This window comes from Thamnophis elegans, chromosome Z, assembly GCF_009769535.1.
Source record: "Thamnophis elegans isolate rThaEle1 chromosome Z, rThaEle1.pri, whole genome shotgun sequence".
Lineage (NCBI taxonomy): Eukaryota > Metazoa > Chordata > Lepidosauria > Squamata > Colubridae > Thamnophis > Thamnophis elegans.
Genome location: NC_045558.1, coordinates 86,364,899 through 86,436,987, shown reverse-complemented (window position 1 = coordinate 86,436,987; position 72,089 = coordinate 86,364,899). Strand labels below are relative to the sequence as shown.

The 72,089-nt window shown below is 41.6% G+C and overlaps 1 protein-coding gene across 1 annotated transcript; it reads left to right on the top strand.

The window, feature by feature from the left end:
* Positions 1-35,474: 35,474 nt before the first annotated feature.
* RND2 (Rho family GTPase 2) lies at positions 35,475-68,555 on the top strand. Its single transcript, XM_032238075.1, has 5 exons — positions 35,475-35,749; positions 36,902-36,989; positions 61,125-61,234; positions 62,736-62,870; positions 66,088-68,555. Exons 1-5 carry the CDS (start codon positions 35,648-35,650, stop codon positions 66,334-66,336), a joined length of 684 nt encoding a protein of 227 aa, XP_032093966.1. The 5' UTR covers positions 35,475-35,647; the 3' UTR covers positions 66,337-68,555.
* Positions 68,556-72,089: the final 3,534 nt, after the last annotated feature.

The window sequence follows — 72,089 nt, the reverse complement described above, 5'->3', positions numbered from 1 at the left end:
TATCTTATTCCTTTGTTTTTATAGATTGCCAATACTGCAGTTTTCTTCTGTGCTCTCTATTAGTTGAAGACAATATTTTACATCCAAAATGTTAGATATTCCTCCCTGCTGACAGACTGGCAGAGGTTTCCAACAAGGTCCTCTGTTCCATTGGTTAAGAGGTCTGACAGATCCCTTTAAAAGGGGATGCTGCCCGACCATTCTCCATCCGGATGTTTACTTGACTTGCAATAAAGAGCTGTTGTTTCTGAAGCCTTTGTGTGCCTCCTTTACCCGATCTACCACTGGTGATGAAGGTGGGATTGGAAGGCAACTAGGCTAACAAAAAGAACAAATGAAGCCTTGCAAGTACATCCAGCCCGGAGCATCCTGTGCGGCATTGAGCAAGCCATCACGGAACAACCAGATAGAATCAGAATGGCTATGCACACCCCACCAACTCCGTATGATCCAGCCACTGAACACTGGGAATACGATTTGAGTGTTTCCTGGAAGCAAATGATCTCACAGGCGTTCCAGAAGCCCATAAAAAGAACATGTTCCTTGCTTACTGTGGCCGGGAAGTGTTCGAAACGGCGAAAAACTTCTCGGAACCGACCCCACTCCAAGCAGTGTCCTGGTCTGCACTACAACAAACGCTGAAGACCCACTATGCACCCAAACTGTCCAAATATGTCCGCCAGCATCAATTCAACATTCGGAACCAGATGGAGGGTGAATTGATCAATGAGTATGTGGCGGCGCTCCGAAAAGCCGCAGCTTACTATGAGTTCTGTGAGCTGGATGAGCTGATTCTGGATTGCATAATTTGCGGTGTGCAAGACATCAATCTGCAGAAGAGGCTACTCGCTAAATCCAACCTCTCTCTGCAGATCGCACTAGACGAAGCTAGAGCATCCGAATCAGCCGCCAAATTGACGGAAACACTCCAGCGCTACAGCGCACCTCCGGACGCGTGGAAAAGTACCCACGTTCATCGCAAGACTACAGAACCCGAGAGCTCTGGAACAATGTTCCCTCTTTTTTTTTTTTCATCTTGGTATCGGCTGCAAATGAAGCACAATTTTAAAATGTGTACGAACAGTTTTGGCTAGAATCAGAGACAAGGGCCTCCGCCTCAAAAAAGAAAAATGTCAAATTAATGTACCGAAAGTCGAATTCCTAGGGTACGCGATCGATGGATCTGGAATCCACCCGACCTCACAAAAAATTAAAGCTATTAAGGATGCCCCCACACCTTGCAATCAGACCGAACTGCAGGCGTTCCTCGGGCTCCTTAATTTCTACAGCGTCTTTCTCAAACAGAAAGCCACCATTGCTGAGCCACTACATCGCCTCCTAGCCAAGAACGCAAAATGGTCCTGGGGCAAAACCGAGGCTGCCGCATTCGCCACAGTAAAACAACTCTTGTCAGCAGATTCTTTCCTAGTACAATACAGCCAGACCCTGCCTTTGGTGTTGACCTGTGACGCCTACCCTTTTGGTGTCCGGGCTGTCCTCTGCCACCGCATGCCCAACGGAACCAAAGCCCCCATTGCATTTTACTCCAGGACATTATCTGCCACAGAGCGGAACTACAGCCAACTGGACCATGAGTCTTTGGCTGCAGTAGCTGGAGTAAAGAGATTCCACAAATATCTCTACGGCCAGGATTTTGAACTGATTACAGACCACAAACCATTGTTGGAGTTACTGGCTGGGAATCGCCCACCTCCGGTATCATTATCCCCCCGACTGACCAGGTGGACAATTTTTATAGCAGCCTATTCCTACTGCCTCATCCACCGACTGGGCTCCACTTTAGGGCACGTGGGTGCCTTGAGCCACTGCCCACTGCCCAAAGTCCTCGCCAACCCCACCTCCAAGATGTTGATCCTCCTCATTGAATGCCTGGAAACCAGACCCGTCTCATCTAGTGACGTTGCACACCACTCTGCAAAGGACCCCATAGTAAAGCAAATTTTGAACTGGGTGTGGAGGGGGTGGCCCAAAGGACCTGCTGGGGCCAATTTCAAAATGTATTTTTCCAAACGGGATAAACTGTTGATTATTAATGGGTGTTTGCTGTGGGGGGACCGGGTAATTATTCCCAACCAACTGCGCATTGCAGCCCTTGAAGCAATACATGTGGGGCATCCTGGGATTGTCAGAATGAAGTCTCTAGCAAGGAGTTATGTTTGGTGGCCTAACATAGACAGGGAGATCGAAGAATAGGTGGCTACATGCACACCCTGTCAGGAGTCCAGACCAGCTTCCCCAGAAGCGGCAGCCAAGGAATGGGAGTGACCACAAGGACCATGGTCCAGAGTACACATTGACTTCACTGGACCAGTTCATGGCCAAATGTTCTTCATAGTTGTGGATGCTTATTCAAAATGGTTAGAAGTAGTCCTGATGAATTCCACTACAGCAGAATCGGTCATAAGGTACTACAGAGACTCTTCTCCATGCACGGCCTGCCCGATGTCCTAGTCTCTGAAAATGGCCCCCAATTCATGCCCATGCCATTCGAGACCTTCCTAGCATCTCAGGGAATCAGGCATGCCCTGGTTGTGCCATTCCATCCGGCCTCCAATGTCAGGTGGAATGAATGGTAAGATCCGCAAAAGAGGCCCTCAATAGGATGGGCCAAGATGATTGGCAAACACGAATTGACCACTATTTACTAATTCAACACATCACATCCAGTGCTACCACAGGGAGAAGCCCCTCTGAACTCCTCATGAGCCACCGCCTAAGTCTCACTTAGACCGGCTACATCCAAATTATTCCACCTCAACACCCCCTGACTCCACAAGCAAGGTTCAAGCTTTTGCCATAGGCGATTCGGTATACGCACACAACTACACCAGGGGAACGTTGTGGATTTCTGCAACCGTAATTGGAATTACTGGTCCTCGATCATACACAGTAGAACTCGAGGACAGTAGGAATTGGAGAAGGCAAATAGATCAACTCAGTAGCCGCATGTCCAACTCGGTGCTTAGACAACCAACAGTAACTCCTGCACAAACCAGTCAAAACTGCACAAAAAAATCAAGCCCAAGAATATCGGAAGACTTATCTGACTTTGATACAGGCCCGCAGCGAACTCCGAGAGAGCTAACTCCAGAAGCTCCAGCTGCAGCCTGTGAAGAGTTCCAGGAGATTCCATTGGGCAGATCCGCAGAACCAACAGGTCCGTCCGACTTGTTCAAGGGAAACACCAACATTGAATTGCGCAGGTAAGGCAGAGCTACACAAAGGTGACTACATCACCAGTTAGATTGTTCCATCCTAGAGGGGAGGGGTGTTAGAACCCCCCCCCCCCCCCGCTGACAGACTGGCAGAAGTTTCCACTAAGGTCCTCTGTTCCAGTGGAAACAAAGGTTGAATCCCATTGGTTAAGAGGTCTGATAGATCCCTTTAAAAGGGGATGCTGCCCGACCATTCCCCAGTTGGATGTTTACTTGACTTGCAATAAAGAGCTGTTGTTACTGAAGTCTGTGTGTGCCTCCTTTACCCGATCTAAAACAAAATGTATGCAATTTGAAATTTGCTGGTCAAATGGGAAGGGACTATAATTCTTGCAGCAACAGGTTGAGGCTGTTGCTCTTCTGCAATTTACTTTAATTATTGACAAGTCCTGTTGTCTTTTTATGCCAGAGTTATAAAGGACTAGACTGCAAGAAACAAAGTTGGTGCCAAGAGCTTACTATAGATCTGGCAACAATTCACTGCATAGGAAATGTCTAGGTTAAAGTTTTTCCCTCTACAGAATGAAATTTGATCTTCAGATACAGCTTTGTTCTGATCACTTTCAACTAGATGACTAAAAATGTGCTTCACCATTCTTCTCCATTATTTAGTTTGTTATTATTTAGGAAGACAACCTGATTCATATATATGCTAAGAACACTGTTTATTTTGATACTTTTGAGCACAACTACATTGTGATTGTTAGTTAACAGTGCATGGATTAGACGATGTGTAAATCCAGTAATTTGTGGCTTATTCAACAAACCACCATTCAGCAAAGCATGACTTGGCAATCTGCATGCTGATTGTGCCTGCCTTAAAAAATTCCATCTGTGCTGCCAAATCAGCTGAATCAACCCTGGCAATTAATGATGTATCAGATGCTATATAGCCAATTGCCCTCACATCCAGCATAACCTATAGGTTCTTTTTCCCCTGCTGGAGCTGTAGGCCTTTCATGTTGGCAGTAACTCAAAAACAGAAAAATCCACCAAAATTTCTCCCCCCCCCCCCACACACAATCACTTCAATCTACTGAGGATATCATTTCAGGTATCTCATGAAATAGAGTTCAAACCATGAAAACCTCCACAATCATACTAAAATTTTCTTATTCTTACATTAGTATATAGAAAGTCTGAACAACTCAGGGTGAGATTACTTTGAAGAACAACTGCAAAACATCTTCAAGGAGGAGCTGCTGCTGATACTGTAATTTGCCAATCACTGGTCCAAAGGAGGGCCTGTCTATAATGGTGGGGGGCATCCTATGAGAATGACATCTAATAATGAGTTGCATGAGCTTTCTGTCTGGAAGATAGTTTATACTTTATGTTTTGTGTATCAAGAGCTTCCTGAGCAAAACTGGGGAAACTCACAGCACCTCAGTGACATTTAAACAGCTTCCTTCTGAGCAGAATTTTAATCAGCCTCTTTGCATCTGTCTCTGTGTGTGCATGCTGGTGGGTTTGCACACAAATGTACTTGCATGTGCACATCCCTACCCATACACTTAAACCAGACAGGGAAATATTGTTAATGCATTTGTTATGGTCGTGACCATGACAAACAGTAAAAGTAGCCTCAGCCATTTTGATATGCTGTTTCCATGGATAAAAAAGATCAGTTTCTGGATAACAGCATGCTTTTTAATTTCTCCTCTGCTGGGTAAATTCCAGCTGCAAGAAAGAGTGTCTTGCTGAATGTAAAAGATGGGCAGAACATTCCAAGATCTTTGATGTTGGAATGATGCCATAGAAGAGTTTTGGGAACTGCATCTGGGGATTGCTTGTCTGCAGCCTGTGTATCTCCTCTATTATTTGAGGGATTGGTGACCTCAAAGGTTGCGGAATAAAATACATGGCACCATGTATGGGTGACACTACTCTACAAAAGAACCGTGTGGGCCCATCCTGTTCACTGTAAAAAGAATTAGGGATCTGTAATCCCCAGCATTTTGGGCTGAGAATATGCAAATCAAGACATTTCTTTGCAATTCAGGAATATAAAAATGAGTGCAGATCGCAATCAAAAAATGCAATGTATATATGATCCAGAGGATTAAAAAATAACAAGGCCGAAGCAGGAAGTATCCTAACAATATTTCCAATTTTCCAAACCACTTAAGACGCAAGGATCAGAATCAAGTAATAATCAAGGATTATTACTTGAATCAATTTTTCATAGAGTACTTAATTTTTAAGATGTTTCATGTGTCCATCCTTTACTCCAGAACAGCCTGTGGAGGAAAGGGGGGAAAAAAACTCCCTATCACTAGCTAATGTGATGACTGTTGACTGGAAGAGCTTAGTCCCATATAAAGAAGAAAGCCAAAATTACAATCCAGAATATTGTATTATAAACTTTGTGAATTAGTGAGAGAGTGTGGGTGTGAGTGTGTCCAAAGTATATTTGATAGAGCCGGGATGGCGAACCTATGGCATTGCCTGTCAGCTGGTCCCATTTTTCGCCCTCCCCAGGTTCCAGAGGCTTTACAGGAGCCTGGGGAAGGCAAAAAGAGCCTCCTCCCCCCAGAGGCCCTCTGGAGGCTTCAGGAGCTTCCATGAGCGCAAAAAAACGGCCCTATGGGCAAACCAGAAGTTCAGGAACGGACTTCCGGTTTGTGTTTGCTTGTAGCGTCAGTTTAAGCCCTCCGGAGGCTTCAGGGAAGCCTCCTGAAGGTCCCTGAAGTCTCCGGAGGGCCTCCGGGGGGTGGGGGAGGCTGTTTTCATCTTCCCCGGCTCCTATATACCCTCTGGAGCCTGGGGAGGGCAAAAAAATGGGGGGAGTGCCTCTCATGTGTGCATGCATTATGGGTCCGGCACGCCCATGCACAACTGTGCATGGGCGTGTCGCACTCATAATGCATGCACTATGGGTGCTCCCCCACTTATGGCACACAAGCCAAAAAAGGTTCGCCATAACTGCACTAGAGCCAGTAAAGAGGAGGGAATGCATGACACCAAAGATTGAATAAATCCTTCTGGATTAAATAAACCTTCCAATCTTTTAGCCTCTCTTCTTCCAAAATCTGTATAATTTGTTATAGGAGAGTCTAGATATTTGTTTAGTGCCTGCTGCTTGTACAAATGGAGCTTCACACTCATGTGCACCTGCCCACTGTTTCTATAGTCCGGTTCTGAATGGGCTGAGCCTGGTAGTGGGCTGCGGTACAGGTGTTGGGGATCTCTATACTAGAGGACTGTATCATATCATCCCTAACCCTCGGTTAGACATACCTAATCCTCTTAACCATTCATCATATGATTTAGTCTCTAGACTTTTTAATCAGCTTTGTTGCTCTTCTCTGCACTCTTTTTGGGGACGGGTGTCCAGACAATTTTCTGTGGCCCTATTGCCATGGCCATGTCACCACAGCCAACTTGTCACAGGACAATTCATCACAGAAAACTTGTCGTTGGAAACTCACCTCAGGACAATTCCATGGGATAATTGGATAATTATCCAGTGTGATAATTCAACTCCTTGCTTTTCCTAACAAAACTTGCATGGAAAAGATGCTTGGAGCATTTGGTCCAGGGACATGCAATCAGGGGAGGCAGGGGAGGCAGAGCCTCACCACTGTCATCATGAAAAGAAAAAAAAAAGTAAAAGGAAAAAGGCAAGAGCTGAGGTCAGGCTGAGCTAGTGTCAGGCCTGCAATTATATTCCTTTTAAATTTTTTGCCTGCCACACTTTCTCTTATTTCATTTTGCTGTTTCTTTAGTATAGTTGATGGGAGGGGGGAATAGACAGGAGTGAGATTGCGGAATGTATTGTTTTCATTCTTTACTAGAAGCCAAGGTCATCCTTTGTCTCCGCACCAGTACACCTGACTGGAAGCAGCTGGGTGTGAATGCCAGTGTGGAAGAAGAAGATTGGACCATGTGATGGATTGTGGGTGTGGGGACAAGTTCCTGAACTTTTAACTGGGTGGAATTCTGATGTCATTTCCAGTATTGGGATTTTAAAAGCCAAATGGCTTCCCCTTTGAAATTTTGCAGAGAAGTTTCTTATCTCAGCTTCTTATCTCAAAAGGCTGGCTCCTAATTGTTCGCTGATATTTTATGCTGACCGGATGGCTCGCGTTGGGAAAGCAGCAACCCTCACTAGCGATAATGTCAGCGTGTGCCTAAGATGTCTGCTTTATTAAATTGGAACCAAAAGGATCATTTTGCCTTGGACTCTGATTTAATTCTACATGATACTTGCAACGCTGACATTATCCCAATACTCTCTTCAAAATAAATCACCAACACCCCTCCTTCACGGGGGGGTGGGGGGTGGGCTAGTGAGGGTTGCTGTTTTCCCAACGCGAGCCACCCGGTCAGCATAAAATATCAGCGAACAATTAGGAGCCAGCCTTTTGAGATAAGAAGCTGAGATGAGACACTTCTCTGCAAAATTTCAAAGGGGAAGACGTTTAGCTTTTAAAATGTATTGCCGCTGGCAAGAAGCCCAACCTGTGGGGGATGGAAAGAAGAGGAATGAAGGAGCTTAATCTCAACGCGCCTAGGAGATGGCCAGAAGATCTGATGAATGGAGATCCCAGACCATTTTGGACAACTAAACGTGAGTGCATGCTCCCCTCCTTCCCCCCAGCCAAGGCTTGGAAAAAACCCTGGAGTGGAGATTTTGCCTCCTTCCAAATGGGGATATTTGAAACGAGCCAATGCCCTGCAACTGAGTTGAAGACAGAATCGCTAGCAAGATGGGATTTTCAACTCAGCCAGCAAGAAGGGATTTGGCCAGCATCTTTCACTTGCCAGCCACCAGAAATTGGGCTGCAGCTAGTGGATGAAGCACCACTAAATTGAGCTTTCTTCCCAGAGTATGGATGGTATGGATGGATTCCAGTGGGCACCTCCTGGACCATCAACATGGGAAAGTCCCCCAAGCCAGCAGAGGGGCCCTTGGGCCAGAAATCCTCCAAGCCAGCAGAGGGCCCCTTGGCACATAAACCCCTCTAACCAGTCATCATTGGGTGAACTGCAACCTGTGAATCAGGCACCCTCAGGATGGGTCTTAATCCCAGGTCATGGATGGAAGGGATTCCAATTGGTATCTGCCCTCCCTCAGCAGATGGCACCATGGCAGACAACTGGGCAGTGGCCAACCAAGGGATTGACCTCCCCACCAGTTCCAGTCTCCCCTGCAATGCCTCAAAAGGTTCTTGCCCAACCTTCCTACAGAGAAAAGTTCTCAACAATGGAAGAAGGGATTACCAAGGGGCAAGCTACAGAATGGATGGTGAAAAAATGTGATGAGGCGGTTCCTAAGTTTAGAGCTGTAACTATGTCCCTTTCCTCATGGGGGCAAATAAAATGCCACCTTTGCTGTCAACTTGGCCACAAAACGTCAGAGTGCTTGGCTCCAGCCCCATTGCCACAAACATGCGCACCAACTGCCACAGCGGAAAACAGAAGGCCCCAGATGCTATCACAACCAACAACCTCTAGAAGAGGATCCCCAACCTAAGGTGATAAAGAGTCCTACTAAGAGGGAGGCTTCAGAGGAGGAAAAGGGCAACCAACCTCTGGAAGAGGATCCCCAACTTAAGTTGACGAAGAGTCCTACCAACAGGGAGGCCTCGGAGGAGGAAAAGGGTCAACAACCTCTGGAAGAGGATCCCCATCTTAAGGTGACGAAGAGTCCTACCGAGTCCTACCTATAAATAAATAAATCCAAATCCAAATCCAAGGGGGAGGCCTTGGAGGAGGAAAATGCTGAAGATGACCCAATGATGAATGCACCCATCCGCCCCTTCTCCCTCCAAGTCAACCTCCAAGTGCCTAAAATGGGGCTGGAGGGGGAAGTTGAAGCAGATGTGAGCACCAGTTGTGCTCAATGCTTAATCAGCACGTCGATTGTCAAGCAACTAGGCATAAGCACAAGACCTCTAGCCTGTTCCATTCGAGTTGAGCAGGTAGATGGAATGCTAAATGGAGGGCCCCAAACCACACTATAACTGACCTGGTGAAGTTACAAGTGGGACGCCACCGCGAGCTTCTCAGATTCATTGTGGCTCCAGAAATGCCAGAGAAAATAATCTTGGGGCTTGCATGGCTTGACAAGTGGAAGATAAAGTAGGAAGACGGTGATAAGAAATTGATGGTGGTGGTTGAGCCGCTACCACTGGTGGAGGAAAAGGGCCAGCCAGGGATGATTGAATCCAAGAGCCCAGAACCTGAAGCAGAGACAAAAACCCCAGGGGTCCAACAAGAACCTAAAAACATGTTGGGGGATGTTTTGTCCGAGAAAACCACAGCATGACAGTAATGGAAGCCAGGATAAGCTGATGACAGCTATGAAATTGGCACTCCCAACAGACCAGTCTGGATTGCTACAACGAGTGGCCAGCCCTAACAGACCATGGGAAGAGGTCGCAATGGACTTCATCGTGCAACTCCCAGACAGCAGTGGAAACAGAGTAATCTGGACAGTTATGGACTTGGTTTCCAAGTAGGCACACTTCATCGCTTGCTCAGAGTTGCCGTCCGCAAAAAAATTAGCGAAAATGTTTGTGAAACACATTTATTGCCTGCATGGATTGCCCAAAAAGATCATTTCAGACTGCGGAGTCCAGTTCACAGCCATGTTCTGGAGCCAGGTCCTGATATCCATTGGGTCCACACAAGAACTGAGCTCAGAAGTTCATCCCAGCATGAACTGCGCAGCAGAGAGAGCCAATGTGGTAGTGGAACAATACATCCGGTATTTTGAGGACTATCAGCAAGACAACTGATCAGACTTGCTACCCTTCGCCGAAGTGGCGTACAACAATGCGGTTCACAGCAGCACTGGATTTACTCCTTTCCAGATTACCAGTGGCATGGAATTTGTTCCCATGCCTGAGAGGCCTAGAGAAGCTCCCTCCTCCATGTCTCTGAATGAATGGTCGGACATGCTAAAGAAAGGATGGGAGAATGCAAAGAAGGCTTTAGCAAATGCAGCAGAAACCTACCAGAAGCAAGCTGAGAAACACCGCTTGCTCCAGACCCCTTTCCATGTGGGGGACAAAGTTTTTGTGTCTACCAAATACTTAAGATTAGGAATGCCTAGCAAAGAATTTGGTCCAAAATTTCTAGGTCCATTCCCTATAGTGAAGATATTTAACCCATTTACAGTTCAGCTCAGTCTACTCAGAAGTGTCTCATCTAGTCTGACCGATTCATACAGCGGGTCACATGCTTGACCTCGTATTTCTCTCGGAGCAGTGGAGGCGTGATCTAGGTTTGAAGGGCATTAAGACCTTGCCCTTGTCATGGTCTGATCACTTCCTACTGAGGCTTGACTTTTGGAAACCAATCCCCCACTGTAGGGAGGGGGAACTGATTAGGTGGTTCCGCCCCAGGTGCCTGATGGACCCTATGGGATTTCAGACGGCGCTTGGGGAGATACCTGACTCTCTCGTCCACAGTCTGGTGGAGTCCTTGGTCGCTGCTTGGAATTCAGCGGCGGTGGAGGCTCTAGACCGGATTGCGCCTTTACGGCCTCTCCGCAGCAGTGGATCCAGGAGGGCTCCTTGGTTCACCAAGGAACTTCGGGAGATGAAGTGCCAAAAGAGATGCCTAGAGCGATGGTGGAGGGCCAGTAACTCTGAATCCTACCGAACACAATTAGGAGCCTTTATTAGGACTTATCTAGTGGTGATACGGGTGGCAAAATGTGCGCATTTTTCCGCTCTTATTGCATCTGCAGAATCGCGCCTAACCGCCCTGTTTAGAATAGCCCGCTCCCTCTTGAAAGGGAGGGATGCGGACGACCCTTTACAGGGCAGAGCTGAGGAATTTGTCCAGTTTCTGTCGGATAAAATTGCTCGGATTCGGACGGACCTGGACTCCACTTGGACAGTACCAGCCGAGGCACCAGGGGAAGGTCTTGAGCAAATTTTATGGAGCGAGTTTCAACTTGTCACTCCTGAGGAAGTGGACAAGGCCATGGGAACGGTGAGTGCCTCCACCTGTACACTGGACCCGTGCCCCTCCTGGCTGGTCTCAACCAGCAGGGAGGTGACACATGGCTGGCTCCAGATGATTGTTAACACCTCTCTTCGGGAGGGATCCTTCCCGCACCCCCTAAAGGATGCGGTGGTGAGACCCCTCCTTAAGAAACCTTTCCTGGACCCAGCCATTTTGAACAACTATCATCCAATCTCCAACCTCCCTTTCGTAGGGAAGGTTGTTGAGAAGGTGGTGGCCTTTCAACTCCGACAGACCTTGGATGAAGCAGATTATCTGGATCCCCTTCAGTCGGGTTTCAGGCCTGGTTACAGCATGGAAACTACTTTGGTCGCGCTGATCGATGATCTCTGGCGAGCCAGGGATAGAGGATATTCCTCTATCCTAGTGTTTCTTGACCTCTCAGCATCCTTCAATACCATCGACCATGGTATCCTTCTGCGACGGTTACGGAAGGTGGGAGTGGGAGGCACTGTCCTACGGTGGTTCTCCTCCTACCTCTCGGACAGGTCGCAGTCGGTGTTGGTTGGAGGGCAGAGATCGACCCCTAGGCCCCTCAATTATGGGGTGCCGCAGGGCTCAGTCCTGTCCCCCCTCCTATTTAACATCTACATGAAGCCACTGGGTGAGATCATACGCCGGCACAGGATTAAATACCATCAATACGCGGACAATACACAATTGTATCTGTCCGCCCCGTGCCAACTCAGCAAAGCAGTTGAAATGATGTGCCAGTGCCTGGAGACTGCCAGGGTCTGGATGGGAGCGAACAGGCTTGCACTCAATCCCGACAAGACTGAGTGGCTATTGATGCTCCCTCCCAAGGATGGTCCAGACATTCCATCTCTTAGCCTGGGGGGTGAAATTATACACCCCTCAGACAGGGTTCGCAATTTGGGTGTCCTCCTGGATCCACAGCTGATGTTAGAACATCATCTGTCGGCTGTGACCAGGGGGGCCTTTGCCCAGGTTCGCCTGGTGCACCAGTTGTGACCCTATCTGGACCGGGAGGCCCTTTGGATGGTCACTCATGCCCTCGTCACCTCAAGACTGGATTACTGTAATGCACTCTACATGGGGCTGCCCTTGAAGAGTGTTCAAAGACTGCAGTTGGTCCAGAATGCAGCCATGCGAGCGATTCTGGGGGTGCCTAGGTACACTCACATTACACCTATCCTCCGCGAGCTGCACTGGCTCCCCATTGGTCTCCGGACACGCTTCAAGGTGCTAGTCGTTACTTTTAAAGTCCTACATGGTTTAGGACCTGGCTACTTGAGAGACCGCCTCCAGCCATTTACCTCCCAGAGACCAATAAGATCACACAGATTGGGCCTCCTCCGGGTACCATCGGCTGGTCAATGTCGGTTGGCAGCTCCCCGGGGGAGGGCCTTCTCTGTAGCTGCTCCGGCCCTATGCAACGATCTCCCCGTAGAGATCCGGACCCTTACTACTCTTCTGGCCTTCCGTAAATCTACTAAGACCTGGCTGTTCTGGCAGGCCTGGGGCTGTTGATTTTATCCAGCCCCACTCTAAGCTGTATGCATGTTGTGTAATTTTAATTATTGTTTTCTTTTTACTTTTTTATATATGTCCCCTGTTTTATCTGTAAGCCGCCCAGAGTCTAGGGAGTGGGCAGCATACAAATGTTAATAAACCTTGAAACCTTTATGATCACTTGAGCAGAGTTAAGCAAGAGTTAAAAGCTGAAAAATTCCTGACATAGATGAGGCACGTCGTTCTCCTGCCTCCTCCTGTAGAGGGTGCTTTTTAGAGGCTTTTTTAAACAATTAAGCAGAGTCATCCACAGTGATTCTGGCAGCAACTAACCCAGCCTGACCTCAGCTCTTGCCTTTTTCCTTTTACATTTTTTTTCTTTTCATGATGACAGGCAAGAGCAGAGTTGAAATCCTCTGTGAAACAGCTGGAAAAGGTACATGTGGGTCGGAGGGAGAGGGAGGAATTCAAACTTCATCCTCCTGGTGCAACTTTGTGTGTGTGTGTGTGTGTGTGTTTGAGAGAGGGGGGAGGGAGGGAGAGAGAGAGGAAGGAGGGGAAGGGAGAAGAAAAAGAAAAAGTAAGAAGGAAACTTATCTAGCAAAGGAGAAAAACAAATGCTGTCCCTTTAAATCGGAACTGAGCATGCCTGGCTGTGGAATTCTGAGAGTTGAAGTCCACAAGTCTAAAAATATTGCTGCCTCACCAGCCATAAACCTCACCGCACGTCACTGATTTGGTCTTCATTTCCACAGAAGCCTCCCACCTCATAGGCATTGGGTCCCGGGAGGGGGGTTGCCGAGACTCCAGGGTTATCCCTGTCTTGAAATTCCCCCCCATGCCGTACCAGATCACCCCAAGAGTCCTGGCCATGCTGAGGCAGTGGGAAAGTACTGAACCCCTGTCCTCTCCCACTGCGGTCCGAGAAGTGATACCCGAGCTGATAAGCTGCCGCTGCTGTCTATATAGGATAATTAATCAAGGATTATACCCTGCCTGAGCGATCCCAAGGGATTGTGCTTCACCAGCCTTGCTGGCTGCACTGTCCTCACTCCCCTCTGATGCTGGAGCTCCCTGCCCTGGAGTCTGCAGAAATCCCAGCTTCAAGGGAAAAGGGAGACCAGGAAGGGCTGGATTTGGACCTCTGATAAGCGGATGAAATTCATCTGGCACCATCAGGGAGTAAGGACAGTACAGTTGGGCACATGGGTGAAGCGCAATCCATGGGGAGTGCTCAGGCAGGGTACGATCCTTGATTAATTTACCCATCTAGACAGTGGTAGTGACAGTTTATCAGCAATCAGGCAAATTCCCCAAGTCTGTTTTCCATGCGAATGGAAACCCCATTGGGAACACCCAGCAAGTCTTGCCAAGTAGAAGCAAGGTGTTGAATTATCTTGCATATCTATCATTTCTATCATTTCATCCCTATTGATAAGAATTAAGTCCATTATAGCTGACTATTTCCTCTGTCTGGTTATGTGGTATATAATACACATCTATCAGAGGTGGTATTCAGCAGGTTTTGACCAGTTCTGGAGAACTGGTAGTGGAAATTTTGAGTCGTTCGGAGAACCAGTAAATATCATGTCTGACTGGCCCCGTCCCATCTATTCGCTGCCTCCTGAGTCCCTGCTGATCGGGAGGGAATGGGGATTTTGCAGTAACCTTCTCCTGCCACTCCCACCAAGCCACACCCACAGAACCGGTAGTAAAAAAATTGAACCTCACTACTGACATCTATAGCAATGCAATTTCTTTTTTCTTTAATATTCACCATAATGAATTCAAGAGGGCTTTCATCCCTGATATTGTGTATTTCAGTAGAGGTATAGTAATCCCTTACATACAATGCATTCCCCCCCCCCTCTTTTATTGGGTCTGATTTTTTTAAAAAACAGTCTATATCCTTTTAAAACAATGTTCTAGTCATGGATTCCATTCCACCAAATTTCAATAATGTCAACAATATCATATCTTCCCTCACATACTAGGACTTCAAGTTCTCCTTGTTTGTTCTTCAAAGTATATAGGCATCCTACATATGCATTTACTTCCTATATCTCCTGATTTATAGTTGAGCTTCTCTTCCTTCTTACCATTCCCTTCCTCATTGACTGATTTGTTGTTTGCTGGGGTTTTTGCTTAGGGTTTTGCCTGAAAGATTGATCACTTCCCCCCTTTTAGCTTAAAGCCCTTGGGATGAGCTGAGCCAGTTGTTTTTCAAACACATTCTTCCCAGTCCTTGTGAGGTACAGCTGATCTCTTGCCAGAAGCTCTTTCTGTAGAAATCCAAAGTTCTCTTGACAGCACCAATCCCACTCAGAGAAAGGGCTTTATGAACTGTTCTTTGTCTCCTTCATAAATCAAGCAGCACTTCTGGTCCTTGCCTATTGCCTACAACCCATGTGTCCCATTTTGTTGACCAAAAAACAAAGCATTTTAATTTTCTGCCTCATCTAGCCATTTTCCACTTCCTCCACTGTTGATAAATCATCTTTCTGCCCTAACTGAGTAACTTTCCCCCACCATACCATAGATCCTAACTGAGAGACAGGCAAATGCACCATTTATCTGGCAGCAACACACAAGAGTAACACACAAACCAGAAGCTCCAGATGTACTGAGACTGTGAGTTCCAAAACTCCCAACCAAGAGGGTTAAATGATACATTTCTGCATCTCCTAAACAACTAGGAAACCTATTTGTGAAATTAGAGGTATTATTGGTAGCAGTAGGAACTGAGAAAATTCTGAAAGGAAAAGGTCACTGCTCATCTGCCTCTGACAGTTGTCTTATGGAGAGAGCATGGAGGCAGAAGACAGGAGAGATAGATCATCCTCAGTTGCATAATAATAGAAGACATCCAAAAATGTTTTTAGTGAAATGCTGCCTTTGTTCTAAAATGGATGTAAGGGAAAAGTTGTAATTTAAAAACATCCAAAGATTAAATATTAATTAATTACATATGATACATTTTAACTAAGGGTAGTGAAAAGTAACTAGAGAAAAAAATATGAAGCTGTCCTAAAATCTGCAAAGTTCCCCCATGAGTGACATGTATATTCTTCAAACTCCAAGGCCTCTGCTAGGGGCCTAGTAGTTTGAGGGTTCTGGACAGTATCCTAGCAGTTGCTAGCACTGCACTCTTCTACATGGAGAACTCCGATATCATTCCTGAGATCTATTGGAGCTACTCTTCCATCTTAGGAGTCATGGCCCCAAATGTTCCTACAACAACTGGGACCTTTTTGGCCTTTATTTTCCTCATCCTCTCTAGTTCCTCCTTCAAGCCTTGGCACTTCTCCAGTTTTTCATACTTCTTCCTGATACTTTTGTCACTTGGCATTGCTATATCTATTACTCCTGCTTTTTTCTGCTATCACAATGTTCGATAGATTGGCCTATACTTGGTATCTGGAAGTCCCACATATCTTAGTCCTATTATACTTTACAACCTTCTGTAGAATCTCCCATCTGGACTTTGGATGATCGAGTCCATCTGCTCTGCAGATGGCCCTGTAAACATGCCAACTACTTAGAGGTGCCAGTCATTGTATGCTGTTTCTACCTCTATCTTACACACTTCCACTATGTGTTGCATTGTCTCTGAGGCCTCTTTGCATCTTGAGTCTTGTTTATTGTGGTAGACTGTTACGCCTATGGATCTGAGGCTTAATACCTATTCTTGTAAGGTGACCAGACGTCCCAATTTTGGCGGAACAGTCATGATTTATAACAATTTGTCCCGTGTCCCGTTTTAAAAAAGTCCCGGTTTTCTGGCTTCATGTTGAAAGCCCAGTGGATTTGCTTAAGAAATCCTAACTGGGGCAAGACAAAAGACACTCGGTCTAAACCCTCTCTATGTTTCAGTACTTTAATTGAAGATAAAACATTAAAGCAAGAAAACGGACCCACCCACCCATTTTACTTACTTTTATAAGAAAAGATGACCCAGTACCATAGAGCTCCAGGAAATACTTGGCTAGAGAAGTCGTGAATGTTCCTTCCTGGATTTTCCAGAGGGGAGGGGCATGGAGGTTGGAGGTCAGCTTGTGTGGAAAAAATGGTGGCAAAGTTTCTTTGAAAAATATTTCCTGACTAACTTCACCATTTTAATTTGCTCAGTTCTTTGTATTAACATCTACATCATTCTGGATCGACTTGGAGTTCCTGCCTGCTGGTTAGTGAGCTGGGTTTTGTTCTTTAATTTTTTTTAATGCATTTTAAAATAATATTTTATTTATTGTGCATAGGATTTTTTAAAATAGTTTTATTTTGTGTGGATTCTTTTTTTAAATTGTCTTAAGACTATTTAAAAAAAGATTCTATCCAAAATAAATTGAAGTGAAACCATTTTTAAAAATTCTATGCACAATACTTTGAAATATATTGTGCATAGAATTTTTTAAAAATAGTTTTACTTCAATTTATTCTGTGTGGAATAGTTTGAAATGTTTTACTTCAATTTATTCTGTGTGGATAAATTTAATTGTCTTAGACTATTTAAAAAAGATTCTATCCAAAATACAAAATACCAGCTGCAGTTATTCACTTAAGAACTGTGGCAAGAAAGGTGGTATAATGGGCTTAGTGACCAAAGTTACAATGGCATTGAAAAAAGTGACTGATGACCATTTTTCACACTTAGAGACCATTTTCACATTTAGCAACCATTGCAGCATCCTCATGGTCACGCGATCAAAATTTTTATGTTTGGCAACAGATTCATATTTATGATGGTTTCAGTGTCCTGGGGTCATTTTAATTGCCTTTTGTGACCTTTTGACAAAGTCCAATGGGGAAACCAGATTCACTTATGTTACTAACTTATCAGCTGCAATTATTCACTTAAGAACTGTGGCAAGAAAGGTGGTATAATGACCAAAGTTACAATGGCATTGAAAAAAGTGACTAATGACCATTTTTCACACTTAGCGACCATTTTCACACTTAGCAACTGTTGCAGCATCCCCATGGTCACGTGATCAAAATTTTAATGTTTGGCAACAGTTACAATTTATATTTGTAAATTGTAGTTATGTTGAAATAAAAAAATATTTGCAATACTATTTTTGTGTTGTATGAAAATTTTTGTTGCTCGGTATAAAATTTTTAATCAAGCCCCCCCCCTCCCCCGGTCAAAGGTGTCCCTCTTTACCAATCTGAAAATCTGGTCACCTTATATTCTTGTGTTGCTGTGATCAGTGCCTCAGTGCACTCTATTAGTTACCGTACTTTTGGGAGTATAAGACACACATTTCTCCCCCTAAAAGTGGGTGAAAATTGTGGTGTGTCTTACACACCAAATGTTGCTGAAGTCCCGCGCATCCACTGGCCTTCACCCTTTGGCCATTTTGGACCTCCGTGCATCACATTTTTGACCTCCACATGTCTCCTTTTAGACCCATTCCAGGCTGCAGGAATTGCCACAGCACATTGCCACCAATTACCACCTCTGCGCATCATATTTTCAGCCTCCATACGTTGTGTTTTCAGCCTCTGCACGCCCCATTTTTGGCCTGCGTGCATCACATTTTCAGCCCGTTCCAGGTGGCTGTGATCAGCGGCAGCAGTGGTGCCAATCCCTGCTGCCTGGAACTGGCTGAAAATGTGACATGCAGAGCTAAAAATGGGGTGTGCAGAGGCCAAAAATGCGACTCATGGAGGCAGCGATAAGCTATAGTAATCCCCACAGTGTGGAACAGCTGATTGGCGGTATTCTTCGAGGTTGATCCAACTGCCAATCAGTTGTTCATGCTAAATCAGGCTGTGATAATGTGCTGAAGCTGACCACGCTGTTTGCTGTTTGCTGCAAGGATGCTAGCCAGATGAATACTGATGGATGCTGGTAGGCAGAGGCAGAGGCAGATTTTTTTTTCCTCCCCAAAAACTAATGTACATCTTATACTCTGGAACATTTTAAACTCTGCAAAATATAGTAAGTCCTTTCCAGCCACTGGTAGAGTTTCCCAATGTCAGTCATCACAGCTATCTATATAATCCATACAAAAGCGTCTTGCAATAGCTTAATCTTCCTCCCATGTATACTGCTGCCTCAGGCATTCTCTCAGCAGCTTATCTTTGGATGCCATCTTACCAATGTATTCCTGTATGCTCTTTCATCCAGTGGCTTTGAAATTGAACTCATAAATCCTGCCCAACCTCTTTCTGGCTAATGTACAGTCTCTAGGTGTTGGGCGTGGGGTAGAAAACTGTAGACATTGTGATGAGCTTCCAGTCTTCATATCTGTAGCCTTCATATCTTCCTTTGACCAACTCATTACACCTGCAAGGTATCTGATGACTGCCAGGGCCTATAGAGATTCTCAATCATCCTGGTCATGGTTGTCTCAAAGATACTTTTTCCAAAAGGCAACTGGATTTTTTTTTTCCTTTGAAAACATTTTGCTTTTCAGTTCTGTCTGACTGGTGAGGAATGGAAAGATTTATAAATATAAATCCTTTCATTCCCACCAGTTAGTTAGAACTGAAGAAGCTTCTTGGATAAGAAGCAAAACATGTCCAAAGGAAAAAACCAAGAAACACCTTTTGGAAAAAGCACCTTTGGGACTGGCAAAGTACCGTATATGTATTCACGGCATACATCTTGCTCTTCCCATTGAGTTGTCTCTTCTTTGGTGGTACTTGGATGTTACTGCTTTCCTTGCTTCCTCATCCTAGTTTCCATGTGTGACTATAAGATATCAAGGTACTTGTAGCTGTTATAGATGTCTGCTACATAACTTGCTGATAGTTCCATCCCATCATTAATAGAGGTGGTGCAGTGGGTAGAGTGCAGTACTGCAGGCCACTTCAGCTGACTGCTAGCTGCAGTTCGGCGGTTCAAATCTCACCGGCTCAAGGTTGACTTAGCCTTCCATCCTTCCGAGGTGGGTAAAATGAGGACCCAGACTGTGGGGGCGATATGCTGACTCTGTAAACCACTTAGAGAGGGCTGAAAGCCCTATGAAGCGGTATATAAGTCTAACTGCTATTGCTATCAATCTTGCTTACCTGCCCCCGCTTTACAAATCCAGTCTGCAGTCTGAATAAAATCACAGTATCCTCACTGTATATCCATGTCAGCTGGATCAAGAAGCCAATGTTTTGTTCACTCTTAGTGTGATTGGTGTCATCCATGCAGAACAGGTAACTCTTGAACTTGTATCCGTATCCAATCCTTGTGATTATATTGCCAATGGAGTTCAAGCATATGCAGAGCAACAGTAGGGATAGTGCATCATCTTGTTGCATGCCACACTTGAGGGACATTTGTCTTGAGTTGACTTCCAGTGTTCTTGTCCACAGTCCTATTGAATTCTTGAGGAAAGTCCTTAGTGTCCTGTTGACTTTATATACTGCCAGGTATTCCCAGATCCATGTATGTAGCATAGAACTCTATATATCAGTGTATCAGTGCTGAGTATCATCATTCTTTATGTTAACCAGTTTGGGTGAGAGTCTGCCATTAGTAGCTGGTTTACAGTGCTGCTAGGTGGTCATGCATTGCTGCTAGTTTCTTTAGCCAATAGATGTGGAACATGTCCAGGTCAGTGGTGGGTTGCTAATATTTTTACTACTGGTTTGGACTCACTTATGTGTGCACTCACACGCACGGCGATGCTTCTGCTCATGCGCAGAAGCATCCAGGCTCATGCACAGGAGCCTCCCACCACCACTACTACCAGTTTTCCCGATCTGGGCCAAACCGGGCGCAACCCACTTCTGGTACAAGTCAACTACTAAACAGATCTTCATGTTCTTGAGCTGCTGTTGGGTGTCTGCTACAGTGATTGCGACCAGTTCCTAATCTGGAAAATTGATATGTTCTGCTCTTAAATCCTGAGCCATTTCATGCTGGTGTTATGTGCACTGCAATTGGGACTACACCTGGGATGATTCTTTAGAGAACAGGGCATTTATCTTCTTGTCCTTTTGCTTTCTAGTGTATTTCTTTAGCCTGCTAGCCAGGACCACGAGCCTTTGTTTAGCAGTCTCTGTTGGCTCTTGTATTTTTTCAGTAGTCAAATATTATCATTAATTTCCACACCCTTCAATAGTTCCTCTAGCTGGCTAACTTCTCTCTAAGTTGTCTTGATCATAACCTCCTATATCATTTTCTAGATGTGGAGAGAGTGGAGGTAAGCACAGCTGTTCTTGATTGTTTAGCCAAGCATTTCCAGGTTAGGGTTAGGGTTAGGGTTAGTATATATCACTTCATTAGTTGAGAAATAGTGATAGCAGAAATTGCTATTGGCATTTTTTAGCATACTATCTGACAGTATTTCTCCACTTATTGGTAATCAGTCTTGATGGTTGATTGCTTATGGTTATAGAGGTAGTAGAAATTCTAGTTGTTTGTCAATTACTGTGGATGTAGATTTCCTTTACATCCATAGTTCCGCATACATTTCATAAGATCTGCTGATGTGGTAGCATTTCAGGTTCTTTTGTTACATCCATTCATGGTTTGTTCCAGTTGCCATCAGATTTTCCTGATTCCTCAACATCTAGCATGAATCTCTAGCTAGATGGACATAGGTCTTCCTTCAGTCTGACTTGAGTGCAGTACACAAAATTATCTGCTACAATGTCCTACCCGTCAATGACAACTTCAGCTTCAACCACAACAATACACGCGCACACAACAGATACCAACTTAAGGTAAACTGCTCCAAACTCGATTGCAGAAAATGCAACTTCATCAACAGAGTGGTCAATGCCGGAAATGAACTACCTGACTCTGTGGTTTCATCCCCAAACCCCCATAACTTTAACCTTACACTGTCTACTGTTAACCTCACCCCATTCCTAAGAGGTCTGTGTAAGAGGCATGTATAAGCACAACAACATGCCTACAGTCCCTGCCCTACTGTCCCCACTTTTCGTATCCATTTCCCATATTCATAGTCATGTTTATACTTAAGTCTGTTATCTTATACATGCTTGACTTATTTGTAAAATTAAATAAATAAATAATAAATAAATAAATAAATAAATAAATCTGGACAATGTACAAGCTGCCATGATTCTTTTAGCTTATTTATTTGTCATATCTGAGATAGGTAAGTGAAGCATTAAAGAGTCTTTGCCCAAGAGATAGTTATCAGCCACAATTCAAACCTCAGTTTCTCATGACAAAAGGCACCTCTCTAACCATTATGTTTTCAACCACTATAGGTTATTTACATATTGTTTTTAAAATGCACAAGTTTTTTTTTAAAAAAACCTTACAATGTCTTTTTATGAAAGAATCTTGACTGAAGTTTTGTTCTAGCCCTCTTGTGGCTGTGGCTGGTGTTAGTTTTCTCAAAGTCTTTGGAATTGCCTGTGTTTTTTAGGGTTCACAAAAAAACAGTGAGGGAGTCTTTTCAAAGTGCTATTAATGATGATTCAACTTATTAATAAGAATACAAAAACTACATATCCAAAATTAATTATTAATACATAAAGGCCAGCTGTGGATGAGGCAGAATGAAATTCCTTCTTCCTGAAGCTACTGATTTTTGAATATATATATATTTATGAGATTTACTGGTATATCCCACTTTTAATTCTGGACTTCTAGGCAGCATGCAAAGAATTCACTCTTCCTATTTTTAACCACAACATCTCTGAGGATAGATGAAGCTTATGTCACAAAAGGGCAACAAAATACTTGAATAGGAGGCCATTAAAAAAAAAATCCCAGTCAGTCAGAAAAGGGTACTTCTGATTTTAACTTTTGTTACCAAAGCAATCTTGCTGAGTCTCATAAACAGGGCATAAGGAAAAAGAGGGATTATTAATTAAAACATTATAAATAAATAAACATGGTCAGATCAAAAATGAATACCATGGTGGGAGTCTCAGGCTGAGGTCTACATGGAACTAATGGAAGTAATAATCCAGTAGTTTTGCTATTGTTGCTGCTACTGAAGTGTTAGAAATATGCTGATGTTGTAACTCCATGAAGTCCATGGAAGCCTCCAATAAGCATCTGGAGGCAGTTCTGGGATGGATGAAATCAACTGAAGCTTAATCTAGATAAGATGGAAGTTCTGTAATTAAAGAGATCAGTTGAGCTGGATGGAAGGGTGTGACCGAAGTTAAATGATGTTGCATTTTCCCTGTGCAGCAGTGAAAATTATAATGTGCGCAGTCAGGAGAGGACAGAATACAGAGTGGCATTGGCTTTCCAATTTGAACTTGACCTAATCTATTTATAGTATTCAGAGTTCTGTCCAATAAAAAGAAATGGAATCCAACATTAATGCAACATTATCCTTGCTATAATTGTTTGCCTTTTGTTTAGTATCAGTTCCTCCTCAGTGCACATTTTTCCAGACAAAACAAGCATAATTATGTATACTGTATACTCCACATTGGCGACAGGAAGGGCATCTGGCCAGTAAACAGCTCCATTCAGTTGCCCAGACTCCATCCCACAAGGGGTTATGGGGTCATTAAATGAGGATAATGTAAAATTCTCATGACTGTTTGATTGTTTGGATTACACAGTGCATCATAGGGTAACAATTTTTGAATCAATGTACATCTAAAGAGCTAACCTATAGAGTGTGTCCAAAATCTGGGACCCATGGTTTCCATGGGATTTAAATTAGGCAAAATTGTGGCCATTTTAGTGCTGCAATGCCACTGCATTGTCACAGTTAGCTGTAATCATGTGATTGTCATTTCCAGTGCTCCCTGCCAGATTCTTACAAGGAAGGTCAAGGGGGGAAGTTAACAGGAAGTAGAAAGCTGTTCCTGCTCCCACTGCTTTGACTGTGATCATCCTGTTTCTCTGATTAGATAAGGGAATGTCTCTGAAATGATGACCCAACGAGTCATGAATTTCCTAAGCCTGCTTTGACAAGTAAAGAACTGGAACCGTCAGTTCAACTATTAATAAATGTCCCAGTGCTTCCCCAAACATTATATTCTCTGTTTTGTCACCAGTGGGATTTCATGCTGTCACTCACTTTATATATTGCAGTCTTGGCAAATTAATATTTTCCATTAGGATAAAACCCCAGAGTCCTCTGCTTTTTCCTGTATGAGTCATTCTGTCATATTTTAGCTCAGACTGATCCTCCCATTTTTTTCAATAAATAAATAACAATATCAATTAACACAGTAACATGCCATTTTCAAGCATTTGAGCCAGAGACCGAGCATTATGCTGGAGCATTTCTCTTTAAAGAGCACACATTCCAAACAGGTTGCTTCAATGTTTAAGAGGATTTGAGGAAGAATCCAGCAGATTTTGTTATATTCTAAATTTGGAATATTTCTGGGACTCATAATACTTCTGGCCGTGGATGTTACTTGGGAATGCAGGGTAGTCTTGAATGTATGTTTGTGACTTTCACTTGAACCATCAGCACCCCTAGGGTTATAAACAGCATTCAGAGTAGATGATTTCCCTCCCTAATCCCAGTTTGGATAGACTATATTTATTTGTTTGTTTGTTTGCTTGCTTGCTTCCTTAATTTATATTACTGCCTATTCACACATGGCAATTTAAGGTGGCTTACAGATTATATAAAACCCCATATAAAAATAATAAAATTAATAGAAGAAGTCATATAATAAATTAATATACTAAAATCATCCTCCACCCTCCACCCCGGCAACAGCACCTCACACGAGCCATTTAATGGACTCCATCCTGCTCTGGGTTCCCCAGGCCCGCTGGCAAAACCACGTCTTCAGCCCCTTCCAGAAGAGTATTAGAGTGGGGGCTGTTCTAATCTTCAGGGGAATGATGTTCCAGAGAGAGGGAGCCACCACGGAGAAGGCCCTTCTTCTGGGACCCACCAGGCATATCTCCCTCGGGGATGGGACCTCAACATTCCCTGCTTCCCTGATGGGCTGAGTAGATGTAACCGGCAAGAGACAGTTCCTCAGATAACTTGGTCCCAAGCCATGAAGGGCTTTAAAGGTGATAACCAGCACCTTGAATTGCACCGGAAGCAAATCAGCAGCCAATGCAGCTCCCACAGGAGAAGTGGCACATGTGCACACCACGATCTGCACAAAATCATGTGGGCCGCTGCATTTTGCACCAACTGGAGCTTCCGAATGCTCTTCACAGGCAGCTCCATGTAGAGCGTGTTGGAATAGTGAAACCAGAAAGTGACTAGGGCATAAATGACTGTGAGTGATTTAATGATTTAATGTAGAGTGGATAGGAATTTATATAGTTACTTACAGAATCATTAGTTTACATATTCCAATGGATTAGTTGAAATTTTGGACCAATTCAACAAGGTGCTTATTTTTCCCTCCTATACGAAGAATTCCACCCTATTTATCCTTATGCCTGCTGCTGGAAATGAAGAAAAGCTTCTATTTTTGCCAAAGAAATCTTTTATTCCCAATGCAAATTGTAGGTGTGGCTATATATCAAGGCTCGACAAGGAGCAGAATGATGAATTCCCATCATATTTGCTAGGATCCCTGAAACCCAACTGAGAATTATAGTCTTTCTGTCTTTGTCTACCTTGATTCTAGTATGAATTCCTGCGAAAAATGCTTTCTCTTTTGAGAGCCAGTTTCTCAATTGGGGTTGCAAGTTTCAGTTATAGCAATCTTCCGGAATATGGTTCCCTCTAGTTTATTGGCATTATAGATTAAAAATATACATGGTAAAGGTAAAGATAAAGGTTCATCTCGCACGTATGTGCTAGTCATTACCAACTCTAGAGGGCGGTGCTTATCTCAGTTTCAAAGCTGAAGAGCCTACACTGTCTAAAGACGTTTCTGTGGTCATGTGGCCAGCATGACTAAATGCGGAAGGCGCACAGAACGCTGTTACCTTTCCACCCAAGGTGGTTCCTATTTTGCTACTTGCATTTTTACGTGCTTTTGAACTGCTAGGTTGGCAGAACTGGGACAAGTAACGGGAGCGCACTCCATTACATGGTGCTAGGGATTCAAACTGCCAACTTTTCTGATCAACAAGCTCACCGTCTTAGCCACTGAGCTGCCGCATCCCAGAAAAATATACATAGGTCTTGATTTAAAATGATTGCATTATTCAAATTTGTCCTATTCAAAGTATATTCTTATGGGAAATATTGGTTCCACTTAATAGAAATATAATTTTTAAACCTATATGTTTATTAATGAAACACAGGTAGTCCTCAATTATTAATAACAGGAATAAATAAATGGCATAATATCAGCCTCCTGCTGAATGGCTATTATAGGAGCAGAAATTACAAGGAACATGAAGAATAATGAAAATTTAAAATCTAGGCTAAATTAAAATTCTAATAATTAAGAAAAACACTTTTTTGCTTTTCCTCCACATACTGAATTCCATAGGGAGATGTTATTTGCAGCAGATAAAAAGTCAATTCTTAGGATTCATAAAGCATCCAGTTTGCACTCAAAATGCTTTAAGGCACGTGAGTAGCAATACAGATTGCATTCCCCTAATAAACATTGACACAGAATACTAATAAAGAACTAATCCTAGGAGATACTCAGGCTTAATACCACTCTTTGTTTCCACAGAAAAGCAAAATCAAGATGAATGGTTTTGACTAAATAAATTCAGAAGCTATAAAAATGATTGCAATTTCCTACACAGACCTACACAGGCTGGCTAGATAGATAGGTAGGTAGGTAGGTAGGTAGGTAGGTAGGTAGGTAGGTAGGTAGGTAGGATAGGATAGGATAGGATAGGATAGGATAGGATAGGATAGGATAGGATAGGATAGGATAGGATAGGATAGGATAGGATAGATTTTAGAGCCTACAACCTATGTTAGACATGCCCATTGTTCCTGGGTGAAAATGGCTGCTACAGTGGATTGCTAATTTTAAAAGGCAGATATGCAGAAGAGTTCAAAATGTGGAAATGGCATTTGTCTTGGCTTTTTTTTACATGCAGAGGTGGTATTCAGCCATTTCTGACCAGTTCTGGAGAACCAGTAGCAGGAATTTTGAGTAGTTCAGAGAACCTGCAAATAGGGTGGCCCCGCCCCTGCTGCCTCCCAGCTGATCTTCTTTTATTGCCCTGAACAGGAGAACGGAGCTGGAAAGCAGGTTAGTGGGGTGGGGAGGGAATGGGGATTTTGCAGTATCCTTCCCCTGCCACGCCCACAAAGCCACATCCACAGAATGGGTAGTAAAATTTTTTGAATCCCACCGCTGATCACTTGTATGAAACCCATACAAGGGGCAGGGCTTTAATCATGCATTCTGAGCTCACTAACCCTTCCCACCACCTTGGATGTCCTTAGAGAAAAAAAATCAGTGATGAGGCTATTCCCCACTTATCTTTCGATCCATCCCAGACTACTTTGTTTTAATGGTCTGCTTCACTGGTAAATAAATTCCTGATAAATACATAAATAAATTCCATTCACATTTTTTTTTGTTTTGTTTATTTATTTTGTATTTTATTCCATTATGTAGTCACCCATCTTCCAATAAACTCTACAGGGCTCCCAAGCAAAAATTAAAAGATATATAAAATTGTTAGATATCCCCCCCACACAAACACACTAACAGAGGTTTCCACCAAGATCCTCTTCCGGCAGGAACACAGGTTTGATCCCATTGGTCAAAAGGTCTGACAGATCCCTTTAAAAGGGGATGCTGCCAGACCCTTCTTCAGCCGGATGTTTACCTGACTTGCAATAAAGAGCTGTTGTTACTGGAGCCTTTGTGTGCCTTCCTTTACCCGATCTAACACTGGCAACAAAGGTGGGATTGGAAGGCAACTAGGCGAACAAAAAGAGCAAATGTGATCCTGCAAGTACATCCAGCCCAGAGTATCCTGTGCAGCATCGAGCAAGCCATCGCTGAACAACGAAAGTGAATCAGGATGGTTATGCACACCCCACCATCTCCATATGATCCAGCCACCGAGCACTGGGAATTGTACATGCTATGATTCGAGTGTACATGCTATGATTCAAACATGTTCTTCAGTTACTGTGGCCGGGAAGTGTTCGAAACAGTGAAAAATCTCTCAGAACCAACCCCACTCCAAGCAGTGTCCTGGTCTGCACTATAATAAAGTCTGAAGACCCACTACAAGCCCAAACCATCCGGCACAAATTTAATATCTGAAACCAGATGGTGGGCGAATCTATCAATGAGTATGTGGCGGCACTCCGGAAAGCCACAGCCTACTGTGAGTTCCGAGACATGGACAAGCTGATTCTGGATTGCATAATTTGCAGTGTGCGAGACATTACTCTGCAGAGGAGGCTACTCACTAAATCCAACCTCTCTCTGCAGATTGCACTAGATGAAGCTAGGGCATCCAAATCAGCCACCAAATCGACAGAAACCCTACAACTCCGGAATGCACCTCAAGACACGAGGAAAAGTACCCGCGTACAATGTGAGACTACCACGCCCGAGAGCTCTGAAATTGAAGCGGACAACAGCTACCGCATGTGCAGTAGCCGCACCAAGGCAGCAAGAAAATTCAACTCGCAAGTTCCGCCCCGCGCCAGCTGTGGAGGAGACCATGCCCGAGCATCCTGCTGTTTTCGTGAAGCAACTTGCCAGCGATGGGAGCGGAAGGGGCACATGCTCGCCAAGGTATGCCACAGCGACTTCCCTACCGCCACCAGACAGCCCAAAAGTTCATAAAGCTGACAACAGAGGCCCAAACCATGGGCTTGGCAAAAGCACCCACGGCAGTCTGATCGCCAACCATACGTCTGTTACTCAAATCCACTCCGGGAACCCAAGAAAGCTGAATGTCACTGTTCCAGTTAGACAAATCCGCTCCAGGCACCCCAAAAAGCTGAAAGTCACTGTTCTCATCGAGGACTCTCCATGCAAGATGGAGATCAACACCGGGTCATCACTGACCATAATTCCATGGTCAGTCCTCAAGCAAGCAATCCCAAAGCTACAGAAGCGACACCTCCGAAACCCCAACTTCCACCTGTGCAATTACCAGGGGAACCAAGTCCCCATTGTGGGCCAAAGCACCTTCCGGGTGAACTACAAACAATTCTGTGAAAACCTCCCCGTGATGGTGGTCAGCAGAAACCTTCAGAGCTTCCCGCGGCTTGATTGGTTCCAAGCATTGGGAATGGAAGTGACTGGAATCAACTCCATGAAGGACGACGGCGCTGAAGCCATCTTTAAGGAGTTTGAGGACGTTTTCGGCACCGGTCTTTAGGTTAGACCCCACAATAGCCCCAATTAGGCTAAAACCTAGGAGAGTACTTTTCACTCCCCGTCCTAAAATTGACAAAGAAATTGATAAGCTTGTGAGCCAGGGCATCTTAGAGTCAATCGATCACACATGTTGGGAGATGCCAATTGTGACACCTGTCAGGCCTGATGGGTCTGTCCGCATCTGCGTGGACTATAAGTGCACAATTAATAAAGTGCTACAATAAAGCACCTACCCTGTACCCATTGTATAGCACCTACTACATTCGCTCAGCCCAGGAAAAATCTTTGCAAAATTAGATATGGCGCAGACATACCAACAATTGCCAGTAAATGGCGCTACAGTGGAGGCCCAAACCATTGTGATGCACAGGGGTGCATTCAAATGCAACTGGCTGCAATGTGGCGTTATTATCGCCCCTGGACTGTTCCAAAGCATTATGGAATGACTTTTGCAGGGGATTCCAGGAGTCATCCCCTATTTCGACGACATCTTGATATTGGCTGCAAATGAAGCACAACTTTTAAAATTCGTACGAACAGTTTTGGACAGAATTAGAGACAAGGGTCTCCGCCTCAAAAAAGAAAAATGTCAGATTAATGTACCAAAGATCGAATTCCTAGGGTATCTGATCGATGGGTCTGGAATACACCCAACCTCACAAAAAATTAAAGCTATTAAGGATGCCCCCACACCTCACAATCAGACCGAACTGCAGGCATTCCTTGGGCTCCTTAATTTCTACAGTGTCTTTCTCAAACACAAAACCACTGTTGCTGAACCATTACATCGCCTCCTAGCCAAGAACGTGAAAAGGTCCTGGGGCAAAGCCAAGGCTGCCACATTTGCTGCAGTAAAATGACTGTTATCAGCGGATTCTTTCCTAGTACAATACAGCCAGACCCTGCCATTAGTGTTGACCTGTGACACCTTCCCTTTTGGTGTTGGTGCTGTCCTCAGCCACCGCATGCCCAACGGAACTGAAGCCCCCATTGCATTTTACTCCAGGACATTGTCTGCCGCAGAGTGGAACTACAGCCAATTGGACCGCGAGGCTTTGGCTGCAGTGGCCGGAGTAAAGAGATTTCATGAATATCTCTATGGCCAGGACTTTGAACTGGTTACGGACCACATGCCATTGTTGGGATTACTGCCTGGGGAAGGCCCCACCCCAGTATCATTATCCCCCCACATGACCAGGTGGACTATTTTCCTGGCTGCCTACTCCTACCGCCTCATTCACTGACCTGGCTCCACTTTAGGGCACGCAGATGCCTTGAGCCACTGCCCATTGCCCGAAGTCCTTGCCGACCCCACCCCTGAGTTGTAGGTCCTCCTCATTGAATGCCTGGAAACTGGACCCATCTCATCTAGTGACGTTGCATGCCACTCTGCAAAGGACCCCAAAATAAAGCAAATTTTGAACTGGGTGTGGAGGGATGACCCAAGGCGCCTGTTGGGGTTGATTTCAAAATGTATTTTGCCAAATGTGATGAACTGTCGGTCATTAACAGGTGTTTGCTGTGGGGGGACCGGGTAATTATTCCCAACCAACTGCACATTGCAGTACTAGAAGCATTACATGTAGGGCATCCTGGCATCATCAGGATGAAGTCACTGGCAAGGAGTTACATTTGATGGCCTAACATGGACAGGAACATAGAAGAATGGGTGGCCACATGCACACTCTATCAGGAGTCCAGACCGGCTCCCCCAGAAGCACCCACTAAGGAGTGGAAGCGACCATAAGTACCATGGTCCAGGATGCACATTGACTTTGCTGGACCAGTTCATGGCCAAACATTCTTCATAGTTGTGGATGCTTACTCAAAATGGTTAGAAGTAGTCCTGATGACTTCCACTACAGCGGACTCAGTCATGAAGGTACTACGGAGACTGTTCTCCATGCACGGCCTGCCCGATGTCTTAGTCTCTGATAACGGGCCCCAATTTACTGCCATGCCATTTGAGACTTTCCTAGAATCTCAGGGAATCAGGCATGCCCTGGTCGCGCCATTCCATCCGGCCTCCAATGGTCAGGAGGAGAGAATGGTAAGATTAGCAAAAGAGACCCTCACTAGGATGGGCCCAGGTGATTTGCAAACACGAATCAACCACTATTTACTGATTCAACACATCACACCCAGTGCTACCACTGGGAGAAGCCCCTCTGAGCTTCTCATGGGCCGCCATCTAAGGTCTCTCTTAGACCGGCTACATCCAAATTATTCCACCTCAACACCCCCTGACTCCACAAGCAAGGTTCAACTTTTGCCATAGGAGATTTGGTATACACCCACAACTACACCAGGGGAACACTGTGGATTCCTGCCACAGTAATTGGAATTACTGGTCCTCGATCATATACAATAGAGCTCGAGGACGATAGAAATTGGAGAAGGCATATTGACCAACTCTGCTGCCGCATGTCCAACTCCACCCTTAGGCAACCAACAGTAACTCCTGCACAAATTAGTCAAACCTGTGCAGAACAAAATAGCAGTCCTTCCAGGTCCAACTCAAACCCGAGAATATCAGAAGATTTATCTGACTTTGATGCAGGCCCACAGCAAGTTCCAAGTGAGTTAACTCCAGAAGCTCCAGCTGCGGCCTGTGAAAAGTTCCAGGAGTTTCTATCAGGCAGAGCTGCAGAGCAAACAAGTCCGTTCGACTTGTCTGAAGGAACCACCAACACTGAACTGCGCAGGTCAGGCAGAGCCACGTAAAAGCCCACCTACCTGCATGACTACGTCACCAGTTGGATTGCTGTATCCCGCAGGGGAGGGGTGTTAGATATTCCTCCCCCTGAAAGAGGTTTCCACCAAGGTCCTCTGTTCTGGCAGAGGTTTAATCCCATTGGTCAAAAGGTCTGACAGATCCCTTTAAAGGGGGATGCTGCCAGACCCTTCTTCAGCCAGATGTTTACCTGACTTGCAATAAAAAGCTGTTGTTACTGGAGCCTTTGTGTGCCTTCCTTTACCCGATCTAACAAAAATCATTTTAAAACTGTAAAGTTCAACTGATTAAAGCAACAAAAACCTGATGCTAGTCAGCTCTAATGTGTGGTCATTTAATCTTCTCTCAACACTTAGGGGGAAAGCCAAGTATTTCAAGCCTTACAGAAGGCTAAAGGGTGGAGACCTGTTGAACTTCAGGAAGGGCAGAGTGTTCCATAGGATAGGGACTGCTACAGAAAAACTGCTACACACTTACTAGCTCCCATTAGATAACAACGTTTAGAGGACTAGGAAAATGCCCACCCTATCTGACCTGGACAAGAACTCAGAGTCTTTTGCTTTCTGGCATAGACCTTTAATCACCAAGATGGTTCTTGCCATCTTGTATACTGTACTTTATTCCACCAAAAGTTACATCTGCAAAGGTTCCTAAACAGGGCAGTGTTAAAGATTTTATAAACATTCTGAGACTAGTAAACTACTTTCCACATGGAGCATGAAAAAAATAATACAATTCAGCATTCTCCAACTAGAATTACATATTCAGCATTCAAGGCATTAAGCTTGTTTAACAAGAATGTTCTGGCAGATAACAATGTCCTATATTTCAGGATATGGCCATTCTTGATGTCCACTGGTCCTTTTGTGTATGGATCAATTCAGGAGAGAATTACATATTTTGTCTTGTAACAAATGCCCAAACAAAATCTGGAATTATAAAGGCCCTGGAAGAAAGTCTGGGAAGTAAAACTTTGGTGTGACCAACAGTATTGGATCACTTGTTGTCAGAGCTGATGTAGAGAGAGTCTCAGGCTATGAGCCTTTTGCCTGATTCTTGTTCTGTATTCTATGGTTTGTAGTTACAGACCAATAATCATTTTAATCAGAGAATGTCAGAAACAAAACAATTATATATAAATAATATAAATAAATAAATAATGAGATGGATCTGCGGACCTGTGCTATGAAAGGCACAATGAATAAGAATGACATGGATGCATTTATATGTCATACATATATGTATGGCTATACCATCCATGGATGCTGAGTGTTGCAGTCCACTGCAAGAGGAAGGAAATCAAGACGGAAAAGCTGCTCTGTGCTTGTACCTACATCTATGGGGCCATTGAATGAAACGATGATTGAATGAAACCATGCCACAAGGCATCCATGCAGTCACCAAGAAGTCAACCCTGCAACTCAAGGATGCCTTCAGCTGAGAGATTCGTTACATTCACTGCAGCATCTTCTACTTTCTTCCCCCATGTGGCTAAAGAAGGAAATAGTCTCTATTTGCACAAAAGAAAAAAAGACACAAAATGGCCTTTCTGTTTTGAGTACAATACTGTATCATCTTTGGAGAATCACATGAAGAGGGTAACATCTGTTATCTTCTAACAAATGTCCACACCAAATCTGAAGCTCTAAAAGAGGAATGGAAGACAGAGTAAAAAAAAAACCAAATGTTGAATCTCATTTCTCATTGATGAAAGTTTCTGCCACAGTAATTTGTGAGCCTTTAAGGAGGATTCTGCCACAACAATTTAACGGGTAGCTATCTCTTTGGGGAAAAAATAAGAACAAATATTTTAAATCTTGCTAATGTTTAAGAGTGAGATTGCTTGACTAAAGACATCTCTAAGAAAACAGAGCTTACAACCATGGCAAAGAATGAGGAGCTGTGGTTGTTTGAAAACTTTCCAGATAAGGAGAGAAGAGGGGATCATCTACCTGTGCTCCAAGCAACTGATCTCTGCCAGGGCACTGCAGGAGATCATGCTACCATGGATGTAAGTGCTGGGAGATAAGATAAATAGCCATCTTGCTCAGAACTGCAGTTGTTCCTATGAAAGAACACTAAGTTTATTAACTTCTCATTTTCAGAAATTGCTTATTAACTACTATTAGAGACCTTGGGATGCAATGTTTGAAAACAACAGATAATTTGATTTAAATCCTGAATGAAAGAAAAATGTAATTATAAGTTTAATAAAAAAATTTAAATGAAATGAACAGCAAAAATAAAGTGGTGATCTTAGAATGTTATAAATGGACTGGGAATCAAAATAATTTGAAATCTAGAAACCATTACAATAAAATTTTGGAATTAATTAGAAACAACTTCTCTTGGGAAATACTGTAGATCTCTTGGTTTTTGCAAGACCAATGATTTTAAAAAATTCAATTCTAGGGGGACTAATTCAAGGCAGGCGGGGGGGGGAGGACACACATAAACCTATCTTTTGTGTTAATTAATTGGGATTTGTAACATATTATAAAATGTTACAATACTGAAAATATTAAAGACTTTGGAAAAATGAGACCAAAATTACTAGTCACAATTACTGACAGACTCATTGTATCAACCATGATGTCTTCCTCTATGGGTAGATTATGTCCAAATACCATATTTTAATGAAGAAATGACAGATGTGGAACAAATTTTATCTGACAAAATAGAGATGGTAATGAAAGTGGATATGCAAATGATGGCCAAAATAACAATTTGGTGAAGGGTGTACCAGCGGATATACAAAAGAAACTGGTATTTTAAAAAAATCAAAAGGGAAATACAAATTGTAAACTATAATTATAAATTATAAACCAAGAAAGTGACCTGGATATTTTTTTATTATTGGATTTAGAAAAGAGGCTTGTTAAAGACCTGACGAATTCAGTGCTATGAAATAAATGAAATCAAATTAACAAAAATTTGAGCTGAAGATTAAAACTGTTAAACATAAAAGAAATATAAAGACAGTTTATTTGATTGAGAAATGTTGTTACTTTTGGTAATCCTTTATGGATTTTCTGCTGATACCAGAACTGAAAAGATGATGTTTATGGATTTGTTTATAGATAAGAGATGGAATATGGGATAAATATTTGAATTCTAGAGGGGCAAGACGAGTCACTAAATTTGTTTATATTTGTAATGAAGATTGTAAATCACTTCTTTAGATATTTTGTTCTCTTCATTATAATCGTTCTTTTCCCTTTCTTCTGTTTTCCTTTTTCTCTTGTACTTTTTTTATCCTACGTTTGAATTAGATTTTAACATTAGAATAAAATTTTAACACTATCCTGTATCCAACATTTTAGCAGGAAATTATTTCGAATGTCCAATTCATTCCTGTAATATTTGCCTCTATGTTTAGATCTTTTTTTAAGTAGGGTTTTTTTTTTGTTTTGTTTTTTTGTTTTGTTTTTTTAGCGAGAAACAGTTTGCAGGAATAAAATCGGGGCTGCAAAAGTACCGAACAGGTGAAACATGAAGAAAATAGTTATTTTTTCCTGCCCCGTCAAAAAAGTAAAAGTCCTGCAGTCCGTTCAAATAAGACCAAATTATGAAGGCATTTAAATTTGTTACGCCTTTGTTTACCCCATTCAGCACGGTTAATAAACCGAAAAAAGCCCTCCTTCCAAATTATAAAATAATGTAAGTGTAGTTTAGAACAGCATGCAAAATCATCATAAATTTTTCCGAACTGAAAGTTAGTCCTGAACTTTGTGAGCGACGCTTTCAATCTGCCAGAAGTCTTGATGAGTCTGCAGGTCGGAGTCTTCTTCTCCCCGCAAGTGACACAAGCAAGGAGCGCCCCCTGGCGGCAGAGCCGATGGTTGAACTTCTAGCTGCACCAGGACCGCGAGCACTGGGGGCCGGGAGGGCGGAGCCGGGGGTGCGGCATCAGGAGCCGGAAAGCGGAGTCGTTAGCCGATCGTTGGGATTGAGGAGGCAGGGGAGCGACCCATCGACAAGCTGCGATGTTTTGGGGCCGGGCGGGCTAGCAGGCAGCGCATAGTGTGCGGGTCGGTGGTCGGTCATTCACTCAACAGCGGGGACGCCGCCCGTCATGGAGAATCAGCTAGCGCGTTGCAAAATTGTGGTGGTTGGCGACAGCCAGTGCGGCAAGACGGCATTGCTGCATGTTTTCGCCAAGGACGCCTATCCCGAGGTAGGAGAACCGGGGCAAGGGCGGAGGACTGCAGGCGGCCCTGGATGGAGGAACACAGGGGAGCTTGAAGGGAAGCGAGGGGCCCGGACGGAGGGCCGGTCGAAAGGATGGGGCGGGAGGGCTGCGTCCAAAGGGACCGCGCTGCGGAGGTCACATTGTGGACCGAGGAAGTGAATTCATCGGGAAGCAATGGAAGTGAATGAGGGCGACTGGCTGGATGTGCAGGTGCGCTTGGAGGGTGCTGTTGGCTCGGGGCTGAGGTGGGCACGGACCCTGATCCCACCTTGGGAGGTCCAGCGGTGAGGTGAGCATAGGCTAGCCCAGTGACCACGGACTACTTTATGAAGGACTCCGCAAACTGCTGGGTTACAGCTGAGGCGGGGGCAGAGATTGAAAACCCGGTTGCAAGGTAGACTGTGAGATTGGGGAGACAAGACGAAACAGGGAAGGTAATGGGTAAAGTGTGTGGATCCTCACGCAGGAGGAAAAGTGGAGCCCAGGATTCTTGGTGAAGGAAGGAGGCTCAAGGGCAGGGTGATGTGAAGGACAGGAATCAGATCTGCTCAAGGAAAATAAGGGAATTATTATTATTATTATTATTATTATTTGAAAATTAGGAAACTAACCAGGGATGGAAAGGGGTGGTTGGATAATATAGTAAAGGTATAATATGGAATATTATGGGATAATATACCACTGCTATACCATCCATTCTGTGGATAATGCTAAGGACTGAAAAATGAGCCTTGGTCTCTTCAGGGAGCTATAAAAATCTAGTATCAGTTCCAAGCCCTTCTAGAGCCCTGTAAGCAGTTGCTTTCATCCTGGGGTAACTCATGAGTAAGCAAACTGCCGCCTCAGGTAGTTTGGATTACTGCTTCCATCAGCTTCATGTCGCAAAAGAGCCTTGGCAATATTAGTCCAGCACATCTGGAAGGCACAGTGTGTGTTGCTTACACTTACATTTTGCCGTCCCAACTAAGGCCTATGTATCATATCAAGAATAGAGTGAAGGCACCAGAATGGCTGCTTTTGAGAGTAGTCTGAAGAAGAGTGTGGACAATCTGATGGAAGTAAACTCTCATTTCTACAAGTCCTGTATCTGATTCTTGATATGCATTCTGATCCCTCTTTTCTGTCCATTCCCTGCAGAATTATGTCCCTACTGTGTTTGAGAACTACACAGCCAGTTTTGAGATTGAAAAGCAGCGCATTGAGCTGAACATGTGGGATACTTCAGGTAAGTGAGGAGTTATCTTTGGAAAGGCTGGAGTTTAAACTCCAGTTGTGATAGCCATTAGAAGTTGAGGTCTTGGAAAATATACCCAAGGGAATTCTACATGCTTGTATTCCCCCCCCCCCTTTCTCTTTCCTCCACACCCTCTCTCAAAATAGCTCCTGCATATCTTTTTTTCCCACCACAACAATGCTAAGAAGTAAACTTGCTAGAGAGAAGATGACTGGATATAGTTAAACTTGAATCTGGGTCTCCCAGTGCCAGTCTCTATATTATACTTTTGTTGTTGTTATTATTTCTTTGTGATTATTTAAATATATACATCCTTAATTATAGTACAGGAAGTGGGAGTGAGGAATGATTCTGATTCATACATAACCCTTATTTACACAACCCTTATTTAATCATAGCTTGTTAAATAAATTGGCCAAACCAACAGAACCAGATTATGGCTTGGTGTGAATCTGGGTAAAAAATCTTAATGTTCCCTGCAGCAATAAAATTGTTAGATAATGACTATACTTGGAAAGTATAAATAAAACTCTTACTCCCTAGTTAAGATTATTTGGTGAGTAAGGCAGGTGTTTTGCATGTGTTGCTCTCTTCCCTTATAGTTATAAACAAATTATCAGTTCTACTTTGCCAGAGTTCTGACAAAGTTCTGTTTGTATAAAAGGGTATCTGCATTGTCAAAAAAGTCAATGTGGCACCCACCATCTTGAATTTTATCCTTCCCACAAAATCAGGATTTGAAATACATAAACACACATTTTCTTCCAATGTTTGCTAATTCTCCTGATTTTCAGTTTCACAAAGCTATTAGAACCAGATTTGGTAGTGTGTGTGGGAGGGGGCAGATTTGCCCATGTGATTGTATTCCCCCTCCCCCCACAAAGAGTAAAAGCTGCCATAGTAGCCCCAGTCCCTACGTCTTTCTATTTCTGCCACTTTCTGCCAGCATCTGATGATCAAGGTGATTGGAGAGAGGTTCAAAGTGAGGCCACACAAGAAGAAAAGGAAAAAACTGCTTTGGATCCAAGAGCAGTCCTCACTCCTGGGAGAAAGGCCCAGTGCCGTCTTCTCTTGTCTGCAGAAAGGAAAGGCTTTCTTTTACTACTGTTTCAGGAGCTGCTCTCCTAAGGCTTTTCTTGGGCTCATTCTGGCTGCTTTTCAATGTTGCCTTTTGTTTTGAACACTCCTCCCTGCCAGCTTTCTGCACAATTCCTCAGACATCAGGAAAATCTCTTCTGCTTTGGCTCAGGTTGCAAACAGCAGGTATGGTGCTGTGATCATGATGAGGTGTGGGATAAACATTGCTGAGGCTGGTTGGGGAGAGGGTGGGAAGAAGGGTAATCTGACTATTTGGGGCTCCCTTATTCTGTCTTGGCTCTGCTTTGCATTGATTAACTTTACAGCCTCATGATTGGCACTGCCAGACTCTTCTCTTGGCAAAGGTCTCTCATTAGCTTTGTTGGCTTGTGTGAAGGGATCTGTTGTATGAGGTGCAGCTGTGGCAAAATTGCTGGTGGCTTCTTAGGAAGCTGTAGAAAACCTCTTCTGTCTAAGGAGTGAAAAGGACATCTCTTCCTTTAGCTGTGGACAGAGGAAGCAAGCAAACAATTCTTTTGCTGTGAGAGGCCAGAGTAGTACACAAAATGATAACAATGCTTCAGCATCTCCTAATGAACAGAAATGCCAGCATTCTGCAAGGCTGAGAAACATTCAAGGCTAACAACGGAGCTCTGCTACTGAACTACAGCTTCAGTTTTGGCAGCGTGAGTAAAAACAGCCATCAGACTGCTTAGTAATGATAGTAGATCCAGCTAGACGCGCCAGAGATTTGTGGAGGATGGATCTAATGCATTTATTATCCAGAAAAGCTGACCATAGAAAGCTATGCCTAGTAATAAGAACTGGTTACCAGACATTATAGACAAGTAAAAAGTAGGATTGAATCTGGCTAGAATAAAAAACTGCTTGATCTCCTGCAAGTGGCATATGCCGGTCCTATGGGTGTTGCCAGTTGAAAACTGAGGTTCACATATGCAAATATCTAGTCCTGTCACCAAGTGATTTTGAATTGAGCCTTGATTTCAGAGACAGTTTATCATTAGCCAGGAGGATGTGCTGAAAACAAAAGTAATGTGAAAGTACCACAGTCCTGCCTTGAGTTTTAAGTTGAATGGGTGTTCAGTTTTCGTCAAGAAAGGCATCCTTAAATTTGTTGGGAAAAATGGAAAAATGGAAAGGCTCTTTATTATTCCTCCTTCCCTTTTGAAAACCCTGTAATATTTGACCAGATACACTTCTGAGTTCATAAACTACCAAGAATATCCTGTAGAGGATTCTTCTGCTAACTCAGCCTTTCCAAACTTGGTGTGCTCCAGATACATTGAACACAATTTCCAGGATGAAAATGATTATCCAGTACTTCAGCATTATTAAAAAAATCCAAGTTGGGATTTGTATTAGTTATTCCAATTCTTTACTGTTTTAAAAGGACCTGGAATACACAATTCTCGTCAAGATGGGGGAAAAAAACAATAAATCCAGTATAATTTAGAGCCAGTTTTAAAGTTCTCTATAAAAGTGACATTTTCCACAAATGTTCTACATTTTCATTTCTAAATAAAATGTGCTGGATCTAATGTCTATCTTAAACTATATATTTTTTAATCTGTTGCTCCAATTAATGAGGGAACTGGCTTCTCTTAGTTGCCAAAGGAAAAATCAAAAGAAATCTAGTAGCACGCATTCCAGCTAACATATTTATTAAGAACAATTCACTTTCATGAGCCACTCACTTCAGCATGGAGTGACTTGACTGATGTCTGATTTAATTTAGGGAGAGGTCATAAAATGATATTTATAAGGTATCTGTAATCTGTCTCACAGGTAACATATATCTGCATCACCATGTTCCCCCTCCCCCACACCATCCCAATTTAAATCCTACATGAGTCTAGCCAGTTCATGTATCTGATCAAATGAGCTGCAACTCTTGAAAGTTTATGCTTCTTAATAAAATGTGCTAGCAGGAAAAAGTGCTAGCAGACTTCTGATTTTGGCTGCCATTGATTAACATGGGTCTCCTCCAGTGGTGGGATTCAGCCAGTTTGCACCACTTTGGGAGGACTGGTTGTTAACTTTCTGAGCAGTTTGGTGAACTGGCTGTTGGAAGAAATCACTAGGGCAGAGAACCAGTTGTTAAATTATTTGAATCCCAATACTGGTCTACTCCTATAGTAGTAAGAGAATGGCTTTCTGTCCATATTCAATTATTCACATAGTATTTCATATCATCCTGATAATTGCAGTCAGTTATCCCTTCACATATTTGAGATGATAGCATGAAGAACAAAGCTTTATATCACAGTTGGAACTCTTCTTCTATAAAAACGATGCATGTTACGGTGAAGAAGTCTGAATGACTCTGAGCTTCACTGACAACATATGGCCCTGGCCTGTGGCTTTTGTGTGACTATATTATAGTCCAAAGCTGAACTGGGAAGTAATGTCACTTATTTATTTCCTCCAGCTTCTTGTAGCTTTTAACTTCTAGACTGGCCCTTTTAGTGAAACATGTACTTGTTTTTCTTCCCTCACATGTCCAAGTTCTATTAGATGAATTTCCCCCAACTTAATGTTTTTTCAGAAGTGTTAGCTGCTCCTAACCCCCAGTCTGTGGAGCATGTTCTTTTCCCTTCAGCCTCTTCTCCATGAGGAATAGCAAGGTGCATTGCTATTGGTTTTCTGGCAGTAACTTCATAGCCATGGTTAGCTTAAATTGTGGGGCAACAAGGCATTTCATAATGGCTGTTGACATTTGCAAAGATTTGTCACTGCCAAATACCCTTCTTACACCACTTTTGCACTTCTTCCAGCCTCTCTGTCTCCAGCTATGTTTTTCTGAGTCTGGAGGCTGGTCAGCTTATATGTTATCTGCTGCACATGTGATGGTCAAGTTGGTTCTCTATTTCTTGTTTATGTTCATGACCATCCCAGGGCCATTTAATGTCTAATAGCTTTTAGGTTCTTATAAAGCTCTATGATTGAGAGCCTGTCTTGTTGCCAAAGTGTTGAGCAACATCCATGGTTTACCTTTAACAAATTAGTATTGGTTCACCTTGCCTCTTATTATGCTTTCTCATATTTGCTCTATGCATTAAAATCGGAGTTTGGAAGTCACAATAATTATTTTATATCCCAGATCATGTCTTTTAAATTCTGCTGAAAGGCTATAGAGTGTAATACATTTTTTGTCTTGAGCTAAGATTATAGTGCCATTCATCTCATTTCATGAAATATTCTCTCAAATTGAGCCTGACTTAGAAAACATTCACAACAGCCTTAGAAAATGGAAATAGTTTTTGCTAAGCTTAGAGCATGTTTCAATTTCTAATCTGTTTTTAAAACAGAAAAGAAAGTATGGTACGGTACGGTACGGTAAGTCTCGGATCTTTTTGGGTGTGGAACCCATTGAAATTTTGAGAATATATTGTAAATTCTCAGGCAAAAAGCTAATGGGTGAATTTGACTCTTCACGAAATGATAGCTATCTGGGACACTACTGATTGCAATCTACCAATTTAACCAGTTCTCTTTGCTATTCCCTCTCCAGCTCCTGAATCTGCTGCTCCCTATTAATCCTGCTTTATTTTGCCATTTTCTGGATAGGGGAAATATATCTGCAAAATATATTACTGTTCTATAGCACTCATTGTTTTGCTTTCCTCAGAATTTTGGCACTCAAGAGTTATCCTTGAAAATAAAGATAATGTTGTTAGCTGGTACTCTGCTTTGCAGAATGCCAGCTTCCCATTTCTAAAAAATTAGGGATTTTTTTTTTTGTTTTCAAAAAGTATGCTTTCAAAAGAAAGGTGGTCAGCACAGGAGGCCTTCAAACAGAGTAAGCCACCTCCCAGTGCCATGTTGGGGACCCCAGTACTACAGGTAATACCATTTGACAATCTCCCCCAGAGGTTATTATTTATGTTAATTTCCATGTTTTCTTCAGAATCCAAAACTGTTGGTTCCATATCACTTATTGTTATGAGGAGAATTAAGAGTGTAGATGTATTGCATGAAATATGTCCTTTATCCAAGATCAGTGCTGGTGAATCTCAGAAAACTGTCTTCTGATCACGGGGTAATGTAATAATCTTTGCTCTACATGGGGCTGCCCTTGAAGCGTGTTCGAAGACTTCAGTTAGTCCAGAATGCAGCCGCGCGAGCAATTGTGGGTGCACCTAGGTACACCCATGTTACACCTATCCTCCACGAGCTGCACTGGCTTCCCATTGGGCTCCGAACACGCTTCAAAGTGCTAGTCATTACTTTTAAAGCCCTACATGGCATCGGACCTAGTTACCTGAGAGACCGCCTCCTGCCAATTACCTCCCAAAGACCGATTAGATCGCACAGATTAGGCCTTCTCCGGATTCCCTTTGCCAGCCAATGTCGGCTGGCGACACCCCGGGGGAGGTCCTTCTCTGTTGCAGCTCCGACCCTCTGGAACGAGCTCCCCATTGAGATCCGGACCCTCACTACCCTTCCGGCCTTCTGCAAAGCGACTAAGACCTGGCTGTTCCAGCAGGCCTTGGGCTGTTGAGTTGTCCAGCCCCACTTCAGGTTTGTGACTGTTGTGTAATTTTAAACTGTTGTTTATTTTTTTTATCTATCCCCCCTCCCTTTTATTGTAAGCCGCCCTGAGTCTCTTTTGAGAGCTGGTGGCATACAAAATTTAATAAATAAATAAATAAATAAATAAACAAACAAACAAACAAACAAACAAATAAATAAAAAGCCAACATTTATTTAGGGTTCAGTTCATAGTAGAGAGTCACTATGTGAAATAAGAGCAAACATCAAGTTTGGGAGCCACAAACACAATAGTGCTGACAGAAACTGAGAGATGATTTGGATGGAAGTCAAAAATAAATTGATTCTTACCTCTACATCTTGACCACAGAGGGAAGATTTATCTTGCACTTTTGCCTACATTGTACAAACTATGAGCCTTGATGCCTCACAATCAGACTCACATATAGTGCTAAGGCAGTGTTTTTCAACCTTAGCAATGTTACAAGTGTCTGGACTTCACTCTCAGGATTCCTCAGCCATCATGCTAAATTATAAAGTAGTTTATTATGTTGGTCTAAATGTAATATATACACAAAGCTGATGAATAATTTATGTTAGAGCACTAAACTATTGGTTGAAGATGGGTTTTTTGTTGTTACTTGAAAGTAATGAACAAACAAGGAAGCATGGGGTTTCATTGTTTATTCCTATCTTGTTTAAGAAAGGAATCTAACAAGGAATTTTCTATTAAGGAGTGATTTGGGGCATACACAAGATTCTCTGACTCATTTAGTAAACCCTGATTAAAACAAATTATGGTTTAGAACATAAAAAGCCAGCTTCTTCAGTCTGGGATCACAACCAAGGAAAAGAATGGGAAGGGCAATGATATGACATGGTCAAGATGTATCTGTGAAGAGGAAGGTTGGGATTTTTCAGAATTTTTGGATTCCTTGAGGGAAGGGGAGAAAAGGGTCAGTGTTAAGTTTCAAAACAAGTTTACAAAATTAATACATGTTTCCTAGCTAAACACAATGGAGAATTGTGCCAGCATATTTTGTTTGGGTACATATGCATGCATGCATGCATGTAGGCATGTACTATTACCCTCATTTCTGTAATTTTTAATTGGACAAAACAGTGCATCCTAGGTCAACAGTTTTTGAACCAAAGTACCTTAAATGAGTACCTTAAATAGAATACATTCAAAATCTGGGATCCATGACTTCAGTGGAGTTGAAATTTGGCAAATTTTATAAAATGGTTTATAATACAAAATGTCATGAAGCATTTCCTGTGCAGATGTTTGATTAGGTTAAACAGTTCCACGTGGGCTATTTTCAAGGCAAATAGATCTCTGAATACTTCCCAACTTTTCTAATGAAGAGTACTGCACATTGGAAGTTCTGTCATTGATGAAGGCATTGAGGAACCTGGTAAGAAAATATCTCTGAAACAATAAGTAGGTCATGATGTGTGTGTGTTTGTGTGCCTGAGTAAAAAATCAGCTGATATATGTAGAACATGTGTGTGTTCTGATGTACCATGATGTATATAACCAATATAAAACAAACTAAAACATAGCTCCTGCCTGAAGCAATGTGCACAAATCTGACAGTCAGATAAATTGGGAATAGGAAAGGCAGAGATTTAGCAGGGAGAAAATGCAGTGGGACTTTGTTTCCAGTAAGGTTAGGTTGGGAACAAACAGTTTAAGTTAAAGATATAACAGAAATGAATTTTCAACGTTTTGCACGCTGGGAGTTATAGGGACGAACTAGATACAAGTTAAATAGATAGTTTCTATCAATAAAGGAGAATATTTGCAACTCGGGGTTGACATGAGGGGTCCTTGGTGCTCTCTGAGCTTGCTTGTTTTCTTGTAGATGATTACTCTAACTTGATAACATCATCAATACTAGTAAAGAGTGCTATTTGCTATCAGTTTATCTTTAGTTTCTATCTTTCTGTATCTTTTTAAACTAGATACATTATCTTTCATCCATATGCTTTGGTGTGGGTGAGTGTTTCTATCAGCTCCTAGGTATTCAGAGAATTGGTATACTGGAAATGTTTTTTTTAATCTTTCTCTCGTGAAAATTATTTCACTATTTTTTATTAGCCCAGAAAGATGTTAAGGGTGATGAAGTTGGGAGCAGAGAATAACTTTTCCTGTGCAGTGGAGAAGTGATCTTGATTCTCCCTCCCTGTTCTGTACCTCTTTTTAGAAAGGGGAAAAAACAGACATGTTAAATGTTAAATCAGGCCTTGTAAGCCTCAGTTTAACCTACAGAGGCCTGAACTGCTGGAGGTGGTGGTTGTCTTTGACTCAGAGGATAAAGAAAAAAGGTAAATGCTGTATTTTATTTCAAGCATTTGGTATATGATTATGCAAACTTTCAAACATTGTGGAATGTTTCCTCTGGCATGAATTGGTAATGCTATTTCCTCTCAGGGTGTTTTTTTTAAAATAAAACCACTTTAGGAAAGCACAGCAGAAAAATGAGATGATATTTGCATCTTTTCTCAGGCTAATAGTTTGCATTCTATTTGCAAAAAGAGTTGGGATGGTTACAGTTGCCATATTTCAGTATCAAATCACTGTGCCTGACTGATCTATCTTCAGTTGTCTTTTAAAGCACACAGCAAGCTGCTGGCTGGATAGGAGATTTTTTTTAAATGCTAGACTTTGTTGTTCTTTGTGCCCTTCAGAGATTAGTGAAAAATTCTAGGCAGAGAGGAAAAAATATTGATGTCTGTCCTTCCTCAATTTTTTTGTTTCTAGGGAATGTATGTGGCTGTTAAAGTTGTTTGGATAAGTTCCTTATTGAAAGATACTAAACCAAGAAGATGTGAAAGCAGCGGGGAATAATGCTGCTTTTCTCAAAAGGAGCAGTGATTCTGAAAAACATTTTATTGGGATCTAGCCAAGAAAGGGGATATCTTAAAAACGAAGTATATGTTCCAATGTTATTTTTCAGCCAGAAACCCAAATACAGCACTTAGTTTGAGAGAAGGAATAAGTGAAGTATGGCTAGAGGTGTAGATTATTATTTATTTATTTATTGTAATGATATATAGCCCATTTTTAGGATATCAATCCTCCCATCAGCTTACTGACAATACAGACTGTAAATAAAATGACAATGCATGTATTTCTCTCTCATTTCTCAAGATCAAAACTATGTTTTAGAGATATTTGGTTATGTAGCCTGTCAGATTGGAAAACTTTATTTTCAATTGTACAGTTTTAATTTTTCATGTTTTAGAAACTAAGAAATAGTCAATAGGAAAACTAAAAGAAGTACAGATTTTAAGTGGTGGAATAAAATTGTCAGCAAACATTACAACTATCTAATCTATTTTGGGGGTGTGTGCTTCTGAGCAACATGTAAGTGTAAAGGAGCCTACTGGTGCATGCTGGTTTGTTTGACAGGATTTAGCCACCCTCCCCCACTTGATTTCCAGCTGGCTCTGGCTGTTTATATTTTAAAAGTAAGAAACAATATTGTAAAGTGAAGGAAAATATGTACAATCAAAGAAAGCAAGTCTAATACATCAAAACAAACATCGAACACTAATAAAGGCTCAACCTCTACCTTAGCTCCAGGCCTGGAAGTAAAGCCATATTTTCAAAGATCTTTTGAACAACTGCAAAGTGGAAATAGGAACTGTACTGATCTATTGGGAGAAATGCTATTCCAGAATGTAAGCACCATAACAGTGAAGGTGTGCTTTGTATGTCTCAAAGATGACATTATTTGATTGAATGGACCCACAAATGCCCATTCTGCCTGATCTTATTGAGTGAGCTGACACCATGGGAAATAGGTAGTCTCTCAAATTATGAAGCCTATTGGTAACTTTATAGATGAATTGCAACTAGAGTCTAATTGGGAACACAGCCATCACTGTCATGGTCCAATCATCATGCTACATTCTAGGAAAGCTCCATGTTCAGCACAATGCAGTAATCCATTTTAAATTGACTAGAACAGAGTGATTGTCTGAAGAGCCTGGGCACAGCTGGGTCTCTTGATAGACCTTTGCAAAGGCCCTTCTGGCCTTAGCCTCCATCTGTTCTTTGAGCAGAAGCTGAGAGTTCTCAATGATTCCCATATTGCATACCAGCTCAAATGGGGAAGTGCATTCCCATTTAAGACCAAACACATTCCTTCCTATTCAGACTCGAACAGCCTCCAGACATCGGCATTGACAAGATGGTGACAGGATCACTGATGGTTGGTTGAGATAGATAATTTATTATCACCTGCATACTGATGATTCTGGATGCCAGACCAATTGATAGCCTCACCCAGCAGTTTCATATAGATATTAAATGGGAAGGGGTGGAGCATCAAGACTTGAGGCATCCCACAAATGAGGGGTACATCTCCCCATCAACATTGAATGGAATAGTCCCAGAGGAAAGAGATGAATCAACACAAGATAGTTTCCCCCATCTTCACAGCTGCTGCAGAAGGATACAATGAGATATGTTAGTAAAAGTCATTGAGAGTTCAAGAAGAATAAGAATGGATGCATAATATCCCGTCTTGGCTCCACCAAAGATTATCAACAAATGCAAGCAGTACTGTTTCTGTGCTGCAATCCATCCTGAAACCTCCTGAAACAAGTCTAGATAATTTAATTCCTTTGCAACTAATATCTAACTATTTTAACAACCTTACCTTAAAGAATTGCCAAGTATTAATTTCCCCCTAGCTAAGTAGTAATAATACAGGTAGTCCTTGACCTACAACAGTTCATTTAGTGACTGTTCAAAGTTACAGTGGCATTGGATAATGGGACTTAACAGTTGCAACCTTGGCAACATCCCCATGGTCATGTGATCATTCAGCCGTTTGGCACCTGGTTCACATTTATGATAATCACAGGGTCATGTGATCACCTTTTGCAATCTTCTGACAAGCAAAGTCAATGAGGAAGCCAGATTCATTTAACAACGGGGTTACTAACTTATCAACTTCAGTGATTCACTTAACAACTGGTAAGAAATGTAATGGAGCAAAATTCACTTAGCGTCTCACCTAACAACAAAATGTTGGGCTTAATTGCAGTCATAAGTCGAGGACTACCTGTAATTTGGGCAGCCTAATCTTGCCTTAAAACATGGATTTTAATTGATGCTGAGTTTTCATCCATGTTTTATATTTTACAGTTCTAATTTGACTCCATATTTGGATTTGGATTTCTACTGCTTTAGTATTTCAGTGCTTCCATTCTAATCATGTCCCTTCCCCCCTTCTTTTTTTTTCTTTCCCTTTCCCTTTCCCCTTCTCTATCTTGAAGGCCTTTTTAAACCATTTTAACAACCTTACCTTAAAGGAAAGATTGGAGATTGGATGATAGATGTCTAGAATTGTTGAGCCTATTGATGGTGTTTGGGAGAAAGGATATGTTGTGCAGTCTCCTTCAAAGTGGGAGGAACTATCTACTTTCCTCAACATCATTCTATGGATGCAACTATAGGTTACCTTCTGGGCAAAAAGGATCTGAATTCAAGAGACAAATGGCTGGAGCACCTGATCCATTTCATTGGGAATCACAGATTCTAATTCATTACAGATAATCTCATAAATCCATGCCCTAGGCATTTCAAATGGGCCTGTACAGTCATTGAATAGAACTTATCAATCATATCTACCAGATAGTATGAATGTTCTCCATATTTCACACAATGATTCTGAAAATATTCCTGAGATCATCCCTGTCCAGCAAAGAAGAAATAGTCTTCAAAAAGACAACTGTGCATGAATGTGATAAAGGTGGAGAAAATAGTGTTTTGCTGCTCTTATTATTACAAGGCAATCCTGAATGCAATATCTTACTTGTGTTGGGTTGGATCTATTCTGGCTATTCTTACTTATTTTAAGTCTTCATAGCATCTTTTCTGCAGTGACTTTGGAATACATGCACAGCATAGGCTGAGAAAGAGCTTCGGTGGTCAGGATGACACTAATTTGTTTTCCCACTGCACAATGCAACTTCCTGTCATTAAGGCATTGAAAACTGGCTCGAGTTGAGCTCTTAATTTAACTGAAGAAGTTGAAATGCTGCTTTTTCTGGAGAATTAGTAAAATAAAGAAGCACAAAGAAGCAAGGAGACCTTCCCTGGTCATAGATCAATAGCTGTCTTTCCATTTGAAAAACTATTGGGCAGATGGTTGAATCGAGGTCTGTCTGCTTTAGATCCTGTTTGTGAGGTGGAGGTTAATGTAATACGTCAAACTCAGACTATGTGAAATTGTTATAGAAGACCTCTGTAGAGAAGATTTTTTTCCCCTTGCCATCAAATAATCACTGTCAACTATTATAATGGCTCGTGTGATCTGCTGTTGCTGGGGTGGGGGGTTATTTTACTATATTATACTATATTAATTTATTTGATTCTTTTTATTAGTTTTATTGTTTTAAATGTGGTTTTTATACTCTGTAAGCCGCCTTGAGTCACCACAAGCTAATAGGCGGCAATCTAAATTCAACAAATAAATAAATAAATATGTGAAAGTGGAATCTTAGAAACATAGTTCTCAGGCAAGTTCTGTCTCAGAAGAAATTAAGCAGCAGCTAAAACATCTTTATTTAGAAAAGCATTTTGGATTCTTTAAAAAACCCTCCAAACATGGAGAAAAAATTTGTTACTGGAATTCTTTCTCATTGGACTGCCCATTTCTGGGCCATAAACATCTAGCTTAGAGCGTGGGAATTTGCAGTGGTTAATAAAAGATCCACTGGATTTAGGATGGGGCAGGCATCAAGGTCATTGAAGAATACTGTGCAGATTAAAGAGCCATATATGCATTTCTAGGGGCAAAAGAACTGTAGTCTTGCTTATTCTTTAGTCTTCAGAGTGATGACTTAGAGGCTGATATTCCGAGAATGAAAAAAAGGGAAAAGCTATAATATAAACTGAAAATAAAGTGTAGAGTGCGTGCTATTTGCTGAAATTAAAAAAAAATATGAAAGAAAAGAGTTGGATACCAGGCATGCATGTCCCATTTATTTCTTGATCCCTTTCCTATCTTTGACTTCATCTTCTGGAGCTAAAAGTTTATGTGACAAACCAACTCTCACTTTTGTTGAGTTCACTTTTGCTAGTGACAACCCTGCATTGTGATGGGCTATAAAAACAAAATGTAAGTGAACAGGGACAATATTTTTTTTTTTTTATAGATTTTATTGGTAAAAAGAAAATACAACATCCATAACTTGTAACAAAACAATACAACTACATTTCGAGATATTCCCATACTATCAAATCATTATAAACATCAAAGGTTAGGTATCTTTCCCTCCCTCTTTTCTTCCCTCCCCCCTTACTTCCTTCTCCCCTGCCTTCCCTCCTTTCTTTTCTCCTTTTCTCCTTTCCTTCCCCCTCCTTTCCCTCCCTCGCTCCCCCCCTCCTTCACACATACCTTCCCTCCTTCCCTGCCTCTTTCCCTCCTCCTTCCTTTTCTCTTAATCTCCCTCCTTTCCTCCCTCCTTCCCTCCTTCCTTTCAACTCTCCTTCTCTCTTTCTTTCCCTCCCTCTTTCCCTCTTTACTACCCTCTCTTCTTCCCTCCCTCCTTCCTCCCCCAGTTTCTTCTCTTTCTTCTCTCCTTCTTTCTTCCCACCTTCTTTCCCTTCTCTTCTTTCTCTTCCTCCTCTTTCTTCCCCCCTTCTTCTGCCTTTCCTATTCCTCTCCTTTCTCCTCTCCATCCAGACTTCCCTACTATCCTCCTTCCCTCCCTTCTAACCTTTGTTACATTTGCGTATTTTCCTCTGCTGAGGACAATCTGGTTCTCTTTCCCTTTCCTTGCTTGAAGAGGCAAGGATTATACGTCTTCTCGCCTCATCTAAAATGAAGTTTGATCACTAATTTCATGCAGGTAATTATAGCGAATTTCCTATCAGCTTTTTAAAGTTTTCCCAGCATTGTAGCGTGACAAAATTGCTCGACGGTGGGTTCTCGCCCCTGATACATTTCTCCTTTCGTTTATCTCTCAGTTGTTGTATATTGTTCATTTGAGTTATTGGTTTAATCGTGATAGGTTAGTTAGCTATCTCTTTTTATGTCTAGGTCTTCACTGACTCATCAAGCCATTTGTATAGCTTCTCCCAGACTGTATAAAAGTCTGTGTCTTCTTTGTCATTAATTCGCATCGTCAGTCTGTTCATTTCTGCTAGTTCTAAAATTTTATTCATCACCATAGTGTTGGTAGGGGCATTTTCACTCTTCCAGCACTGTGCGTAAACAATCCTTGACGCTGTCAGAATATGGACTAGGAGGTATTGGTCAGATTTGCAAATTTTTTGATCTATTATTCCTAATAAGAAAGTTTCCGGCTTAAAGCATAGTTTAATTGACAGGATTCCATTCAGCCATCCTAGTATTTGCTTCCAATATGCTTTGGCTACCGGACACGTCCACCACATATGGTAGTACGTGCCCAGCACCGTTTTACATTTCCAGCATATGGCTGAAACTTTTGAAGACATTTTCGCCAGTCTTGTCGGTGGAAGATGCCAGCGGTAGAACATTTTATATATATTTTCTTTATAGGCCGTCGACTTTGTCAATTTTAGATTCCATTCCCAGACTCTTTCCCAGTCGTCTAGATCTATTGAGTGGCCGATGTTTTGGGCCCAGGTTACCATGACTTCTTTTACTCTTTCTGCTTCCGTTTTTCGAATCAGTAAGCAGTTGTATATTTTTGAAATTAATTTCTCATCTGGTCCAATTAAAATTTTATCTAATTCCTGGTTCTTGTTCTGGAAGCCAGGTTGTGCTAGATCGAATTTATGTTTGTTTTGAATTTGAAGATATGGCCACCAATCGATGTTTATTCCCTTATCAGCCAAATTTTCCCTGGGGTTTAGTTTGTTTTGGTCGTCTAGCAACTGTTGGTAGGTAACAATTTTATCCAAGTTTATCAAATTCGGGTATATCAGGGCTTCCGTCGGAGATATCCATTTAGGTAGTTGCGTATAGTATCTCCTTCTAATTTCGAGCCAGTCCTTAATCAATACCCCCCTTAAATGGTGACTACTAAAATAATTGTGGATTTTATTTCCCTCGCACCATAAGTAGTTTGCCACCCGTATTGCAGGTCGTGGCCCTCTATTGTTAAGATTCTTTTATTAGCTAACATTACCCATTCTTTTATCCACATAGTTGTTGCTGCTTGATGATATGTTTTCCATTCCGGTAATCCCATTCCCCCTTGAGTTCTTTTATCCTGCAGGTGCATATATTTTATTCTGGGCTTTTTACCATTCCATATAAAGTTACGAATCATTTTGTCCAAATCATTATAAAATTTTTCCCCTAGCTTAACCGGTGCCGTTTGAAATAGGTAGAGGATTTTTGGGAGAACATTCATTTTAATTACTGCGACTCTTCCCATCAGTGATAGTTGTAGTTTTGACCAGGTTTTTAAGTCCTTTTGGGTATTCTGTAACAACTTATCATAGTTGTCTTCTTTTATGGAAGAGCACTTCGCAGACAGCCAGATCCCTAAATACTTAATTTTTTTAGTTACCTTTAATTCCATTGTTTCCTCTAGTTCTCCAATCTGGTTTTTGGGGAAATTTTTATAATCATTTTTGTTTTTTCCTTGTTTATTTTTAAACCGGCCACACACCCAAAGTTCTCAATGTCCTTCATCAAATTCGGTCCTGAAAGTAAGGGGTCTTCCACGATAAAGACCATGTCATCCGCGAAGGCCTGTACTTTATATTGTTCTTTTTTTATGGTCAGGCCCCTAATTTCCTGATTTGATCTTATCCGATTTAAAAGGACCTCTAGAGACGTAATAAATAGTAGTGGGGAGAGCGGGCACCCTTGTCTAACACCCTTTCCAATTTGTATCCTCTCCGTTAGTTCCCCATTGACTATAATATTTGCAGATTGCCGTGAATATATAGATTCTATAATCTTAATAAATTTATCGCCAAATTTCATCATTTTTAGTTGAGTGATTAGAAAGTTCCAATCTAGGTTATCAAAGGCTTTCTGAGCGTCGACAAAGATTAATGCGAGTTGTTTCTCGGATCTTGTTTGATAGAATTCCAGGGTGTCCATTATTATTCTTGTATTGTTTCTAATATGTCTTTTTGGGAGAAAGCCGTTTTGATCCGAATGGATACTTTGATTTAATATTATTTTTAGTCTTTCCGCCAATATTGATACAAAGATTTTGTAATCTGCATTTAACAGGGATATGGGTCTATAATTTTGGACCTTGCTACTGTCCGCCTCTTCCTTTGGTATTAGGGTAATGTAGGCTTCCCCCCATGATTTTGGGACCCTACCATTTTGCAATGTATCATTACATAGTTCTAATAATTTGTCTTCTATGGTATTTTGAAGTTTTTTATATATTTCCGACGGGAGCCCATCCGGCCCAGGTGTTTTATTGTTTTTTTGTTTTTGAATGGCCTTTTTCAGTTCTTCTTGTGTAATTTCTTTATCGAGCATCTCTCTCATCTCCTCCGACAAGACTGGAAGCTTCTGCTTTATAAGGTATTTTCTAATGTCCTGTTCATTAATTTCGTCTTGTTTATATAGTTTCCTATAATAGTTCTGTACTATCTTTTTCTTTTCTCCTATTTCTTGTTTCAGATTCCCCTCCTCGTCATACAGTTGTTTAATAATTCTTTTGACCTTCTCCTTTCTTATTTTGTGGGCCAACCATCTCCCAGTTTTATTTGCATGTTCAAAATAATTCTGCTTCATTTTCTTAATGTTTTGTGCTATTTCCTCTTGGGAGATCAAATTTATTTGGTGTTTAATTAACTCTCCTTTTTCCCTGTGTCTACTATTTTCTGGCTCTTTCTGGGTCAGCAGTTCCGTCTCTCTTAGTTCTTTGTTCAGTGTATTAAGTTTTTCCCTGTGCATTTTGTTTCTTCTTATTATATAGGCTATGGAAATTCCCCTCACAACTGCCTTCATCGTGTCCCAAACATTTTGTATTGAGGTCTGCTCTTTACCGTTTTCTTTAAAGAAGTAGCCCAGTTCCTTTTCTATTTGTTGTACAAATTGTTTCTCTTGTAGTATGTTCTGGTTTAATGTCCACCTAGCTTTTATCCTTGCCTTCCCTTTCCATTGCCATAAGACTGGGTGATGATCGGCCCACTTGTTGGTTATTATTTCAATATTTACAGTATCCATGAGTAGCTCCGAGTTTGACCAAACCATGTCGATACGGGACCATGAATTATGTGGATGGGAGTAAAACGTGTACTGTTGCATCTTGTCATTCATTGCTCGCCAGACATCATAAAGATCTAAATCCTTCACCATATTTACATAGGCAGACGGTAGTTTCCTTCTTGTGCTTTTCTTGTGGGTACCCTTATAGTCCATCTTACCATCTGCTATAGCGTTGAAATCCCCTAGAATACATATATTTTGCCACTCTATTTCATTTATCCTCTTATATAGATTAATATAAAATCTCTCTTGTTTTTGATTTGGGGCATAGATTCCAACTAGTAAAATTTTTTTCCCACCATTAATTATCTCCACCATTAATACCCTACCATCTTTGTCTGCATATATTAATTTGGGGTTCAACCATTCTTTTATATACATCACAATTCCTCTTTTTCTGGTTTGTGCTGACGAGCAGAATGTTTTACCTAGTTTTGGACAGACCAACAGGTTATTGTATTTTTCTTTAATGTGGGTTTCCTGAAGACAGATTACATCTAACTTTTGTTTCACTAGATCCAACAGTACTCGTTTTCTTTTGGAAGTTATGTTAAGACCATTTACATTAGCTGATAGTACATTCGTTTCCCATTCTTCAATTCCCTTACACGTTATTCGCTTTGAGGGCACCTTTGGATCGAGTCTCGATGGGTGACCTTGCTCTCGAATCTTCTCTGCCATATCTCTCTCGTTCTCTGGCCTCTCCTGGCCCCCGCCCCTCTGGTTGAGTTTCAATTATAGTGTCCCCCTGTCTTAAAAGTCCTTCTTTATTAAATCTCTCATCATCTGCTAGTAAAAGTTCCTGGAATTCTTGAGCTTTCGCCAAGGTATCTATTCGGTATTTCTTTTCCCTCCATGTTATCAACATTCCTTCTGGAAGGAGCCATCTGAACTGAATTCTGTCTCTGTTTAAACGTGTGGAGAGGAAGTTGTATTTCCTTCTCTTCTCTCTGACTCTCCGTGGAGTCTGTTTTAAGATGAGAATTTCTTTACCTTTGTATGTTAGAGAGTCCCCTCTTATTGTACTTAGAATGTCCTCTCTCAGCTGTCTTCTCAACACCCTCACATGGATCTCCCTCGGAAGCCGGTGGCGTCTCGCGAAGCCTGTATTGACTCTATAGGCTTCGTCCAGATCATTAATAACCTCTTTTTTCGGCCTGCCGAGGACTAATCCCAGGATTTCTCCAATCAGCTCCCGGAGGTTTTCATCTTTTGCTTCCTCCACGTTTTGTAGTCTTAAATAATATGCTGATCGCTCTAATTCTAGCTGGAGGATGGCCTCCTCCAGGCTTGAGTTTATAGATTCCAGATTGTCCTCCACTTTGTCTATCCTTTTTTCCACTATTTCCGTTCTCCCCTTAACATTTTGAATTTCCTGCTCATTTTTCAGCAGCGCTGTTTGTATTACTCCTATACGTTCCTCAATTTTTCCCATATTGTTTCTTACTTCACGCATTTCATTCTTTACTCCCTCCAGGCCTTTGGCGACACTTTCCCCCATCTTCAATATTGTCTCTTGTAGGGAGTCCATTGTTACTTCCTGGTCTTGCAGGGTTGGGGCTGCCTTATCTCCCGTTTGCCTGCCCTCAGGGGACTTTTCCCTCACCGGGGTAGATAGGGGAGTTTGCTTTTTACTCCCTTTAATTAAGGTTACTGTTTTCGTTGCCATTTGCTTTAATTCAGCTCTTCCCCTATAAGGTGTAAGTCTAGTACCTTCTGAGTGCTGCTTAAGTAGTTATACAGAGCCCGGGGTACATACAGGGTAATTAAGCTGGAGCAGGGCTGTGAAATATAGGCTCAGTTAATTCTATAGTATCTGGGAGAGTCAGGAAGAGAAACGTTTCAGCGTGATACGACAGGGTGCAGGAGAGGCCAGAAAGTATTTAGAACTCACCCATCAATCTCTTCCTGTTGTCAGTGTAGTGTTTTCCTTCTGCTGTCTCTGGCTGTAATATGACACCGGGTACTTCAAACCCTTGTGATTAAACTTCTTTCCTTTTTCCCAGGCAGGCAAATCCAGCTTCTCTTCTTCGTCTCGTCCTCTGTTAATCCTCAAATTTAACTAGTCCAAAGCCTGTCTTCTTCTATTCACAACGTCAATCAGCTTTCACAAAAGTTCACTGTTTGTATTTAATAGCCGCTGCAGATAAATGCGCCCACACACGTATCTGTATTTATTGCAGTAAAGTTGTTTATCTTTTAGGTTTAGGCTTTTAAGTCAGATCTTGTGATTACCGTCATTTGGTCCGCTATATATTCCCTGCAGCTGTCTCTCCCTTCCTTATTAGTGGCTGGCAGTCACGCCTTCTGGTCGGCCATTAATCAGCCGACCTCTTTTGCACGAACTCTGAGGGAGCCTCTTGCTTCGTGGGAGGAGATCGCCTTTCACCCTCCACTGCACAGAGGTTTCCCCTCTCCAAAGGTCCTCGCACCTCGAAGGGACCTTGCCTATTACGGCCACGCTCGTGGAAAGACCGGGCGAACCGAACAGAGAGTCTGTCAGCAGCCCGTTCCAGCGTGACGCCAGACCGGACGAACAGGGACAATATTATTTAGCCAAACATATATTAACAAGGCCTCTCCCTGGTTGTTTTTCTCTGGGTATAAATGGAAGTCTTCTTGCATGAAAGGTTGCCATGACATTACTAGGGGAATCTCAGAATGAGTTTTGAAATCCAACGAACTGGCTGTGATGGATTGTGCTACAATGCATATTCTATGAGGTCTGAGGCATAGCTGGCTGGAGAATTCTGGGAGTTGAAGTCCACAAGTCTTAACGTCTGACGACCTCTGGCCTAAGTGATTCCTCTATTGCTTTTGTTCATGGGGAGGGAGGAAGTCTACTAAAGTTGTCTACACAGCTGCCTTACTAATAGAAACTGACAAGTGAATTTTTCTATAATGACATACAGCTGTATAGGGAAAAACCTTCTTGTAGATTCCTGTCAATTGAGCGTCCTGGGAAGTCTTAAATTTGGCTATCACAGGCCAAAAAATTGCCTGGATCCCACCTTGACTTGGAGACTTCACTTTTTTAAGGTAGAGATTTTGGAGTGTTAATACCCTTTAAAAAGAGCTGGATGGGAGGGAGACAGGGAAGGAAGGTAGGTAGGAAGACTTTTAAACATGGCGTTTACCTCTCTCTCTCACCTGCCTGCCAAAATACCTAGTGATAAAATACTAGTTGAATATAGGAAGAGAAGTAAACTTTTCTCCTCCTTTGCCTTTGCCTCCTCTTAGATGTTTCTTTGCTAGTTGAAAGTTCCTTTATGTAGTTGTTCAGTCACTGCCTTGCAAATTTCTCTCTTTTTAACCATCAAGCTAACAGTTCCCAGAACTGCCTATTAACACTATGTTAATCCTTTGGTTCTAAAACTAGACTTAGTGAAATAGCTAATTTAGCATCCTGGAAATGCGCTGCATGAGAAATTAAATTTCTGTCCTTTAGGCTATAAAGAAGATTATGGATAGTGGTGAAAAGAAGGACAGGAAAGCTAAGTGGTCCTGGAGAATGATAGCATTCATTTAAATTAACAGATTAAATTGGTACCAAATACGTGCTTAATTCAAACATTGTACTAATACTGGTTCTGAGCTTTCATGTATCAAAACTTACTTACCAGTTTTATTTAACATTATATAGCATTCCCTATTTGGGAAACTAGAGAGCCTTTTTTTTTTAGTAAGTGCAATTTTTGTAAGATATTGAAATGAGATTCTTCTGAACTTGACATCTTAAAAGGATAAGCTATACCCTGTAAGAGTACATCTATATTTAGTGTGTATGTAAGGACAATTGCAGGGAGCATAAAAGAAGTCAAGATGGCAGCCGTGCCCACATCAGAGGTTCTGCCTTTTTTATGTGGTTGCTTTTTACATTCCTATAAAAAGGGAGGGGGTAAATAAGAGTGTGGCAAGTACAAGTGGTTATGTTGAAAGATACATTACTGTCTTCTATAGCCACCCTGAATACCCAACATACATGATTTAATCTGTCTAAAATGTAATGGGAAATGCACAATTCTTTTGCTTTTTTAATTATAATACATGTGAAAGAGGAACATACCTGGCTCCTTTGCTTTAAAAGGCCAAGCATTGGTCTTTTTTTTCTTTTCTTTTTTTTCTTTTAGATGAAAAATTCTGTTTCTTATTTGCAGTTGTCGCTTAGCCAAAGAAATGTTTGTTTCACTTGAGGGGAACAATGTTCTGTTGATGAAGGGGTGTTATGCAGCCTTGATCAAAACATTCATGTTGGAGAGCAACATTTATAAATACCTGATGTTTTTATTTTCAGGAAAGATCATGCAGATTTATGAGAGTTTAATATTGAAGTAATTGGGAATTAATAATTCAGATTTGAAGACTATTATCAATTTATTTTTAGAGGACATACTGACTAGTTCATTCTTGATATCATTTTATTAAAAACATAAGATTTTGGCTGGCAATTTGATAAAAACAAAATGCATAAGTGCCTTAATGCAGAAAGGCTGAATAGAAATTATGGAGATATTCAGAATTCTTGGGTTCTGTAGAAGCATTGCAATTCATTCTCAGAAAATCTTAAGAATCCATTTCAAGGCAGAATAACTTCTAAACTTTCTTTCCGTGGGTGTTGTGATGGCTTATATAGCTTTTCTGTTTCACAGTTGATAAAAATTATATCCGGTAGGAGGGAGGACCAATACTGGTGTTATTTTTGATAAGATGAAGGAGGCTGTGTGGAGCAAAAAACAATATTAAACAATTCTATCTAATTCTAACTCTCCACTCCTGCCAAATTTATATTTTGTATGAAATTCCATTTTAACACCCTTGTCTTCAAGAGCCTTGCTATGGACTATTTGATATAAGTTGTGTGTTCTCATTTCTTGTAGACAGTAATCTATTTTATCCAGCAGCATCCTTTATCTTATAGATATTATGTAGCAAAAACAGTTGTTTGAGAAAGGTACAAATTTTAAGAAATCCACTGTAACTATGGAAGAATAAAATATAGCAAAAGATTATACAAAAATATCATCTTTACATAGGATCAGGCCAAATAGGAAGTCTTAGCATGAAAAACATTATAATCTTAACAACATCTACTATTAAAATTATTTAATTTTAAGATGTTTATGGAGATTCTCCATCATCCAGATTATGGTTATCCAAAAGTGCTTCCCCACCCACCCACCCACCCACCCCAAAGGCAACTAGGCTTTTTTCCCCCTTGAGGACATTTCATTTCTCATCCAAGAAGCTTCTTCAGCTTTAATTTTAAAATATCATCTTTAACTGAACAATTCTGACTTGGGATGAGCTCAATCCTTGTCTTATCCCATATTATTATTATTTTTAAGTATAATTCTTGTGGGGGGGGGATCAATAGTTTCAGTTTGCTTTTTGGTGCAGTTGCTATTGGAGAAAGTACAAGTAGAGTGAAAATATTGCTTTTATCTTTAGCTTGGTCACTTTCATGATCTCTGTACAATGGGGATTGCAATTCAGCCACAAAACAAATGCATCTGGGCTGCATAGGTCAAGATATCATCCCAACTCTCATTTGCATTCCAAGTTTTGAAGCTGTCCCATCTGTCATGATTCCCGCTTTTGCCAAATATTTGGCTCCATCTGTTAATGACATCTGGTTCCACCTGCCATTAGCTGCCATGTTAATGCTGTTAGACATCTGTCATCACTGACTGCCATCACATCTGCCATTAGTGACTGACCTCATCTGCGACAAGTAGAGACCCATTTGAGTAAAGCGTAATGGCTCCCTCTAAATACTGATCTTGGTGTGGGGCAGTGATTACATCTGAGTTGAATACATAGGGCCTGCCAACATTTGTGATTCCCTCTCTTTTTTTCCTCTGAAGTCATCCACATGGTGAATGTACTAGATCTTTTAATTAGATTGGGGAGGGTCATTTTTTTTGCTCCCACTTCCCCTGATTGCTTCAGGAAAATTCAGCTGGCTGCATTTCTTTAGGTAGTGTGGAGGCTCTTTGTCAGGTTTCCACTTAATGTTCTAGGCTGCATCTGAGAAGAGTGTGCAGTTTGTATTGTTGATAGGTTGCATCTCGGTGGATTACGTAATTGCAATCAGTTAATTTATGACCCCTGCTGCATGTGTTAGTATTTCTTCTGTACAGTATGCTGAAGGGAAAGTGATGAATCCATTTTGAGCTCTTTGCCCTTTTATAAACAGACAGGCTGCTTTTTCACTGTCATCCAGTCTATGAACACTATAAATTATTTAAATGACACTTGGAATTTGCAGAGCATTTAATAATGTTTTATCAATACTCCCACAACCCCATCAAACTGACTGTTCTCATTTTACAGAAACAAAAATGCTCTTATCTAAGCCCCTAGCATGTTGATTGTAGAAAGGGAAATGAGAAACTAGGAAGAAGTACAAAATAATCCAACAAACGTAAGAATTTAAGAAGCTTCCCAGCTTCATTCCTGTCATAAGCCTGGAGTTTTCAAGACCTTTTCTACCTTTTCTTCCTTCATAACCTTTTAAAGGACCTAGGCAGGAAGTGAAAAGGGCCATCTTTCATTCAGGAGGATATGTAAAAATCTGGATTTTGTTGCCTTTTTCTTGAGTGCTTTGGCATTTCTACTATCAACTAGACTGCTAATATTTTAGCTAATGATGTTAAATCATGCTGGAGTTTGGTACGATGAAGACACCAGACCAGAAACTGAGAAACACTGAATTTTAGTCCTGCAAAGGCAGCTGCACGACTCAGCCCTAAGAAGGAGACAGTGGCAAACCACATCTGAAATCTTGCCAATAAAACTTCTGGAACTACTCTAGACAGTCCTCAAGACTCAAAAACTGACTTGAAGGCATGCGCACGCACACACAAGCATGAGCACATACTCACACACACTCACACTGATGCTAAGGTTGCCAAACATTCATATTCCTGAATATAATACTCTCAACTTCAAATCCATATTTTGATACCTAAGATTATGTAATGGCCACAATGGCGTTTTGTATGTGTTTATTTCAAATTTTGATTGAGGGAGCAACCTGGAAGGAGAGAGAAACAGCTGGAGCTGAAGATAGAATAAAATGAAATGTAGAGAAAATGGATAACAAAGGAAGAGATGGGGAAGAAGGCAGGCAAAGGAGATCAGAATATGAATGACTATGAACAGGGATGGTGAGAGAGAAGGTGTGATATTTCTGACCCTGCATTTCTGGCATGTGATTCATGGAACTTTTAAGAAAATGGGATGCTCAGGCTGAAAGAAACCTCCACCCTATCTGCTGTAGAATATATTAATATGAGCCGTATAATTAAGTTAAAATTGTGTCTTTCTCATGCAGGCTCAACATACTATGACAATGTCCGCCCCCTTGCCTATCCAGATTCAGATGCTGTTCTTATCTGTTTTGACATTAGCCGTCCTGAAACTCTGGACAGTATCCTTAAAAAGGTGAGATTGCTGAAAGTGCTATTAAAGGGGAATATAAAGATATGATGGTAAAGCTAAGAAGAGCTTCTTTATTTTTGGAAAATAGGTTTGTATATTGCCTAGAGACAAAGAGGAGCTTTCCTTCAAAATCACAATTGTATGACTATAGTTTAAAAATAGTCTATTGCTAGAAATGCTAAACATCTGATTAATTATGAAAAATTGAAATATTGCAAAATTACCAACATGTGTCTATAGAAATATGAATAGAAAAAAATGCTGTTAGAAAAATAGCACTGATAAATTCACTTAATGAGGATTGCCATAAACTCTTTATTTGAGATAGATAGATAGATAGATAGATAGATAGATAAATAGATAAATAGATAAATAGATAAATAGATGATAGATAGATAGATAGATAGATAGATAGATAGATGATAGATAAGATAGATGATAGATGATAGATAAATAGCTAGATAGCTAGATGATAGATAGCTAGATAGCTAGAGAGAGAGAGAGAGAGAGAGAGAGAGAGAGAGAGAGAGAGAGAGAGATGATAGATAAGATAGATGATAGATGATAGATAAATAGCTAGATAGCTAGATGATAGATAGAGAGAGATGATAGATAGATGATAGATAGATGATAGATAGATGATAGATAGATAGATAGATAGATAGATAGATAGATAGATAGATAGATAGATGATATAGACTCGAATCTCAATAAAGCAAAGCACAATAAAATGAGTTATGTCAGTATATTTAAAGAAAAAACTGAGGGAAACAGCATGTCTCTACCTCAAACCTTGTATGCTAATTTAGAAAAGCATCCTCAGTTTTTGCACATGTTGACAACTTTTATGTTTCTCGTGACCAGAATGATGATTCTCTACATCAGATACAGGTAAGTCCTTATAGCCACTCATTTAGTGACCCTTACCAAAGTTAAAACAACACTGAAAAAAGTGACTTACAACTGGTCCTGACACAAGTGACACAGCATCCCCTTGGTCATGGGATCAGAATTCTGGCATTTGGCATCGACATGTATTCACAATGGTTGCAGTGTCCCAGGGCCATGTCATTGCCATTTGTGAACATCCCAACCACTTTGTGACAAGCCAAGCCAATGGGGAAGCCAGATCTTCTTGACTGCACCCTTCACTTAATGGCAATGATTTGCTTAAGAACAATGGCAAAAAAAGATCATAACATTAGACGTGACTCATTTAACAATAGCCTTGTTCAGCAATGGAAATTCTGGTCTCTGTTATTGTCATATGTTGAGGACTGTGTTTGTACAGAATCTTGGATCACATAAATTGTTATTAGTTGCATTCTGCTGCTGCTTGTACAAAGGTCTAACCATTAGTGTCTCCATTTTTGTGTTGGAAACATGGGTATGGGATTAAGAAAAGGTGTGATATGGGCATGAGGTGGGATAATTGAGTCAATGGCCTTGCCTAATTATATTAAATCATTTTTAATTTAATTCTTTATATTTTTCTCTCTTATAGTGGCAGGGAGAGACACAAGAATTCTGCCCTGGTGCCAAAATAGTTTTGGTGGGCTGCAAACTGGACATGCGCACAGACTTGAACACTTTACGGGAACTCTCCAAACAGCGCCTTATCCCTGTTACGCATGAGCAGGTGTTTATTTTGTCTATAATTAAAGTATGTGTTAGCCTTGGTTAAGCCTCGGTTTGTTGCCATGGGGGGGAAGGGAGTGAAGCTGTAGAGAACTGACACACATATCCCCGTCCACATATATGACAGGAAGTTTTGGACTTAACCTGGGCCAATTCTGATAGTAGCCATGTAAGTTTGCTAATAAGATTAATTAGTGATCAGATCATTTTTGTAGTGTCCCTACGGAACAACTTTTTATGAAAGAATTGCCAAATATTAATTTTCCCCCTAGCTAAGTAGTAATAATACAGGTAGTCCTTGACCTACAACAGTTCATTTAATGACTGTTCAAAGTTACAGTGGCACTGAATAATGTGACTTAACAGTTGCAACCTTGGCAGCATCCCCATGGTCATGTGATCAAAATTCAGACGTTTGGCACCTGGTTCACATTTATGATAGTCACAGAGTCCCTGGGGTCATGTGATCATCTTTTGCGACCTTCTGACAAGCAAAGTCAATGAGGAAGCCAGATTCATTTAACAATGGGGTTACTTACTTATCAACTTCAGTGATTCATTTAACAACTGGTAAGAAATGTAATGGAGAAAAATTCACTTAACAAATGTCTCACTTAACAACAAAATGTTGGTCTTAATTGCAGTCTTAAGTCAAGGACTACCTGTAATTTGGGCAGCCTAATCTTGCCTTAAAGCATGGATTTTAATTGATGCTGAGTTTTCATCCATGTTTTATATTTTACAGTTCTAATTTGACTCCATATTTGGATTTGGATTTCTACTGCTTTAGTGTTTCAGTGCTTCCATTCTAATTGTGTCCCTTTCCCCCATTTTTTATTTCCCTTTCCCTTCTCTATCTTGAGGGCCTTTTTAAACTTCTAAATATATAATTAAATATATTGAGCTATAGTAAAGCTCAGAATGAGGCAAAATCCCTCAGTGTGGGAGCATGCAGGGTTGAGCCCCAGTTGCATCTTTTAAAGAGACGCTAGGAGCTGCATTGGATCCCATCTCATGCTTATTTTGCTAAAGTAAGCATGAGGCCAAGGTGCATCAGCTATAGGTACCGTATTTTTTTGAATTAAAGATGCACCTTTCACCCCCCAAAAGAGTGTGGAAATTTTGGTGCGTCTTCCGAAGCCCTGCCCTCGCATCCCATTTTTGCGAAAAACGGGCTGGGGGGAAAGCAAAAACAGAAGCGTTTTTGCCTTCCCCCAGCCCCCAGCAGCATTCTGCTGGGAGTTGGGGGCTTCAGTGGGGCTCTGGGGGAAGGCAAAAATGCCCCCATTTCTCCAAAAAATAGGTGAAAAATGGGCCATTTTCCACAAAAACAGAGGGTTTTTTTTGCCTTCCCCCAGCCCCCAGCAGCATTCTGCTGGGAGTTGGGGGCTTCAGTGGGGCTCTGGGGGAAGGCAAAAATGCCCCCATTTCTCCAAAAAATAGGTGAAAAATGGGCCATTTTCCACAAAAACAGAGGGTTTTTTTTGCCTTTCCCCAGCCCCCGGCAGTAATCTGCAGGCTTCAGCAGGGCTGGGGAAAGGCAAAAACACCTCTATTTTTGTGAAAAATGGCCCATTTTCTGCCCGTATTTGCAACAACGGGCATTTTTGCCTTTCCTACTGAAGCCTGCAGAATGCTCCTGGGGGCCGGGGAGGGCAAAAACTTTTTTTCTTACTTACCTCTTCAAAATCTTGGTATGTCTTATACACTGGTGCGTCTTATAGTTCAAAAAATACGGTATATGTAGAGGAAAAAAACAAGCCCTTTTCTGTCTTAATGATTTACAAATCTGTGTGCACTTTAACAGCATTTTGACAAACCATGCTAATGCCAAAATGATATTTGTATGTTTATATAATTGTGCAAATGCCATAATTATGTACAGGTAGTCCTTGACTTATGACCAAAACGGAGTCTCGAATAGCATTTATATTTATAAGTTGTGCCAGTGTTAAGTAGGTATCATATGACTATGCCCAATTTTACTACCTTTTTTTGCAGTGGTTCTTAAGGGAATGCAGTAGTCATAAGGGAATGCTATGGTCATTAGACAAAGCCATTGTCCTCAATGGGTGTTTCTTACCGGAAACCAGAAATAAAAACAAGTTTCTGGAAAATAACATTGTAAATCATGATCACATGATTGCAAGATGTAGCAAACAGCCATAAATGTGGGCCAGTTGCTAAGCACCTAAAATGATCACATGACTGCAAGGGGGTGGGGGGGCAGCTGTAACCAGGTTGCAAGTATCTTTTTGGGGTCTGTGGACCAGGTGTCACTTGAGGCCTGTATTTGCATATGACATCTAACAATCTACCGGACCCGACCGTAGCTGACACTAGCTGTGATGCTTGCATGAAATCATGCTCTCCTTGGACCTCCCGACAGATAACCATGTGCATGTATGTTCTTATTGTTTTTTCCCCTTTCCTTTTATGCACATATACAAAATTGCTTTTCAGAAGTAAATAACTAGCCTAAAATAGCCTAAAGAAGTGATCCACGCTGATGCAAGCAGATGCACAGGCCAAAAACTATTAATAAGAAAAAGTACCCTTCCCAGCTGAGGTAGCTTTAATTTTAGATGAATTTTGTATTTGCCTGAGCTGGTTTGTTCCCTGAGTTTGTCTTGATGCTTTTTAAAGGCATACTACAATCTGCCTTGTCCTGTCTATGCGGATGAGCAAAGCCCAGTGTGCATTCAAAAGCTCCCTGAAATAATTGATGCAAAAAGGAAAGAGGAGAAACAATAACCACACCCTGATATGAGCCCCAGCTGGGGCTAGAAGCTCCTTCACTGCTAATTCCACCAGCAGAATCTTCTGCTCCTTATCCCAATTGCAACCTTCCAAAAGGGGAAGCTGGGCTAACTTGTTTTTAACCTTTTTTTCCCACCTGGCGTCCATAGATCCGTGCATATTTCTCACCCTCCCTCTTTTAGACACAGTCCCTCTCGCTCCATTTTTAAAAGACACTCCTGTATCCTTTCCTTCCAGGAAAAGTACTAAAATTAATTAAAAGCTGTGATTTAAAAGAAACATGTGGAGTAGCGTGTCTGGGGAAGTGATAGGTACTTGCCAAAATGTGGAGGAGGAAAAGGGAGGTGGTTGCAATGTAATAAGCAATTACCAAACTAAGTTGGGGGGTGGGGGTGGAAGAAAACAAAAGGCTGTGGGTGAATTATGGCATAATGCAACAATGTGTTTTCCCCTTACAGGGCAGCATGCTGGCCCGGCAATTGGGTGCTGTGGCGTATGTAGAATGCTCTTCCAAGGTGTCAGAGAATAGTGTGCGGGATGTTTTCCATGTGACCACACTGGCCTCAATCAATCGGATGCATAAGCACCTCAAACGCAGCAACTCAAAGCGAGGACTGAAGCGGATTACGCAGATGCCTGGACGGACAGATTTATTGACTGATTCTGAGATCCGCAAAGACCGGGCCAAGAGCTGCTTGGTGATGTGAGGGTGGGCACAACTGCAGAGGGGCTGAAATATAGCACTGCCTGTCCATATCACTTTGTGTAGTAACTGGGAATGGAAGGTCTTTGCATTGAGGGCCACATTGACCAGGATGTAGGTCAGAACAAACTAAGGCCTGTCTGGAAGCTGAGTTGGGAGGGATCTGCCTGAAACTGCAAATGCTCAGCATAGTGCAAAAGCATCTAGATGACCCACAGTTGCACAAAACAAGAAAAAAATACTCAGGTAGTAGACATCAACACTTCCCTGTAAGAAGCACTGGGGGCGATAAATACTTCAAATCTTCTTAAGGAGTTATTATTTCACAATTAGTTTCAAATGTGTAGATGTCCAGGCACCCCAAGTGTCTGGCACTTTGGTTGCTGTGGGGTGTGTCAGTCAGTCCATGCCCACAGCATGTGTGCACATGTATACATGTGCTCGTGCTTGAGGGCAGTCATGGAATACAAGAATTACAGAAGAGTCAGAGGAAATGGTGGTCATTTTAGATGAAAAATTGGATCAATTAGGATGGGAGGAGGGGGAAAGGGCTGAAGGTTTTCAGCAACTAAATAGCTCTCAGGGTACTTGACACTCGAGTAACTGGCAAGTCATTTTGTCCCAAAAGTGCTCTTTCAAAAGGCAGATGGATTTTCTTGTTTTTCCTTGAAGATGTTTCACTTCTGATCCAAGAAGCAGCTTCAGTTCTGACTGAATGGTGGAGAATGGAAGGATTTATAGTCATATTCCTGGCAGTCATCATGGCACAAGAATGTTGTGCCATGAGGACTGCAGTCATTCTCCACCATTCAGTCAGAACTGAAGAAGCTGCTTGGATGAGATTTGAAACATCTTCAAAGAAAAAACAAAGAAAGTCCAGTTGCCTTTTCAAAAAGCATCTTCGAGACCACCATGACTTGGAGGACTCCATAAACATTTGATAGGTCACCTCACTACTTGGCAAATTTCTGAAAGAGATCACCAGAGATAATTGGCAAGAAAATAGCTCTTTTGGAAGAGATGGTTTTCCTTATTTCTACCAAGGGTAGAAGCTCAAAAATTGTCTCCACTGGAGCCTTTGTTTTCAATAATAGCTGCTGTGGTCTTGTCCTGAATGCACCTATAAGTCCTTTTTACCTAGTTCGGGAGACTAGGGACTCTGCCATGACCATGGCTGCATCATAGAAAAGAACCAGTTTTTCTTGGTCCCCATTCCTGTTTCATGATCTCCTTTCATGTGGTGGTGATGCAGAGGGATAGGATTGAAGGAATGCTTTTTATTCCTGGAAAGAGGAAAAAAAGGATAGCCGACAGGTAGTAAAATGTCTCCAACATTGTAAATCAAATCTTTTGATTTGGGTTGCATTTCTTTGAGGTTGGTGTTGTAACTATAGTGGAATAACTTACCTCAAATTGTTGGCAACTGAAGTCTCTTTATCTTGCTTTGGGACATTAAAAAGCAAAATACATGTTTTAAAAGGTTTGGAACTAGACCCATATGAATTCCTTGGGCAAACAGGATTGAATGTGGCAGAGCATGTGCCTATGTGAGAGAACAACACAAGACTTCATTAAAGAAGTCTTGTGTTGGACCAATCAGTTGGGCCAAATCAATGGAGCAAAATAAGTGCTGCTGACTGTCAGCTCAGAAAAAAAGAAGTAGAGTAAGCTCAACCCACCCCATAGGGTTGTATGCTACCTTGAGTTTCTTAACTAAAAGTCAGGATAGAAATTAATACACATTGCATGAAATATTTTTTTTGTGCAGTTAGAAAGATTGCTTACAGAGAGTTTGACCCTCTTCTAATGTATCGACAAAGGCAGAGCAGGAAAGGAAGATGACCATTCTGTAGACTAGAGGTAGCCTTGCTCAGTCAGAAACCGATAGCTTTCTGTATCACACCTACTGCAGCAATTATTCAGCTGGTCCTAAGGACTCTGGTGAAGACCTGGTGTATCCAGAGCAGAAATTTGTAAACTGTTTTTGATTACATAAGAGTGGGGAAAATTTAAGCTGCAGGCTTTCACAATTATTTCAACATTTAATGGCTCCTTGGGTTCCAGTGCGATACTAATGTGGCTGCAGATATCTTTCTTGGTGCTCTGTGAACTATTGGCTCCTAGAATCTAATTTTTAAAAGATTCTTTAATTAAAAATAAATGGCATGGAGCAGAACAATAGCAACTAGCTTCATCTTTATTCCCAATAATATCTTTGGGTATTAATGACTTTTTAAAAAGACAAAATAACGATCGTGCATTATTGATATAAAGGTAAAGGTTCCCCTCACACATATGTACCAGTCATTCTCAACTCTAGGGGCGGTGCTCATCTCCGCTTCAAAACCGAAAAGCCAGTGCTGTCCGAAGACGTCTCCATGGTCATGTGGCCGGCATGACAAAACGCCGAAGGCACACAGAACATTAACCTTCCCACCAAAGTGGTCCTTATTTTCTACTTGCATTTTTACATGCTTTCGAACTGATAGGTTGGCAGAAGCTGGTACGAGTAATGGGAGCTCACTCCATTATGCGGCGCTAGGAATTCAAATCACCAAATTGCCAACTTTTCTGATGTACAAGCTCAGCATCTTAGCCACTGTGTCACTGCATTCCTCTTTACTTTATTATCGATATAGATGCCACCAAATTATTCTAACTCATGGCATCGTATAATAAAATGAAATACAATTAAAACATCACAAAGGAAAAAACCCAGATATAATAACCATTAACATTTAATTTTTAAATATTTGGCACTAAAATTATATAGTACCAGGATCCTATATAACTGAGTAAATACTACTACTAACAATAATATAAAATAAATAAATAAAACAAAATGAATGAAATGGATTCATGAGGGTCTGAAGGAATTTGCTACTTTCATTAGGATGATGAAATCAGACACATGGTAGCATACCAGTAGCTTCAATCTTTTTGTATATGTGTGCAACCACAATACATACACACAAAGACTAGAATTTGTGTTACAACATCATAATAATACTGTTCTAGATGTTCTGCCTCATCTGCAGAGTTTACTGGTTCTATGGTTGCAGCTTGGGACTGGGAGTGATGGTGTAAATTGGAGTAGTAGCCAATACAATAAATAAGAGGTGGCAGCAAGCCAGTTTATCTTCTAATCAGTATTTTGCAAGAAATCACCCTAACCATGGGAGCCATTTTGTAAAAGCGCACAATATACTCTCAAAATTCTAATAGTACAAAAAAAGTCAGGGCCTTCCCCTCAAATACTGTATAAAAAAGGACTTCCTTTGAACAAGTGAAGAACCCTAAAGCTTTAATGATGCAAGTTCTTGAGATGGACAAATGGGACACTCATTTTGTATTAGTGCTGCTGCAAACAAACTGCCTATGAACTAGTCTCAAGATAGGTTGGGACTATGGCTCCCAGAATTTCCCTGAACGGAATAGAATAGTGGCTGAAAATTCTGAGAGTGATATAATCCTAACACAACAGGAGAGTTGGTTCCTGTAGGTCAGTGTTTTTCAAACATGAAAAAATTGACATTAAAATATGTGTACTTCAACTCCCAGAATTTCCTAGCCATCATTGACAGGTGTTGGCAATGGGGAACCCACAAAATTTCCCATGCTAGAACGGGATTCTGGAAGTGAAGTCCGTACATCTTAAAGTTGACAACTTTGAAAAATTCTGCTATAGATCATCAGTTGCTTCTGATCTCTTGTATTGGTCATCGACCTTTTGGACCACTAAATTCATAATTTTAAATTCCATGGACCACAAATACAGATTTTTAAAAAAAGACAAATAGTATTTAAAGGTAAAAGTTCCCCTTGCACATATGTGCTAGTTGTTCCCAATTCTAGTGGGCAATGTTCATCACCATTTCAAAGCCGAAGAGCCAGCGCTGTCTGAAGAGGTCTCTGCGGTCATATTGCCAGCCTGACTAAACACTGAAGGTGCACGGAATGCTGTTACCTTCCCACCAAAGGTGCTTCCTATTTTTCTACTTGCATTTTTAGGTGATTTTGAACTGCTAGATTGGCAGAAGCTGATACAAGTAATAGGCTCTCACTCCGTTATGCGGCACTAGGGATTTGAACCGCTGAACTGACCTTTCTGATCAACAAGCCCAGCATCTTAACCACCGAGCTGGCACATCTCTCCAAAATAGTATTTAGTGCAATATAAAAAATGCAAATGATTTTTCTGCGGACCACCAGTTGGTGAATGCTGGCCTAGAACATGATTTTAAAAAGATGGTCCATTGAATTTTTTTCCTGATCTCCCACAAAATGAAAAACTAACCCAGACCACTGGAGTGAAAGTTCACAAAATCAGAAATTTTGCAACCTCCTCGTGCCATGAACTACTATGGATGACTTTCTTCATCAGAAATGGCAGGCTTGCTGCCACTGTTTCTCTAGTCTACGGGAATCATTCGCATGCAGGATTAACAGAAGCTGCCTGTGTTCTTTTCTGCCCCCCCCCCCATCCTGCAAAAGGCCCAGTTGTTTCTATGGGAATTTGAATACAGCAACTCCATTGTCTTAGCGGTATATGCCAAAGCTGCGCAGCAGCTGGTGTTCTGGCTTTCCTCTTTTTAAAGGCTTGGTATGGTTTGGGATTTTGACGTAGGTTATCTTAGGTCACACTAAACCACAGTGCAATTGTGCAAAAAGTGGCCCCTCGGCAAGGTCTTTATTTGCCACGATGAGTAGAATCTGGGAGTGATATTCTGAGACATGGAACTGTTTCTTACTCACTTAAAAAAAAAGAGGTTTAGAGAAGAAACTTCAACGCTTATGTAGAGGTCCTGACTATTCTAATGGCAGGGAAGAAAGAATGATATTTCCCCTCATGTAGCAACAGTATGGAGGAAGGAACAGGTCAAATAATATTGAATTTACATATCCAGTTATTAACATTTAGCCAAAGACTAAAATTTTAATATACAGTTATTTTCTGCCTCTTTATTTCCTAAGAAAAGTAAGATTCCCACAATTCTGGGACAGCAGATTTTCAACAGTATCAATTAAAATTAGGATTTAGGAATTTTTGCCCCATTTACTGGCGAAGATTTCAATTTCCAAAAAGAGCAATGATGGATAGCATAAAACCGAATGCAAAGATCGACAGCCGCCTCCTTGAAAAAGAAATTCTGAATTTAATGGAAGTTTCAACTAGTTGCTTACAAAACACTAAAGAAAGGGACATGTTTCACAGATTGTTCATGCTAGTCCTAAATACTAACAGGTGTCTCTGAGTATGAATAAGTATTTGCACAATTGAATGATGGATTGGTGGTGTCTGTGTGTGCGTGTGTATGTGCATGTGCATGGTAGTAACCTGTGTTCCCTTCACCTGCCAAATCTTGAGCTGCACTTGGACAACACTGTGTTGATGACAGTTGCCTAAACTGTGTGACTGGCAAGCTGTGATAAGAACAAGCTGCCACGTTTTCCCCCCCCCCTCTGTGGTGATGAGAGCCATCATTATTTATTAACCTTCTTCTTAACATAATAGCGCAGATGTCACACTAGTCTTCATTACTAATTAATGGTATCCTCCCAATGCAATACTGTTATACAACTTCATAAATTCCAATATTAACTACCGATCGAGCCCTGATAATGCATTGGAGATTTTTTAAATCGCCTATATATCAAGGATAGGTACCTTGAACTCTTAGAAAAAAATGCAATATAAATCTAATACAATAAAAGTCACCAGGATAGAAACCAGGATTCTGTGAGTTCTAGTCCAGC

Excerpts from the sequence above, each read along its gene's own strand:
- RND2 (XM_032238075.1), top strand. The coding sequence starts at position 35,648 with ATGGAGAATCAGCTAGCGCGTTGCAAAATTGTGGTGGTTGGCGACAGC. Across the intron at positions 35,750-36,901 it reads CCAAGGACGCCTATCCCGAG|AATTATGTCCCTACTGTGTT; the intron begins GTAGGAGAACCG and ends CATTCCCTGCAG. Across the intron at positions 36,990-61,124 it reads GAACATGTGGGATACTTCAG|GCTCAACATACTATGACAAT; the intron begins GTAAGTGAGGAG and ends TTTCTCATGCAG.